The 62,016-nt window shown below is 40.8% G+C and overlaps 2 protein-coding genes and 1 long non-coding RNA gene across 4 annotated transcripts in view; 2 read left to right on the top strand and 1 right to left on the bottom strand.

Annotated features, from left to right (window-relative positions):
• Positions 1–20,015: 20,015 nt before the first annotated feature.
• On the bottom strand, positions 20,016–32,014 carry ppic (peptidylprolyl isomerase C). Its single transcript, XM_014174765.2, is given in 7 exon segments — positions 20,016–20,102; positions 20,492–20,569; positions 20,571–20,617; positions 20,620–20,661; positions 20,920–21,022; positions 25,779–25,892; positions 31,958–32,014. Coding segments are annotated over 7 exon segments (528 nt in total).
• Positions 32,015–39,897: 7,883 nt separating this feature from the next.
• The window catches only part of prdm6 (PR domain containing 6), a 56,944-nt gene continuing 34,825 nt past the window's right edge, over positions 39,898–62,016 (top strand). For both annotated transcript variants that reach the window (XM_014174906.3, XM_082969333.1), the window contains exons 1-3: positions 39,898–40,171; positions 40,598–41,102; positions 43,452–43,759. In XM_014174906.3, coding sequence (XP_014030381.1) covers positions 40,610–41,102; positions 43,452–43,759 — 801 coding nt within the window. In that variant the 5' untranslated portion in view covers positions 39,898–40,171; positions 40,598–40,609. The remainder of the gene's footprint in view (positions 40,172–40,597; positions 41,103–43,451; positions 43,760–62,016) is intronic.
• LOC106587042 (uncharacterized) lies at positions 57,556–60,540 on the top strand. The gene is made up of 4 exons (XR_001324347.3): positions 57,556–57,877; positions 58,715–58,803; positions 58,948–59,025; positions 59,802–60,540. It is a non-coding gene; the product is annotated as an uncharacterized LOC106587042 (long non-coding RNA).

Here is a 62,016-nt window from a genome sequence, read left to right as displayed (position 1 = left end):
TTTATATAAGTTTTCTGAGCAAACAAAGATAATATATATTATCTTTGTTTGCTCAGAAAACTTGGGGGGCCAAATAAAATCATATTTGGCCTGCAGGCTGCCAGTTTGGGAACCCTGGCTTAAGCTTAAATTCCCACATCTTGACAATAAATATCTGAAAAAAATGTATCAAACATTTAAAACATATACAATCGACAGGGATAAATTATAGTCGGACAAAGGACAGAAAATAATAAATACAATATAATAATATGCTGTAACAAAAACAGACACTACGATTTTGAGTTATGTATATGTCACTGTTCCTTTTTCTTCAAACAGTGTTTTTGTTTGGGAGCCATCCATCATTTTCAGATGTGTATTTTTTTCTACCGGTAACATACTGAAGACAAAACGCAGAGAGACAGTATATTGTGACTTACAGTCATGTCAAATTCATTGAGAAGAGGAAAATGCACATGAACAGACCAAATAAAGACCAATATTTTCATTGTGTAAACAATTTCAATAGAGGATATACTGTAGAAACCTATACATTAGGGCCTTCAGAATTTTTGTTCTCAGTGTGTCATTGTTAGACACAAGAGTCGGTCCGTACCCTTACAGGTAAATGTCTGTTTTGAAACTCCTGTACATCTGTTGTGGCAAGGTTACAAATTAAGTGATTATGATGTATCATGTATTAGAGAAAGTCTCTTTGTTCGGGGAAAAAATCAATACCAAAGCTCCTGGAGCAGCCCTTTTCCCTTTTAAATGTCCAGATAGGATGGGTCTGGAATTGCTGATTCCACATTTAGAATGACAGTGATTCATACCATGGTGCTGTCCGGTTAGGCCTCTAACTTATACCTGAGGGTCTGCCGCTGACATTTCATCTGCAACTTTGGGAAAGGTTAAGGGCTGGGGGTCTGGAAGCTGGCGGGAAGCAGGGAACCTTTACTATTGACTTATTTTTAGATGCTACAGTAGGAGAGAGTAGGAAAATAGTTTTCATACTGCGGAAGAAGTGAAGCTGATCATCTACAGAAATTATATGAGGGTTTTCTTTTTCTCAATCATGACAAGTGATATACAACATATGCAGGAGTATATAGGTGTTAAGACAGTTGCTGTATGGGGAATGCAAAATCTTGTGAAAAGCTCTTAATGGCAACATAGCTAGCACCCAGGGATCGGACGATACAGTAGCAATTTCAAATTAAACCAATTGAATTTTTGAAACCAATGTTGATCCTTAATCTAAGGATCTATTGTGACATCGATTTGAATACAATTTGATATCAGATCAAGTACACAAAGTACTAAGAATATAGGCCTTATAAGTACTATTCAATGGAACAGAAGATAATCCGATATCTAAACTAATCAAGTCATGAAGTCATTGAGTACACTTACTGGGTGGGTGACATTGATTCATGAATATCTGCACCAGATATCAACATCAATGTATCAGTATCTTACAAGTTAATGATAAACACCTCTACCAAAGTCTTGTATATCAGAGAGGCATGCACTAGACATCAATGGACAATAGGTGTGGACTGCATCCCTTTCTAGGCACCCCCACTCTGATTTTGACCTCTGACCCTGCAACCCCAGTGGCTCTTGAGTGGCATGGCTTTGGGTCATAATTAGGGTGGCCTAGGGGTTCCTATCTTGACCTTGGTCCCCGAACAGACAGGAACCACAAACACTACAGCTACTGTAGCAGAGAATCCCTCTTTGAGATTTAATTGGCAAGGGGTGTAGAAAATCATCCAAAATAGTGCCCTTGTTCCTCTGGATGTAACTACATGGAGGAGCAGGGGGTGCATTGTGTTTCTCTTTTCAAAAACAGCTTTAAACCTAGCATTTGTCCAACTTGATATAACATTTCGATATAACATCCTTGTAATACAATATTCTAAATGTAAATATTGAAGATATTGGGGTTTGTAGTGTGTACTGTAGGTATCCAGAGTGCCCAAATAATTCAATCACAAGTGAAAAGGGAGATTGTATCTGCTGCTTTACATCCATTTTCGTCCTTGCTTTATGACCGAATTGGCGAGTTGATGGAATTGAAGTAGCTCAATACCTTGAGTCGTTCTTGGGGACAGAATCTTGCCAGTCTATGATATTGTTTTTCTTTTTTGCCACCATTTCTTTCACCTGAAGGTATACTAATGAGCTACTATGGTACATTCCATCTAGGGCTAAAGAAGGTGAGTTCATAGTGGCCCCTTCCCCCAGCGTCTGGTCTGGCTATAGGAGGTGGTGGGCAGAGGCTGTGCAGAGCACAAGAGGTTGTTCATCATGGACTGAAGGGTCACCCTGTGAGTATTTATCTTGTAAGCAGCTTAGCCCTACTGGAAACTGGCCTTGTCTACCGTTTGTCTTCATTCAGCACCAGCCATTGTTAATGACTGTCACCGGCCACACTACCTGTCCAGATACCTCAGGGTAGCCAAAGTGGGTGGAAAATACGGAAAATTAACAAGGCTGACAATGTAAAATATACAACCTATACAACCTAAGGTGAGAAAGCCAAAACCATGCAACATTATGGGACGGTTTCTCAGACACAGATTAAGCCAAGTCCTGCGCTGAAAACCTATTTCAATGGAAAATCTCCAGTGAGCATGCTTTTTAGTCCAGGACTAGGCTTAATCTGTGTCCGGGAAACTGGCTCTATGTGCCTGTCCTTTATTGGGATTTTTGCAACCTGCTATTTAAACCAGGGTACTCCATATAGTGATCAATTGAGAGAATGAGCAGACATTATTCTCCAAGGCACAGCTCCTGCTGTGTCTGACCTTATGTAGATATAGACATTCTAAGAATCAAACTTGGGTTTTTCAGCTGTCATGGTTTAAAGGTGCATTAATCGGAGGTCTTCTGAGGAGCTGAGGAGCTGACCCCATCGTTTGGTGAAGCGGGGGAAACTGACAGAAATGTGACGAACATTTTCACAGAATGATGGGAGAGTGCTGATCCCTATCACTGACAAGAGAACATCAAGTCTTTGTCATATAGTACCCCAGTCCAGTCTTAGGGTACCCATCTTTATAGATCTGTAGCAAGATGCAACCTTTTAGATATCCGACTAGACATGTTATTATCTCATGTCTAAGGATTTCACACACAAAAATGTTAGTTAGTTGGTAGTTTTTTGCTTTCAAATGATTCAATATACTGTACCAGCACTATCTATTGCGCATGTCACTAGTTTTGATCTGTTCATTTGTTGTGTTTTATGAATTTCCTTTTTCTATGAAACTTTTTTCATTTTATTAAATGTAGTCAACATATTCTGTCTGTGCTACAACCTTTTACCTTTCTTATAGAAGCAATGTTTGTCCCAATGATGAAGCGTTATATTTTTTTAACTATAATGTTAGTTTCCTCCCAATAAAACTTCCATGAGATATTATACAACAGTTCTGTATTTGAACTTGAGAGGATGTGTGGATGGGTCTGGAGGAGGCAGCGGTAAGATTACACACGGATACGTCCCAAGTGGCACCCTATTCCCTACGGAGTGCACTACCCCTACGGGCCCTAGTCAAAAGTAGTGCACTACACAGGGAATAGGGTGCCATTTGGAACAGAAGCACAGTGAGCTGAGAGGAACACACAGTTTTTCTTCTTCATTAGGCTCTGTGAGAAGAGTGTTAAATAATATTAATGACCAGGATAGTCATTACTTACCTCCGTTTGTACCGGCTCAAGTGATTTTATCGATCACTGGGGAATGCAGCACAGTACAGAAGATTATTCTGCCTGATATTATCACAGGCTTAAATAAGTTGATTAGCACACCCACTATCTTTAAATAGATCTAGATGATGATGTTGATTGGAAGAAGCAGAGCACCATCCATCTTTTTGATCTGCTAATAACTGAAATCCATCACTGTTTCTATCAGGCCCAGGCTCTCTCCCTCTCCCTCTCCCGGGTCCACAGGTTTTGGAGAGCGGGCAGGCCCAGGAATGTAGGACAACACAGACTGGACTATTATTTGTCAATGGGCTGTGAAACTATAGTTGCCATGGCCCTATATACTGTACTTGCAATGGACAAGGAGAAAAGTGAAATTATACTTTACAAAAATATAAATGTAACATGCAACATGCAACAATTTCAAAGATTTTACTGAGTTACAGTTCATATAAGGAAATCCATTGAAATAAATAAATTAGGCCCTAATCTACTGATTTCACATGACTGGGAATACAGATATGCATCAGATACCTTTAAAAAAGGCGTGGATCAGAAAACCAGTCAGTATCTGGTGTGACCACCATTTGCCTCATTCAGCGCAACACATCACCTTCGCATATAGATGATCAGACTGTTGATTGTGGCCTGTGTAATGTTGTCCCACTCCTCTTCAATGGCTGTGCGAAGTTTCCGAATATTGGCGGGAACTATAACACGCTGTTGTACACGTTAATCCAGAGCATCCCAAAAATGTTCAATGGGTGACATGTCTGGTGAGTATGCAGGCCATGGAAAAACTGGGACATTTTCAGCTTCCAGGAATTGTGTACAGATCTTTGTGACATGGGGCCGTGCATTATGCTGAAACATGTGGTGACGGTGGATGAATGGCACGACAATGGGCCTCAGGATCTCGTCACGGTATCTCTGTGCATTCAAATTGCCATCAAGAAAATCAATTGTGTTCATTGTTCGTAGCTTATGCCTGCCCATACCATAACTCCACCGCAACCATGGGGCACGCTGTTCACAGCATTGACATCAGCAAACCGCTTTATATTTTTGTTCAGTATAAATTCCACTGTACCTGTCCAGTTTCATAATTTGAATCCTCTCTGTGTACAATCCTACAGGTATCCCACTATTTGTTGGGATCCAAAACAGATATTGGAAAACAAGTGAAGAGAAAGAAAGAATGAAAAACTAGATCATTAATTTTCTTCAGTTCATCAAAAAGAAAACAACATTTTGGGACATACGGTATATGCAAAACAGCAGTCCATTTGACTAGTATTGCCCAACACTTGTATTGATATTTTGGGTCACTGAACCACAGGAGTCTTTGTTCTGAACCAGAGGAGGTTTTTGCTGCCAAGCCAACTGTGAACAGGGGGGGCTTGCTTTTATCTTATTAAACACTTTGTTACTTGTAGCAATTAATGTAATGTTCTCCAGAAAAAAGTGTCCAAAGCTTGCCGCATCTAATATGGCCAGCCCTGCTTGATTATGCACTTGTTGATTGGTCATTTTCACTGATGGTTGCTAGGGTGATGTTATTAGAAGGGTATGCTCGCTGTTGGACGTAAAATCTCTGCAGAGCATGGCCGCTCAGTCGAGTCCATTTATTCCCAGGCCAAGTCTAATTACTCTGCCTGGCCTGCCAGAGGTACAGGCCGCCTTGATCCAAGCGCCACAGCTGCCCCAACATAGAACCAATAGGAAAAGATTAATTGTTTGCTTTGTTTTGTCCCCCAAGGGACCCAGGTCACTTAATAAAGAAAAATAATTCCTTCTTCTTCTTGATTCGCCTGCTATTCTGAAATTATTCCAGAGTGCAGACAAGGAGGAGGGAAAGCTTTGTTCTCGTTACCGGGTGGGCTGTTACTTTCAAACCGGCCAGATACCCTGAAAACAAATCTAGTTAATAAAGGGGGAAATGGATGAGGGTTGCAGGACATTGTTCGGTGAGAGTTGTATCATCATTTGCAGAGCCTATTTCCTCTAGATGACTCATTAGAGAGACGAAAGTAACACCACCCTCCCAATTGTTCTTAATTTGTAAAGCAAGCAGAATGGCAAAGGGAAAGGGTGCTGAATGGATGTGCAATTAGCAAGCATGGTTAATTGACCCTCTGTGCTACATCTGCTGAGTGAACACATCACAGCCTGAAACACATTAATGGCATGCAGTCAGGACACTGCAACTGAAGGTCAATAGAGTGTACACTTAAATGCAAATGGCACTGTAACCTGCCACAGAAGGCCACCTTTGTGCGGGAAAGAAGGAGAGATTCTCAGGCTCATTCAGTAGCTTCGGAATGATAGTTGCAACTAATACTTAGACATTTCCCAAGAGTACATAATAAACATAAATAAATATATCATAGCTAGTCCTGCTGACCTCATTGTAATATAGAAAACATCTAACTTATTTTTTATGCTCAATTTACAATACAGTTACAGCCTCCTAGAATGTATATCAAGTGCTATCTTAGAAACCACCAAAAACAGACATGTTTCACACAACTATAGGCCTACTATATAGCACAGTATAGACACAGGACATTTCAAATGATATACAGTATGGTATACGTACTGTATTGAATGTTTAATATCTAGCTATGTTGGAAACAAATGCAGTAATAATTCAACATTCTGTAATGTGTTTGGTCAATACAGCAGTCTGCTGGTTTTCTGTGGGCGATCAAAGAAGATCGATGCGACACTGGGAGGTCTATGACAGTGTAATGTGTTGTGGCATGCTAGTTGGGTTTATTAGCAGAACGTTTTTATTTTTCCTCTGCTGAATGGGGGCCTAAGTGCAGATAGGTCCGTGATAAATGCAGTCTTACACCGTTGATCCAATTCATTTGTCAACAGCGTGAAAAAGGTTAATCAGTATTCTCCAGCCAGGTTATAGTGGTCTCTCTTTTCTCCAGAGTAATTGTGCCTCTCTGCGCCCCCTATCAACCCGGGCCTCACCGGCAAGGAAAGCGGAGCAAGGCTTCACTGCAGACCAGCCATAACTAATTATCTGTGATTGCACAGAGATTATATTTCTCACTAAGGGCAAAAATACAGAACAAAAATCACAAATATTGTCAGCTCTCCCATACAATTTATACAGAGAGGTTATTTGAAAGTTTATACAAGTAACAGAATGACCATGAGAGAAATCTATAATTGCTTTGGAAGGTGCTCTCACAGTCTCACGTCAAAATTAGATGTTCATCCATGTTTGTAAAACTTCAAAATTCGAAGTTGTTCCCAACATCCTATTTCAAAGTTAAGGTTAAATTCAGGCCTTAACTCTAATTCTTAGGCATTAACTTCCATTTTTTAAGGCAAAGGTTAAAGTTTGGGATAGGCTTAAAACAAAAATAACTTTCTATCGCTGGATTTGAAGTTGCAACCTTTAGAATCAGAGGCAGATGCCCATCCCAGTCCACAGTGCCCTAACAAAACCGAAACCTACTTGAAGATAACAGCACTCACTGTTGCCCCTAGTGGCTGGTTTCCACATCATCTCCTGACGTCCTCAGACATGGATGGACGTCAAATACTGACTTATATCACAGGTGACCTGGCTGGCCTTCCCACTGGGCACACTACGCCATTTCAACGTGAGTAATTGGGTAATATTCGGTTGAGACGTAGATCAATGAGATTACAACCTATATTCACCCACTTAAAAAGACAGTCAAAACTTAGTTGAATTTCCAATGTGTTATCACTATACGTTCAACCATCTAAAAGCACAACAAAGCCTCCTGAGTGGTGCAGCGTTCTAAGGCCCTGCATTGCAATGCTTGAGGCATCACTACAGCCCTGGGTTTGATCCCAGACTGTGTTGTGACCGGGAGACCAATGTGGCGGCACACAATTGGCCCAGTGTTGTCTGGGTTAGGGGAGGGTTTGGCTGGCCAGTATTTTTTTGTCCCAATGCGCTCTAGCGACTCCTTGTGGTGGGCGGGGCGCCTGCAAGCTGACAGTGTTTCCTCTGACACATTGGTGTGGCTGGCTTCCGGGTTAAGTGAGCAGCGTGTCAAGAAGCAGCGTGGCTTGGCAAGGTCATGTTTCGGAGGGTGCATGGCTCTTGACCTTCGCCTCTCCCGCGTCCGTATGGGAGTTGCGGCGATGGGACAAGATTGTAACTACCAATTGGGGAGAAAAGGGGCTACAAGTACAAAAAAATTATAATAAAGCACAACAAAATTCCAATGGAAGGACAATGTTTGATTTTTGGTTCAGTTGTCAAACAAGTGTCTATCACTACGCTTTCAACTATTTAAAAGCACAGCAGTTCAAATGGGAATACAATGTCAGATAATTTGTTTATTTATACAACAGATGAATGTGTTATCACTGTTCTTCATCTAATAGCAGAACCAAATGACCTGGATCGAAGTTGAGATTACATTAAAAATAGCCTACATGTTGCAAGTGATAAATGCAGTTTGAGATTCTGCAAGATTATTACAGCAATTGTAAAGATCTCCACAGACCTGGCATGACCTTTGCATGCTATCTTGAACATGCACATTTTATATGATTACATAAAAATATAATATACTATATATATATATTATATATCTCAGTTAAAGAATAGGACTAAATCAAATCAAACTTTAAATGCACTTTAAATAAAATTTGATTTGATTTATTCCCATTATTTTACTTAGATTTTTTGGTTGAGATGGAGACCCGAATCCAACATATCAATTATTAATTTGTAGCCAAACTGGAATTAAAGCCATGCTAAGTAAGTGGCACGTATGAACTATCCAAGCAGAAGATACATCTCCTTCAAATGTTGACATTTGGTTGCGTTGACAACCAAACACAATTCAATATCACTAAATATCATTAAATTTGAAATCAAGCAGTGCTGGAAACCCTAGCCTATTGTATTGTCTATTTTCAGTTGAATTCTGGGAGGAATTCAAACAATTGCTGTTGATGACTTTGCAAATGCTACCGACTGGGCACAGATGTCAGTTCAATGTCTATTTTTGATTTACATTTTGTTGAGTTGTCAACTAACGGGAATTCAATGTGAAATCAACAAAAAATGTCACTATATCATTGGATTTAGGTTAATAGTCTGGTGAAAAAAAATATGAAATTCCCCTACGTTGATGGCTTTTTGCAAATCCAATCAGTTTTCCATGTTGATTCAACGTCATCAGATTGATTTGTTTTGTTGAAATGACGTGGAAACAACATTGATTTAACCAGTTTTTGCTCAAATAGCATCATTGATGATTAATAAAGTATAGTCACGTTTAATTTGCTCTGTTAACCCTACCCTTTGGAATTACTTCTTTAGAAACAATGAATCTATTTAGTTTTTAAGTAGAGATCTCTCAACAATCATTCTCACGATAGCACATTGGTAATAGTCAGAGACAAATACCATGGCTGAGCTTGATTAAAACCTTGGATGGGAAACCAGAGGGTAGCTCTAGCTAGATCAATTCACCAGTAGGAGGTGCTGCCCGGCCTATTGTTTTTTTTCTGATAGTGGATATAATGTTGAAAATCTGACATTGTTTTAAAGGTACAAATTCAACATATTTTATACAATGTTTGTCGATGTTGAAATTTGGTTAACATGATGACATAATCCAGTGGTTGAAATTTCACCCTCAAAACAACAGCTTACAAATCAATTGTATTTTTCACGTTGATTCCACATCACAATATGTTGATAAATTACATTGAAACAACATTGATTCAACCAGTTTGTGCCCAGTGGGTTACAATGGAGACTGGAGAACAATGTCTTATTTCTACTCTATACTCCATTCTGCCTACCCCCTGACCCAACGCCTTTCCTTTTTAACAGCAATCGCCGCTGGAAATAAGGAGTTGGTTGTCAAGACAATTGCATGATTTTTTTTTCTCTTACTTGACAACGTTCTATCATCTGTGAAGTTATCGATTTGCCAGTGTTTTAACCATCAAACTGGATCTATTTGAGTGACCATGGTTTTTAAACAATTTCTTGGACAGGCGAGGCGTCACAGCAATTGGGTTCTTTTAAAGACAGTATTTCAATTTGTAGACAGTACTTCAAACTGCACTACCCCCTTTGAAGGGGAATCAGCCTTGTTTAGACCCCATGGTGGACAGAGTTGTCATAGTGGGGGAGAAAAAAGAGCGGGTTTGCTTTATAGATTGCTGTTAGGTCAACAAAACTTTGGCAGCATTGATTAACTTGACAGTGAATACACCAGTACATTTATCACTAATGGCTGTGCTGTAGAAAATCTAATAAGAGGCGAACAATCCCCTGTGGAGCTGTAACAGGTTCAGTGTGGCCAGCAGAGCGTGTGCTGGAAATATCTGTCTCCCTCGACGCCTGTGTTGTGTGTCAGACAGGCAAGATCACAGCGATGATGCCCCCAAACACACGCATCATCTCGTCATGCCGCTCACTCGCTTGTTTCTTTACTAAACCCCCTCCCCTGTAACCCTGCAGGGATTAAAGCACCACTAGACAGACAGCAGAATGGTGCCACTGGCCCATGGAACTGCTAAAGCAAAGGTGAGATAGAGAAGTTCATTCCAAAGGGGACAATTTTTGTTTTTGTAATACCTAAACATTACCACTCTCCTCTTTGTCTGTAGCGTATCTCTATGAAATGCAATACATCTTGATCTTCTCCACGTTGGTCTACATTGTTTGCAGGTTTAAGGCATGTTCGGAATGACAAAACATTTTCAACATTTGGAGGAGAGTTGAGCATAATTTGCATCTCCGGCTATAAAACACCCTGACCGTATGTCAGAGTTTAGTGGTCGGGGGAATCGATTTGCCATCACCTGGGCGTCAGGTTTGCTCTTAGGATTAAATGCCCCCCCCCTCCCCCCCCCCCCCCACGTTTTGCATAATGTATTGATCGGGCACGGTAAACGAGCATCAAGCATGCGGCCAGAGGATGAATTGTTTACTCGCATAAAAATAACCTTTCAATAGGGGAAGATGCATGGCGTGGACCTCTGGTGGCATTCTGCTGCCCCAAGCAGATGGCATTCAGCTGTTATTGATCTGAGGCCTGCCGGCGAGTGGGGGGCAGGCTGGGTTGGGCGGGCACCAATACTGGGCCCCTCCATCCCCACTGATATCCTTCCATAGGCTACAGCCAGCTAAACAAAGGGAAACAACAGGGGGAAGTTCACTATTTCTCACTAAGTTTTCATTAGAAAAACGATATACGTGGCCAGGAAGAGACAGGTGTGTGAAATCACAATTACTTTGGCCTGCCTTCCTCCTTCCCCATTGACATTGGGCACCAGAGGGCTATCACACACAACCCACAGCGGAAATTAAAATGTTGCCATGATAATATCACCAACGCAACCTCTAAGGCAAACTGAGAGAGTTGTCATAACTCCAGGCAACAGAGATTACAGAGTGTGTTGCCGTTTTAATTACGGAGTTTGTTGCGGTCTGTTTACTAACCTCGACGGTTAAGTTTAGGCATTAATTCAGAGTGATTGAACCCGTGATGTTCAGAGCCATAACTTGCAGTTTATGGTTAGGGGCTACACGAGCCCCTCCCCAGGTTCAGCCCAGGTTTACTAACCTCGACGGTTAAGTTTAGGCATTAATTCAGAGTAGTTGTTAAAGTTTGGATTAAGTTTAGGCACTAGGGTTAAGTTTAGGCATTAAATCAGAGTTATTGAACCCGTGATGTTCAGAGCCATAACTTGCAGTTTATGGTTAGGGGCAACGCGAGCCCCTCCCCAGGTTTAGCCCATCCCTAGGTTAGGGGCTACTGTACACGAGTTATGGCTCCGAACATCGCGGGTTCAATCCTGGTGCTAGGCACTTTATTTTTTATCTTTTTTAACCCTAACCCAAACTTTAGCCTGAACCTTCACAGTTTTAGCCCATCCTCACCCCCAACCCCAATGCCATAGCTCGTTGCGAGTCTACCAGATGGTAACTTCACCTTTCACCATTCTAATAATGCCTGGACAGTGCATAATCCACTGGAGTTTGAGCTGAGACTAACCACTCTTGTGTAATATTAGCTAAGGTTTTAAAAAAAAGCTAATAACAGCAGAGATAATTAACATCTTTGTCTATTTCCTCCATGCGGCAAGAATAATTTGCATATGTAATCCATTAGTTATGACAGATTTTTCTGATAGTTGTACAGTATTTTAATCCAGTTGATGAAATATGGACCTATTCCAAAGTGGTTTTAAGCAGAGAAAAGAAAGGACTATTTTACCCTTTAATAATGTCCTTCACTAATGTAATATCAAATACATACTGAACTATGAACATACAGTATGTATTGTTTCAATTAAATCTGAATATTGACCAGCTTCCATTGGCAATCTGGGGGCAAAAGCAGTGTGAATGGAAATTATCCTCTAATGATATGGCTGTAATGAGGCCTTGATGCTCAGATAAGTTGGACACAGTGGAGTATCCATTGTCTCTCGGCTGAGTGGGCTTCCAGGGTTGAGAGAGAGCTCACCCGCAGCCCTCTGTGTCTCATCGTCACTTCTCTCCCAGCCCTTCGCTTCTCCCTGCACTCCCCTCCTTGCCTTCCCAGTTAATTAGTTTCAGAGGGAGCGGAGGGCTCCTTACTCCAAGCACAGGCCACACAGTGTATGACTGCAGAGAAGAAACATTAGTGAGACAAATACTGCCGGAAAACTGCAGCCGCACCATTCTGGTGAGGATGCAGAGAATATTCTCAGTCCTAGTAGTTGGCTGTTATAAACTGGTTGTTTCAGTGTGTTCAACAAATGTTGTTGTAGTAAAACCTTTTTAGAACCTTATACATCTCTGGTTAGGACCAAAATAAAATATAGCAGGAGTTAATTTGGTCTGAAAAAATGCCCCATGTACTCCATATAAGATTATGCAGAAGCTGTTCGTAATTTATTCCCCCTAAATAGTAATAGAATTGTTGTGGATACTTTAGATGTTATGAATGCTTTGCTGTTGTTTTATTTGTGCACGGTTATCAGTGATCTATTATGCACTGAGATAGTTTACACATGCACTGTACCCACAGGTTATCAGTGAAGTGGTGAGTGGTGGTGTGGAGAAGAGAACCTCTACTCTCTCAATGCTTTCAAGTGGAAAGCACTTACAGCTCAGTATCTCCTGATTTATTAAGCAGCTTTTCTTTTCTGCATTCTGAGCCTGGAATCCAGCTTATGATAAATGTGGCGCGATGCATAAATTTAACACGATGGCTCCCGCGCCAACCTTTCGTCTTAATGATTAAACATTGCGGTGATCGTCCGCCTAACTTTTTTCCTCCATCTTCCTCTATAAACTCCGTTTTTTCCAAAAGATATTCAAGTTTTTAGTAAACAGGAAGAATTTTTCAAATACATATTTTTGTTTGTTCATGTGTTCCCATCCATTGGAGAGTGGGGAAAAAAGGCTGTGGGTATTTGTTCTGTCTGGCAGCTGGCAAAAAAGCCCTATTACATGGAGGTGTGATCTGGAGCTGCTGTGAAGAATCCTCTATTCATTTCTAAATAGCTCCTCAGGGCATGGTGGCCCTGAAGTCTGTGCAGTGTGGCCTGTTTGGCATTGTACACAGTCATAATCTCAGAAGGTTAGTGGCTCTCTCGTCCCAAGATGTGAGCGCACTCTTCCGTTACTGCGGTAATTGGCTGATGAGGAAGCCCAAGTTGAAAAGGGAGTGTCAGTGTTCGATTTCCCCGAGAGCCTAAGTGAGGATATGTCACCATTTATGCTGCTTTCTGTGACACTGCTCCTAGGCAGAAACTCAGGGGAAATCATTAGGCTGTTTATACCTCTCCCCTGTCGAGTCCGCTTGCCTTTGATATTTTCACAATGTTTTCCACCGAGTGATGGTACCTCGCTGGGGTCAAGAGAGAACAAGTCCCTTTTGTAAATTTGTGACCAAATTTTAACTGTGGAAAGAGAAAAATCCAGACAATTGGTGAACATGGTGGTAAGGTGCTGAGAGAACCTGAGAGGCTGTCAATTCCGTCCACCTGGTGTCCTACTCACAATTTAAAGATGGAAACGTAATGATTTTATGTGTATGTTCCGCCACATTCTCAGTGTGAACTGAAAGCTAATGGAAACGGGGCTAAAATGCTTATACTCACAGGGTTTTAAACATTTTTTAACCACAAAGTATGTTTTCAAATCAATATATGTTAAAGTGATAGTTCAACGATACATTTGCATAATCTTAAAAATACATAGAAAGTAGTCCATGTATGGACCAGGAGAGTTAGTGAGCCATTATTTAGGTGTGATAACTTAGCATTGCAGAACAATGGGAGTGGTAGAGCGGATACAAAAGTGGACAAAATGATGGCTCTGGAATCACCAGAAAGGTGTTTTGAATCTTGACAAAATATTTTCCCAGGCTTGGGACAGCGACCTGCAATTTTGCTTAATTTAATTGCTCAAAGTGTACTTACTGATGCTTATAGCTCTGCCACAGTAACTCTTCATACTATCTGATAGTGCTGTCAAAAGGCTGTCAGAAGTGTCAATATGATAATACAGAGCATAATTGTAGCCTGGTGGACTAGGAGCGGTTGGTGATAATTGTCAGTGTATAACAGGGTGAGACACTGTCATTACTAAGAAGTCAATATGGCTGACACTGAGAAGAGATCTGTAAATGATTTCACTGTCAGAAATCAGTAGAGGGACATAAAAAAAGCTTTTCAATAGCCCACTCTCAGTGAGTTTATTCAATGCTTGACAACGCAGTGAAATGAAACCTAGCCATAAGGGCCTTTCACAGGAACTCTATGTCACTGTTATACAGAAGGGACATGTTAGTGAAAATGAATGTGTATAGTATATGAGTATAGTTGTATTGCCTTGTATAAGGTTTACGAGGATGAAGACTGTGGAATATGATAGTGATTATCTGGCCCCGGCATAATCTTATAATAGACACATTCATACTGTACATTTCTCTGCTTTACAGTATAGCCTACAAAACCAGTTGTGTTTCTGATTGTGTGGTATGTGAAATCCACACATAACTTAATAATATAATCAGATTTCACTATTTGGTTTATTAGAGTAGGGGGGTGAACATTTCACATGAGAGTATACAGTACTGTATTTCTAACTATCTTGATTAAAAGATACAAAGTTGATCTGTATTGATAGGCCATTTATTTGCGGATAGAAAGTTGCACTGGTCTGTATGGTTTTATGGTTCTATCAGGCATTCATTCTGCGATGCTGATTTGTCTGCGCTTGACCTTTCTAGCGTACTGTCCCATCATCCTGCACTGAGGGTCCTGTGGGAGCCCTGCATGCTGCCCAGTATTGTTGCTAATGAAGCCTGTCATCCCTTCACAGCCTCTTCAAGCCCTGCAATGGACAGAGAGCCAACTTTTAGCCCATCTCCCATTGATCCTCTCATATATTCCCAACCAGCTCTAGACTGCTCTTACCCAGTTACCGAACTGGACCATTTTCCACTCTTGTGGACACGCTGCATGGTCAGACCTCTCATTACATGCCCAACCACTGAGATATGGTTCAGACTACAGATACACTACACACATCATGTATATGACTACCTGGAATGAAGTACAGAAAAATACATTAGAACAGTTTTCAATGTAGATGCACTGTTGTGTTGAGGCCATTGTATACAGGTATAAGTCACTGCATATGAAGATACCATGCGTTCAGGAATGGTAACTTTTCATTTCAGCTGGAGTGGAAAGATGGAGGGAGATAGAGAATACAGACTTTGTGTGTGTTTTCAGTGTGTGTGTGTGTGTGTGTGTGTGTGTGTGTGTGTGTGTGCGTGCGTTCATGCGTGCGTGCGTGCGTGCGTGCGTGTGTGTGTGCGTTCCATGGTGTTCTCATGAGATGTATCCTCTTGCTCTGACCTTTGTGTCCATGGCTGTTTTCTTCCTCTAGCCCTGGCAGTGTGGAGACATGGGAGTGAAGAAAACATATCACACTGTGTTCTCATTAGTTCACAGTGTTGTCAATTTACGCAAATCACCTGTCAATCCCAACACTTGCACTTGACCATTCATTTCAAATGTCTGGGTTTTCTACTGGCCCCCCAGAAGTTATTATTTGTGAGTTAGTTATTATTAGTGAGTCTTACTACCTGCCTTAACCACAGATCTAGGATCAGTGGTTATAGCCAGCAATAAAAGTTCAACATTCAATTCCATAATCCAGAATTGAATGGTCACAAAACCAAAAAAGTTGAACCAATAAGTTTGAAATGTCCTTAAATCCGACGTCCCAAAAACTGTTAACTTCTTTCCACAAAAAGATAAATTATAATCCAATAAGAAGTGTAGGAGAGTCAATCAACAAAGGAAAAAATAATAAATGATAAACCAAAGATTATCTACATATTGACAAGATGCTGGACTGACCGCTCATATGCTGTGTTCATAACCAATTGAGAAGGTGGTATTTACCACATACGACTGGGAATTACCTCCAACTGGTAATTACTAGTGGGAAACTTGTCTATCATCCCTGAGCTCCAACTTCTCCCAGATGCTGACCTCTGACGTCACCTACTAAGGAAATGACCTTGATTACATTTTGCGGCAATCAAATGCAACACACGGTCCCGTGTGGCTCAGTTGGTAGAGCATGGTGTTTGCAACGCCAGGGTTGTGGGTTCGATTCCCACGGGGGACCAGTACGGAGAAGAAAATGTATGAAATGTATGCATTCACTACTGTAAGTCGCTCTGGATAAGAGCGTCTGCTAAATGACTAAAATGTAATGTAAATGTAATTATTTCATACATACCATATTTAGCCCATGAATGGATTTGTCCCCTAGCGACTCATTGATATACTGCAGTATTTCTTCAAGGCAGAACAACCCATTCCCATTGTATTCATTGATGACCAGTAATTATCTTGAGTTTGGAAAAATACCAATGCAAACAAACACTAGAACAAATACTAAAACCACTTGAGACTGAGGTCCATAGAGAACAAAATAACAACCTGTACAAATACAGAAATTCTAACAACAGCATTTCATTGTAGAAAATGCCCTTGCTGACACTTTCCTTTACTATTACTGCATTGCAAATAATTCATGATATGATATGATTGGATGGACTGTTTCTGATAACATACATGAATTCCATGCAAACAGAAATGAGTCATTAGGATGTCCCCGGAACATCACAAAATGGTCGCCTAAAGTCGTCAGGACGTTGTGCCATGGTTCTGTGTACATTTTGTCTAGTTTCCAGGTTGTTCCCGTGATATCCCCAGGGACAGTTTTAAGATGTTTTCAGAATGGTGTGTCATGGTCCTGTCGAGGTTTTATCTAGTTCCCGGTTTGTTAAAGGGATATCCCGAAGGATGATTTTAGGACATTCTCAGGACGTTATGTCATGGTCTTGTGAAGGTTTTTGTCTAGGTTGCGGTTTGTTTCCAGGGACGTCCCCAAGGATGTTTATAGGACGTTCTTAGAACGATCTGTCATGGTCCCCTGGAAGTTTTTGTCTAGTACACGCTTAGAAAAAAGGATTCCAAAAGGGTTTTTCAACTGCAGAATAACCCTTTTTGGTTACAGGTAGAACCCCTTTGGGTTCCATGTAGAACCCTCTGTGGAAAGGGTTCTATATGGAACCCAAAAGGGTTCTACCTGGAATCAAAAAGGTTCTACCTGAAACCAAAAATGGTTCTTCAAAGGGTTCCTCTATGTGGACAACTATCTAGGCCTTTTAGGTTCCTTTTTTTCTAAGAGTGTACGCGGTTTGTTCCAGGGTGGTCCTCAAGGACATTTATAGGACGCTCTTGGAATGTTCTGTGATTGTCTACTGGATGTTTTTGTCAAGTACCCGGTTTGTTTCAGGACAACCCCAAGGATGTTTATAGGATGCTCTTAGAACGTTCTGTCATAGTCCCTGGATGCTTTGTTCCAGGAACGTCACCTGATGGTTGCAAAGAAACGTTCTACCCCCCCAAAAGCTATACCCCTTGTTACTGTTGCCAAGCCCATCAAGATACACTTAAGAAAAACAAATGTATTTTTCATAGTGATTCAGGAGTAACATTGAAACAGAATAAAATGTTCCATCAACATTAAACCACTATATGGAAAACTCTGTAAATGTCACGGTCGTCGTATGAAGGAGCGGACCAAAGCGCAGCGTGTGTATCGTTCCACATCTTTATTTATATGTGAAACTATGCAATACATACAATAAACTATAAAAACAACAAACCGTGACAAAGAGGTACAACATGCACTAACTCAAAACATAATCTCCCACAAACCCAGGTGGGAAAAAGAACTACTTAAATATGATCCCCAATTATAGACAACGATGACCAGCTGCCTCTAATTGGAGATCATCCCAAAAAACAATAACATAGAAAAACAGAAACTAGAACCACACAACATAGAACATTTTAACTAAACAAAACCCCCTGTCACGCCCTGACCTATTCTACCATAGAAAATACAAGCTTTCTATGGTCAGGACGTGACAGTACCCCCCCCCCCCCCCCCCCCCCACACACAAAGGTGCGGACTCCGAACGCAAAACCTGAAACAACAAAAAACAGGGAGGGTTAGGGTGGGTGTCTAATGTCGGTGGCGGCTCTGGTGCAGGACGAAGAACCTTCTCATCCCGCGGATCCTCCTGCATCGGAGGCGGTTCTGGTGCGGGACGAAGAACCCTCTCATCCTGCTTATCCGCCAGCATAGGAGGCGGCTCCAGTTCGGGGCATAGCCCCCGCTCCGCCCGCTGATCCCTCCGCTTTTGTGTCACCGGACCGTGGATCGTTGCCGAAGGACCCGGACTGTGGATCATCGCCGGAGGCTCTGAACTGAGAACCCCTGCTGGAGGTTCTGGACTGCGGACCGCCGCTGGAGTCTCCGGACTGAGGACCGCCGCTGGAGGCTCCGGACTGTGGACCGCCGCTGGAGGCTCCGGACTGGGGACCGCCGCTGGAGGCTCCGTACTGGGGACCGTCGCTGGAGGCTCTGTACAGGGGCCCGTCGCTGCAGGCTCCGTGCCATGGATCGTCGCTGCAGGCTCCGCGCCATGGATCGTCACTGGAGGCTTTGTGCCATGGATCATCACTAGAGGCTCCAGGCCATGGATCATCACTGGAGGCTTCATGCCATGAATTATCACTGGAGGCTTCGGGCCATGGATCACTGGAGGCTTCGGACCAACTGGGTGAAAGTGTTGTGGTCAGATGAGACCAAAATGGAGCTCTTTGGCATCAACTCAACTCGCCGTGTTTGGAGGAGGAGGAATGCTGCCTATGACCCCAAGAACACCTTCCCCACCATCAAACATGGAGGTGGAAACATTATGCTTTGGGGGTGTTTTTCTGCTAAGGGGACAGGACAACTTCACCGCATCAAAGGAACGATGGACAGGGCCATGTACCGTCAAATCTTGGGTGAGAACCTCCTTCCCTCAGCCAGGGCATTGAAAATGGGTCGTGGATGGGTATTCCAGCATGACAATGACCCAAAACACACGGCCAAGGCGACAAAGGAGTGGGTCAAGAAGAAGTACATTAAGGTCCTGGAGTGGCCTAGCTAGTCTCCAGACCTTAATCCCATAGAAAATCTGTGGAGGGAGCTGAAGGTTCGAGTTGCCGAACGTCAGCCTCGAAACCTTAATGACTTGGAGAAGCTCTGCAAAGAGGAGTTGGACAAAATCCCTCCTGAGATGTGTGCAAACCTGGTGGCCAACTACAAGAAACGTCTGACCTCTGTGATTGCCAACAAGGGTTTTGCCACCAAGTACTAAGTTATGTTTTGCAGAGGGGTCAAATACATATTTCCCTCTTTAAAATGCAAATCATTTTATAACATTCTTGACATGCTTTTTTAAGGATTTTTTGTTGTTGTTATTCTGTCTCTCACTGTTCAAATAAACCTACCATTAAAATTATAGACTGATCATTTCTTTGTCAGTGGGCAAACGTACAAAATCAGCAGGGGATCAAATACTTTTTTCCCTCACTGTATCAACAATGTGTGAGAAAAAAAGTTGTTTCAGCTTAGCATGACAAAGTGCTGAGTGGATAGTGCAAATGACATTCTGATCATTTGACAATTAGTGTAGAACAAACAACAAATTACGCCCAACAGTTTTAACATATTCTTCATAAATTACATCTTCTCATGAGTTAAGTATTTATTTTGTTAATAGTTAGTATACCCATTAGAGAGCCACGGATATGCTCTAGTAATAAATAAACATAAACAACAACTGCATAATATTTCTCTAGTGAAAGTGTAGTGATAACCCTCCCAACCCTCCACCTCCTCAATAAATTGCTTTTTGACTTCAGTCTTCCCACTGTTGACAATGACACACTGTATAGGGCAGGTTTCGGTCATTTGTGTCTTGGAGCTCGATGGTGTGAACCACAGACTGTAAAGAGAAGATTAGAATATATACAAGCGATTCATTGTACCCGTGTGTGTGTGTGTGTGTGTGTGTGTGTGTGTGTGTGTGTGTGTGTGTGTGTGTGTGTGTGTGTGTGTGTGTGTGTGTGTGTGTGTGTGTGTGTGTGTGTGTGTACACTTGTGTGTGTGTACACGTGTGTGTGTGTGTGTGTGTGTGTGTGTGTGTGTGTGTGTGTGTGTGTGTGTGTGTGTGTGTGTGTGTGTGTGTGTGTGTGTGTGTGTGTGTGTGTGTGTGTGTGTGTGTGTGTGACACGTGTGTTCATGTGTATATGTGTGAGTGACAAATTATTTTCCAATGTCAGTGGCCACAAAAAATATTCTAACTCTAAAAACAAATTGTTTGCCTCCACTTACCATAACCTCCAGCATCTTCCCAAACACCACGTGCTTCCCGTCCAGCCTAGGAGCCCTGGCCGCAGTGATAAAAAAACTAGGAGCCGTTGGTGTCTGGGCCCGTGTTGGCCATACTGGCCCAACTGCTCCCAGTTGCTTCAGCTTGAAGTTCTCATCAGCAAATTGGTTGCGTAAATGCTTCTACCTGTGGCAACAAATGAGGGAAACAGCATTTAAGGACTGTGTGGGGACAGATGAAGAGACTGGGACTGGAGACTATGGGTCCTGGTCAAACATAGTGCACTATATAGGGAATAGGTGCCCCCTGGGATGGGCCTACTGAGAACTTTGGGGGAGTGTACGTAACCACCTTCTCTGCTTTGTTGATATACTATTCCCAACATTCAACATAAGATCAAATGTCTAAGACAGATCAAATTCTATGTGATCTTTCTTACCTCCAGTCCCATCTCCAGCTGTGAAGTCACCGCCTTGGATCATGAAGTCCTTGATTGCCCGATGAAACTTACTTCCTTTATAACCATATCCTTTCTGCAAAGACGATGATTTTGGAAATTCACATGACTGTATCGCCTATCCATTTGCAAATGTGCAAGAAATATGCAGGTGTGTCAGAATATAGGCTACTTTAGATGCTATGTTCAGTCTACACTTTAAGAACAACATCATGTCAACAGTTAACCTGCTATGGCTAGGGGGCAGTATTTTCACGGCTGGATAAAAACGTACCCGATTTAATCTGGTTACCACTCCTACCCAGTAACTAGAATATGCATATACTTATTACATATGGATAGAAAACACCCTAAAGTTTCTAAAACTGTTTGAATGGTGTCTGTGAGTATAACAGAACTCATTTGGCAGGAAAAAATTGAGAAGGTTTCATGCAGGAAGTGGCCTGTCTGACAAGGTGTCGTTCTTCTTGTCTCTGTTTATTGAAGAGTGAGGATCTTAGCTGTTACGTGACACTTCCTACGGCTGCCATAGGGTCTCAGAAGGCGGTAAAAAGCTGAATCGTGGCTTTGCAGGCTCTGGCTGAAAAAAAGTAGCGCGTTTGGGTAGTGGCTGGTTACAGTAGTGTGAGACTCAGGCTCGTGCCCGCGTCGACCGAAAGCTTTGTTTACTTTCCTCTGTTTAGCTAAATGGACATTCCTGGTCAGAATATTATCGCTTTTTTACGAGAAAAATGGCATAAAAATGGATTTTAAACAGCGGTTGACATGCTTCGAAGTACGGTAATGGAATATTTAGATTTTTTTGGTCACGAATTGCGCCATGCGCACGACCCTTATTTACCCTTTCAGATAGTGTCTGGAACGCACGAACAAAACGCCGCAATTTGGATATAACGATGGATTATTTTGGACCAAACCAACATTTGTTATTGAAGTAGCAGTCCTGGGAGTGCATTCTGACGAAGACAACAAAAGGTAATCAAACTTTTATAATAGTAAATCTGATTTTGGTGAAGGCTAAACCTGCCGGGTGTCTAAATAGCTAGCCCGTGATGCCTGGGCTATGTATTTAGAATATTGCAAAATGTGCTTTCACCAAAAAGCTATTTTAAAATCGGACATATCGAGTGCATAGAGGAGTTCTGTATCTATAATTCTTAAAATAATTGTTATGCTTTTTGTGAACGTTTATCGTGAGTAATTTAGTAAATTATTAGCAAATTCCTCCGGAAGTTTGCGGGGGGTATGCTAGTTCTGAACGTCACATGCTAATGTAAAAAGCTGTTTTTTGATATAAATATGAACTTGATTGAACAAAACATGCATGTATTGTATAACATAATGTCCTAGGTGTGTCAACTGATGAAGATCATCAAAGGTTAGTGCTGCATTTAGCTGTCTTCTGGGTTTTTGTGACATTATATGCTAGCTTGAAAAATGGGTGTGTGATTATTTCTGGCTTGGTACTCTGCTGACATAATCTAATGTTTTGCTTTCGCTGTAAAGCCTTTTTGATATCGGACAGTGTGGTTAGATAAAGGAGAGTCTTGTCTTTAAAATGCTGTGAAATAGTCATATGTTTGAAAAATGGAAGTTTTTGTATTTTTGAGGAATTTGTAATTCGCGCCACGCCTATCATTGGATATTGGAGCAGGTGTTCCGCTAGCGGAACGTCTAGATGTAAGAGGTTAACCTCTCTTGGCTAGGCGGGACGAATTCGTCCCACCTACGCAACAGCCAGTTGAATCCCGTGGCGCGATTTTCAAATACCTTAGAAATGCTATTACTTCAATTTCTCAAACATATGACTATTTTACAGCATTTTAAAGACAAGACACTCGTTAATCTAACCACACTGTCCGATTTCAAAAAGGCTTTACAACGAAAGCAAAACATTAGATTATGTCAGCAGAGTACCCAGCCAGAAATAATCAGACACCCATTTTTCAAGCTAGCATATAATGTCACATAAACCCAGAAGACAGCTAAATGCAGCACTAACCTTTGATGATCTTCATCAGATGACAATCCTAGGACATAATGTTATACAATACATGCATGTTTTGTTCAATCAAGTTCATATTTATATAAAAAAACAGCTTTTTACATTAGCATGTGACGTTCAGAACTAGCATACCCCCCGCAAACTTCCGGGGAATTTACTAACAATTTACTAAATTACTCACGATAAACGTTCACAAAAAACATAACAATTATTTTAAGAATTATAGATACAGAACTCCTTTGCGCAATCGAGGTGTCCGATTTTAAAATAGCTTTTCGGTGAAAGCACATTTTGCAATATTCTCAGTAGATAGCCCAGCCATCACAGCTAGCCATTTAGACACCGACCAAGTTTAGCCCTGACCAAAGTCAGATTTACTATTACAAAAGTTTGATTACCTTTGTTGTCTTCGTCAGAATACACTCCCAGGACTGCTACTTCAATAACAAATGTTGGTTTGGTCCAAAATAATCCATCGTTATATCCAAATTGCGGCGTTTTGTTCGTGCGTTCCAGACACTATCCGAAATGGTAAATCAGGGTTACGAGCATGGCGCAATTCGTGACAAAAAAATTCTATATATTCCTTTACCGTACTTCGAAGCATGTCAACCGCTGTTTAAAATTCATTTTTATGCCATTTTTCTCGTAAAAAAGCGATAATATTCCGACCGGGAATCTCCATTTAGGTAAACAGAGGAAAGAAAACAAAGCTTTCGGTCGACGCGGGCACGAGCCTGAGTCTCACACTACTGTAACCAGCCACTACCCAAACGCGCTACTTTTTTTCAGCCAGAGCCTGCAAAGCCACGATTCAGCTTTTTGCCGCCTTCTGAGAGCCTATGGCAGCCGTAGGAAGTGTCACGTAACAGCAGAGATCCTTTGTAATGGATAGAGATGGCAAAGAAGGCCAAGAAATGGTCAAACAGGGTACTTCCTGTACAGAATCTTCTCAGGTTTTGACCTGCCATTTGAGTTCTGTTATACTCACAGACACCATTCAAACAGTTTTAGAAACTTTGGAGTGTTTTCTATCCAAAGCCAATAATTATATGCATATTCTAGTTACTGGGCAGGAGTAGTAACCAGATTAAATCGGGTACGTTTTTTATCCAGCCGTGTCAATACTGCCCCCTAGCCCTAACAGGTTAAAGGGGAAGTTCAGGATTTTACAACTTGTGTTAGATGGTTCCTCACACTGAAGGCTAAACTGTATTCTATGGGCCAGGAGAAACTGTAATCCATGGTTCGGTTTTCTCTAAACAGCTGTCATGACGTTGCCCTCTTTGAGTACAGTGAGCACAGTTGACCCCCTCCCCCTCTACCATCCCCCTACTTCTGCACCATCTCCCTCTGTCTCCTACACCCAGGCTGCTGTGGTCAGAAGGTGGTCGTAAATTCCAAAGGGAATGTCCTGCCTCACAGGCCACAGTTTTGAGACAGAGTGGTTTCATAGAGAGACAAAGGAATTCTTCCAACTCACAGGACGGGGGAACCGAATTACATTTATGTTCTGGAGAAGGTATAAAAGATCGGTGAAGAATCTAGCTATGAACTGGTCCGCTTGGTACAATTTTATGACAACTCATGAGAGACAATATTGCCATATTACCATAATAATGTTTATATAATAGCCTCAGCTATGAGACTTACATCTAAATGGTTGTATCAACTGAATCAACAAGGATAAAACTATTTGGAATATGTTGAGATGCTATGTAAGATGTTAAAGTGAGAAAATTGTATTTTCTGTTTAAAGTTTTACCAAGTCACCGGCACGCCCCCAGGGACACAGACAGGACAAGGCATCATGTGACAGCCTTTTCTACGTTCAGTATATGAATCCCCACCCAGGGTTTCTTTCTTTAGACCAGCTTACCTCGAGAAGAGAGAGCCAAGGTTTGACCATGCATTCTACTGAACTTCAACCATACCACGTGGTTAAACTATCGATATAGAAGTCTTTGATATTAATTACTAGTCTGCAGCTAGAAATTCGGTATCATTGAACGCGAAGACCGACGAAACCACTATTCTATAACGATATTAATGAATGTTGCTTTGAAAGATCCATTCTAACCGAGAGAGAGAGAGAAACTCTCCAACAAAGATCACGACGACACACTGAGCGTAAATATATATATTGATTGCAATTGTTTCCGAATGAGTGAGCGTTCATGTGCAAAGGATTAGCATATCAATTGTTAATATTTATCAACTCTGTTGTGCCTCCTCAGCGGCCCTTTATCACCCTTTGTTTAACAAGCCGCCATGCCGGTTTAGCCCACTAGGGCACATTTCTCTGCCCTTGATTTGTAATGATACCTACTGTTTTGTATGCTTTCTGTGAATTACTTAGTTTAGTAATTAAATGATTTTAAGACAAGTGATGTATGGATGACTTAGTGAAGACTGGGTTCGTGCAGATAACAACAATTTATGACGTTTGGAATGAGACTGGACGCGAGGTAATAACACATCATTAAAACAAGAAGATAATAGATCAGATCTTATAATATAATATATAATGTTATAATATCTGACAGTTATATTAGGAAAATTATAACTGTGTAATCTGAATATTTTCCTTGGTGCCCCGACCTCCTAGTTAATTACAGTTACACAATTAATCAGTTAATCGCGTAATAATAATTACAGAGAGTTATTTGATAAACATGTCTTCAAGTTAATGATGCCCAAAGACACGACACAGCCATGATCATAGACCTATGATCTATGGATGGATAATTGGTATTCTGATGCTTTCCTGTCTTGTTTACTCACACCACAATAACAACTTTTACACAGACAGCGTACAGTGGCCTACCTCCCCTTTTGCAAGACCCACAAAGTTATTCACAATCAGTGGAAGAAGGTCTTCAAACAGGCCAATCACAATCCTGCCAACCTCATGGCCTGCCACAGTGACGTCAAACAACACCTGAAATAGGGAAACAAACACAGGAACTAATTATAACTAAATAATAGAATAGATTGAATGGAGTAGAATGGAATATAATTACTTTCTTTTTCACATTAACTTCAGTAATTGATTAATATACAGTAGAGTTCTATTGAAACGTAAAACAGAAGTGATCGTATTTAATTATTGTGGTGATATATTGAGCTGTGAACTGAAGAAAACTATAAAGTAGGCATACATACAATAGGTCCACATGTTATTTATACACTACAGCTAATGGATGATGAGTCATTACAAACATTTGAATGGCTGAGCTCTCTCATAAACATAAGCCTGAACATAAGCCTTTTCCTATATGGTGCATGCCAGGGGAATGAGTGTAGCTTATTATGTAGAAGATATAGGCTACTTGTCACGTCCTGACCCTACTAAGATGTCATTTTCTATAGTAGAGTAGGTCAGGGCGTGACAGGGGGTGTTTTGTGTTTTTCTATGTTTTCTATTTCTATGTTTAGTTCCAGGTTTCTATTTTGTTTTTGTTTTTTGGGGGGTTGATCTCCAATTGGAGGCAGCTGGTCCTCGTTGTCTCTAATTGGAGATCATATTTAAGTAGGGATTTTTCTTCCTGGGTCTTGGTGGGTTAATTATATTTTGAGTAGTGTTTGTTTCTCTCTGTGTCACGGTTTGTTGTTTTGTTAATTCAGTTCTTTATGTATTGCAAAGTTTCACAGATTTAATAAAATGTGGAACTACAACCACACTGCACTTTGGTCCGCTCCTTTCGACAGCCGTGACAGAATAACCCACCCTAAAAGGACCAAGCAGCGTGGAAAAGAATGGACCTGGGAGGAAGTTCTGGACGGCAAGGGATCCTGGACATGGGAGGAGATCCAGGCTGGATGGGATCGCCTTCCATGGGAACAGGTGGAGGCAGCGAGAGCAGAGCGGCGACGAGAGGAGTCACGATACCAACGGCGAGGCAAGTGCGAGAGGCAGCCCCCCCCCAAAAAAAAATTGGGGGGGGGGGGGGCGCACGGGGAGATTGGCAGAGTCAGGTTGGAGACCTGTGCCAACTCCCCGTGCTTACTGTGGGGGGCAAGTGACCGAGCAAGCACCATGTTATGCTGAGATACGCACTGTGTCGCCAGTGCACAGCTACAGCCCGGTGCGCTCGGTGCAAGCTCCTTACAGGTGCCGTGCTAGAGTTGGCATTCAGCCAGGAAGGAGTATGCCTACTCAGCGTTCCTGGTCTCCGGTGCGTTTTCTCGGCCCAAGTTATCCTGTGCCTGCTCTACGTACGGTACCCCCAGTTTGCCAACACAAACCTGTGCGACCTGTCACAACGCCTCGTGCTTGTTGGGCTACGGAGGTTATCCAGCCAGGACGGGTTGTGCCAGCCATAAGCTCCAGATCTCCAGTGCGCCTCCACGACCCAGTATACCCTGTGACCTGCTCTGCGCACCTGGCCTCCGGCGACGCTCTCCAGTCCGGAGCCTCCAGTGACGTTCCCTAGTCCAGAACTAGAGACCGGACTAGGGAACGTGTTGCACCATGAGCTGGGCCGTCTCTTTGGCAGAGGGTAGTTTGGGGAGAGGGATGAAATGGTCGGCCTTGGAAAACCGATCCACTACCGATCCACTACCGTCACTGTCCATTAGGTTCTGAAGTAGCTCCTCCTGTCTCTTAATGGTAGCTCCCTGCAGGGAGACAGTGAGACTGAGCTGGTCCAGTCTGCTGGGTCAGTCATGGCCAGTTCGTACTATAACGACACAAGGCGAAACCCAGATGCAGACACAGGAGGCAGATGGTTTGAGCTCTGATATTTATTATAATCCAAGGGGTAGGCAAAAGGCAGGTCAGGGACAGGCAAGAGTTCATAGCCAGGGCAGAGTCCAAAAACGGTACAGGGCGGCAGGCAGTTTCCAGGTCAGGGGCAGGCAGAGTGGTCAGGCAGGTGGGCTCAGAGTCAGGACAGGCAAGGGTCAGAACCAGGAGGATGAGAAAAAGAGAGACTGGGGAAAACCAGGGGCTAAGAGACAACCGCTGGTTGACTTGGCAAACAAGACGAACTGGCACAGACAGACAGAAAACACAGGTATAAATACACAGGGGATAATGGGGAAGATGGGCGACACCTGGTGGAGGGTGGAGACAAGCACAAGGACAGGTGAAACAGATCAGGGAGTGACACAAGATATGTTGATAAATGTACCAAGACGTTCAACGTTAGAATGGGATAAATGCAATGTGCTGTTATTGCCCTATACACATTATGAACTATGCCTAGTTAACCTCTATGGGCTAGGTGGGACGTCACCGTCCCACCTATTCAACAGCCAGTGGAACAGCGTGGCGCAAAATATAAAAACGTAAAAAATGCTATCATTTCCATTTTTCAAACATACGACTATTTTACACCATTTTAAAGATAACACTCTCATTAATCTAACCATATTGTCTGATTTCAAAAAGGCTTTACAGCGAAAGCAAAACATTAGATTATGTTAGGAGAGTACATAGCCCAAAATAATCACACAGCCATTTTCCAAGCAAACATATATGTCACAGAAACCCAAAACACAGCTAAATGAAGCACTAATCTTTGATGATCTTCATCAGATGACACTCCTAGGACATTATGTTATACAATACATGCATGTTTTGTTCAATCAAGTTCATATTTATATCAAAAAACAGCATTTTACATTGGCATGTGATGTTCAGAAAATGTATCCCCACTGAAAACTTCCGGTGAATTTACTAAATTACTCATCACAAACGTTGACAAAATACATAACAATTATTTTAAGAATTATAGATACAGAACTCCTTTATGCAATCGCTATGTCAGATTTTAAAATAGCTTTTCGGCGAAAGCACATTTTGCAATATTCTGAGTACATAGCTCAGCCATCACGGCTAGCTATTTTGACACCCGCCAACTTCGAGGCACACTAAACTCAGAATTAGTATTAGAAAAATTGTATTACCTTTGCTGATCTTCGTCAGAATGCACTCCCAGGACTGCTACTTCCACAAGAAATGTTGTTTTTGTTCCAAATAATCCATAGTTATGTCCAAATACCTCCGTTTTGTTCATGCATTCAGGTCACTATCCAAAGGGTAACGCGCGAGCGCATTTCGAGACAAAAAATTCAAAATGTTCCATTACCGTACTTAGAAGCATGTCAAACGCTGTTTAAAATCAACTTTTATGGTATTTTTCTCGTAAAATAGCAATAATATTCCAACCGGACAATAGTGTATTCATTCAAAGAGGAAAATAAAAAAACAGCAAGGTCTCGTGAACGCGCATATCCAATCTCTTAGTCACCAGGCAGACCACTGACAAACTGAGCTCCTATTATCTGCCCAGAGACAGGAGACGCCTCAATCCGCTTTCTGAAGGCTTTAGAGAGCCAATGGAAGCCTTAGAAAATGCTACGTAACGCCAGAGATACTGTAGTTTCGATAGAGAACCAAAAGAAGAACTACAAATTCTCAGACAGGCCACTTCCTGCTTGGAATTTTCTCAGGTTTTGCCTGCCATATGAGTTCTGTTATACTCACAGACACCATTCAAACAGTTTTAGAAACTTCAGAGTGTTTGCTATCCAAATCTACTAATAATATGCATATTCTCATTTCTGGGCAAGAGTAGTAACCAGTTTAAATCGGGTACGTTTTTTATCCGGCTGTGAAAATACTGCCCTCTAGCCCAGACAGGTTAAATAAAGGTTACTTTTTAAAAAATTATATAAATGAACATGTAGACTCGTTGACTCTCGTACCAGTATGTATTCAACACAGTAGCTGTTCGTTCATGAAGGCTTCCATCAAATTCCCCCTTGAGGCAAGCCTGTGTTTGTGTGCGTAGATCTACGTGCATGCGTGCTCTTGGGTAGAGTCCGATTTTTTTGGAGCAACGTGCACCTTTTGTAACATGATACCCTCGCAGGTCCATGTGTTCCTAATCCTCCGAATAGCAACATACACAAGGTGGCGATAGCAGAGATTTTCTTGTTGTTGTCTTCCCATTTGTGGTAAAAGCAAAGAAGAATCACATTTTAAAACATCATCACCACTGTTAGCTTATTTAAATGAAAACCAACTGCATATTTGAATAATGGCTACATGTAATGGAAGTTTAGGTTTATTATAAATGATCTTGTGTGCCTGCCGGTTGCCTGCCAGTTGGCTGTAGGCTATGCCGATAGCAGTTTGCTAGCTATCTGGCTAAAAACAGCAAGCAAGCTGGCCTTTTAGCTTCCCACGTGTGAAATAATCCGATTTCTAATTGAATCATATGGCCCGGCAAATATTCTTTACTTGCCTGTGTAACCTACAACATTATCCCAGTATAATATGCTGCTTGAATGTATTCACTCCCATATCAGCTAAAAATAGAATGCCATCATTTTTGCTCACAGAGAAAAAGCACATGGCATGGGGCTGTTTTTAGGTAGTCAATCAGGTAGTTATTACTTCTAAACAAAATACATTTTGGGGGCATTCTAATAAGGCTACAATGTTGTTTGGTTTATTGTTTGAACAGTCACAGAGGTTATATTTGGTTATCAATGGAAAATGTTACATTTACATTTTAGTAATTTGCAGACTTACAGTAGTTGAGTGCAGACATTTTTTATAGGCTTCTTATTGAATGCCAAGCTAAACCAAGGCAGCAGTCTTGAAGTTGAGGTGATTTTGAAGTTGATTAGCTTCCCATGTAGCCATGTGAAATAATCAGATAAGAAATCCCCTTGCCCGGTGGGTATAGATCAGATCAAGGAACCAAGCAAGCTTAATTGCCTACACAACACTGCTCCGCAAGGAATGATATGGCGCGTTATAAACTAATGTTGCACAGGAGTACATCGAATGTCAGAAGACACTACAGGTAGCCGCCCCTTTTGTGAAGACATTGCGACACTACGCTACTCTCCGTAGGGTCCAACTCTGTAGGGTATAAACAGCCCTAGAATGTAGACCAACATGCTTCAGCTCAGTGAGAAATGGCGGAAAGATAGATGCGCAGGAGCGAGCGCTCTACCATCCGACAGTGCATTCTGTGTAATTTCGAGCATTACAAAACCATCATTTTACGGATTATAAAGTGGAAGGCTATAGTGGGCTTCAGCCATGGTCATTATCTCTAGGCTATTTATTACACATTCGTTATTTAGGCTCTTGTTCATAGGCCTACCTGCTTATTAGGCCTAGGGATTTGTTTTAATGAAACGACTTGAGAGCTATTTATAGTTTTCAGTTTGTCGTGTTCTTGGAGTTTTCAGTTTGTCAATGCACTTGATTTCAATCTCTTCCTGTGGATTGAAGAATTTCAGCAGTGGCACATGCAGTAGAGATGTGTAACGAGTGTCGTGTGTGGAGGACCAAGACGCAACAGGGAAGTGTATACTCATCTTCTCTTTTTAATATATAAGAAGGAGAAACAAAATAAACACCTATACAATTAACAGAAACAACACTAACCGTTCTGTCAGGTGACAAGCACAAAACAGAATACAACTACCCACAAGCCACAATACAAACACACCCCTAATTATAGGACCTTCAATCAGAGGCAACGATAGACAGCTGCCTCCAACTGAAGGCCCCAACACCAATTAACTAAACATAGAAATACAAATGACTAGACAGAACCTAGAAATAAATTAACATAGAACAATCACCAAAACCCTGGACTAATAAATCAAATACCCCTCTCTACATGGACACATACACACAACCACCCTGAACCACATAAAACAAATACCCCCTGCCACGTCCTGACCAAACTAAACACTAACAAATAACGCCTTTACAGGTCAGAACGTGACAAGATGGCTTTTTTCAATCTCCAGTGCTGCTTCTTGTTCTGGGTGCTACTGCCATGCCATGTCCTTCCTGAAGAAGATTCTGAGTGGCTTCATCTGGGATATACTGGGTTAGGAAACGTGTCATGCCCAGTAGCCTCGGTAGATATTTTCTGTCTTCTAGTGGGGGCATCTTTGTGATTGCTGTCACCTTGCTTAAACCCCATCTGTGCTGGTGATGTGCCCCATGTATTTCACTTCACTCACCATGTACTGTATCTTGTCATCATTGAACTTCACATTCAGACTGATGGCTCTGTCCATTGCCTGCTGTAGAATGCGGTCATGCTCTTCTTTAAAAAACGATCTGAGTTAATCTGCTGAAATACCTCGCTGGCACTTTTTTTGCCATAGGATAAGCGATTAAACTGTTACCTCCCTTATGGGTTATTGAATGTGCAGAGAGCAGCTGATTCCACATCCAGCTTGATTTGCAAATACCCATCCTTCTCATCTAGAATAGTGAAGACCTTATTGCTTGTTGGTTTGCATTGCACATCCTCTGGCGTGGGTATGGAGAAGTGTTGATGCTGTATGGACTTGTTCACGTCCTTAGGGTCCAAGCATACCCTAAGAGAGACATTTTTCTTTTCAGTTATGACAAGACTGCTCACCCACGCTTTTGGTTTTGTTACTTTGCTGACCACACCCTTCTGCTCTTGGTTGTCCAATGTCTCTTTCAGCCTGTCAAGCACAGCATATGGGATTTTCCTACATCCATGAACAACAGGAGAGACTTTTGAATCAATGTAGATGTGGTGCTGGCCTGGAAACTCACATAGTCCTTTGAACACAGATGCGTAGCACTTGCGGACCGTGGTGTGCAACTGTTTCAACATTTCTGATGAGGTCAAGCTGCACACAGACCTCTCTGCCTAGTAGTCAGATGCATCTGTAACATAGAACTTTAGCTTGTTTGTGCAGAGTGTGCACTTACAATGTCATTATGCCCTTTGGTTTTATGCAGGTGCCTCCATGGGATATGAGTACAGTCTCAGTCTCTTTTAATTTGAATTACTTGGTACATTTTTCTGCTAACACTGTCTGTGATGCTAAACACAATTTTCTCCTTTAGCATTAGATCCTCAGTGTCTTTGAACTCACAGTTGCGTGCTCTCAGCCTCAGTTCGGTTATAAACTTGTCAATACCAGCCTTTCATTGAACTTGTTCCTAAAACTGATCTCTCCAACAGTATTCCTCCGTGGTGCACAATATTTTTCAAATGCTTGCTCACCTCTGCCATTTTCTTGTCCTGTGGATCAGCATATGGAATCTCCATCGTGTTGTGGATCTCCATTGCATCCTCGCCGATGCAGTGTAGAAAAACTGCTATTTTCCACCGGCTTGACGTTTAGCCCACTGGCTATGTAATACAGGTTCAGTCTTGTTCCAATTTCCGCCAATTTTCGGTGATGTAAATGACTGCATTGCTGCTCATCCCAAGCTCATATCAAAGTATTTTTGTTTCACTCACGTCCATTAGCGTTAGTAGACTGCTGGCGAAGTCCACATTCTCACTCATATGCAGCTAGCTACTGGAATTTTTTTCTCCCTACATTTTTGATTGAAGATAATGTCCGATTACATCCACTCTTCTGACACTTCTGACCCCCAGGAGAATAAATCACTTTCTCCCGGGTAACCCGGTATTTCCCGCCAAAACCAGGTGTCCTTCAAAAGCATTATAAAGCATATAAATGGGCCTATGTCTGGATTTGATTAGAGCTTTGATCAAAAATTCAAGCCTGATTCTTCCTAAGCCTGATGAGCCATACATTAAATACATTATATGAGCTCTACATTAAAGACATTTAATGAGCCCAAGCCCAAACAAGACCAAATTATTGTGCTGTTATCTAATACATATATGATACAGGCTACTGCACATGACCCAAAACAGGAAAACATAAAAGCCAATAGATGTAGCTAGCTACACTTGAAGTCGGAAGTTTACATACACTTAGGTTGGAGTCGTTAAAACTCGTTTCTCAACCACTACACAAATGTCTTGTTAACAAACTATAATTTTGGCAAGTCGGTTAGGACATCTACTTTGTGCATGACACGAGTAATTTTTCCAACAATTGTTTACAGACAGATTATTTCACTTATAATTCACTGTATCACTATTCCAGTGGGTCGGAAGTTTACATATACTAAGTTGACTTTTAAACAGCTTGGAAAATTCCAGATAATGATGTCATGGCTTTAGAAGTTTCTGATAGGCTAATTGACATAATTTCTGTCAATTGGAGGTGTACCTGTGGATGTATTTCAAGGCCTACCTTCAAACTCAGTGCCTCTTTGCTTGACATCATGGGAAAATCTAAATAAATCAGCCAAGACCTCAGAAAATAAATGGTAGACCTCCACAAATCTGGTTCATCCTTGGGAGCAATTTTCAAACGGCTGAAAGTACCACGTTCATCTGAACAAACAATAGTACACAAGTATAAACACCATGGGACCACGTAGCCGTCATACCGCTCAGGAAGGAGACGTGTTCTGTCTCCTAGAGATTAACGTACTTTGGTGCGAAAAGTGCAAATCAATCCCAGAACAACAGCAAAGGACCTTGTGAAGATGCTGGAGGAAACAGGTACAAAAGTATCTATATCCACAGTAAAACGAGTCATATATCAATCAAATTTATTTATATAGCCCTTCTTACATCAGCTGATATCTCAAAGTGCTGTACAGAAACCCAGCCTAAAACCCCAAACAGCAAGCAATGCAGGTGTAGAAGCACGGTGGCTAGGAAAAACTCCCTAGAAAGGCCAAAACCTAGGAAGAAACCTGGAGAGGAACCAGGCTATGAGGGGTGGCCAGTCCTATATCGACATAACCTGAAAGGCTGCTCAGGAAGGAAGAAGAACTGCTCCAAAACCGCTATAAAAAAGCCAGACTACAGTTTGCAACTGCACATGGGGACAAAGGTCTTACTTTTTAGAGAAATGTCCTCTGGTCTAATGAAACAAAAATAGAACTGTTTGGCCATAATGACCATCATTATATTTGGAGGAAAAAGGGTGAGGCTTGCAAGCCAAAGAACACCATCCCAACCGTGAAGCACAGGGGTGGCAACATCATGTTGTTGGGGTGCTTTGCTGCAGGAGGGACTGCTGCACTTCACAAAATAGATGGCATCATGAGGTAGAAAAATGATGTGAATATATTGAAGCAACATCTCAAGACATCAGTCAGGAAGTTAAAGCTTGGTCGCAAATGGGTCTTCCAAATGGACAATGACCCCAATCATGCTTCCAAAGTTGTGGCAAAATGGCTTAAGGACAACAAAGTCAAGGTATTGGAGTGGCCATCACAAAGCCCTGACCTCAATCCTATAGAAAATGTGTGGTCCGAACTGAAAAAGTGTGTGCGAGCAAGGAGGCCTACAAACCTGACTCAGTTACACCAGCTCTGTCAGGAGGATTGTGCCAAAATTCACCCAACTTATTGTGGGAAGCTTGTGTAAGGCTACCCGAAACGTTTGACCCAAGTTAACCAATTTAAAGGCAATGCTACCAAATTTCACATTTCACACACATTTTAAAATATAATCAGGCCTATTTGTATAATTAGTAGGCTGATGCATATATCTTTCATAATATTTCCCCTAATGTTATTAGCCTACCTCCTCTTTCTCTTTCTATTGTTGCTTCATTCGTTCCTTGCTTTCAACAGTTAAATTAAATACGTTTTGTTGTTCATATCTTCATCATTTTAATGACATTCTTGAATAATATTGGACTGGAAATAGATGCAGAAGGCTTTACCATCTCTTTTATGAAGATTGAATGGTTATGTGTCTGATGAAATAGGCCTAACTGCAATAGCCTACCGGCATCGCATGTTCGCTCTTCTTTCAAACTACCTGTAAGTTCTATTGGCTGCATTATTTAACATTAGCAAGCTAGAGCTTGTGTCCCTCTTCACATAGGCTATTGGTATAAGATATGGTATAAAAATAATATCCAGAAGCTATTCTACTCTATCTTTTCCTGCATGGGACTCCAAGAGCGAAGGAGCATTTTTTAAGGAGATAGGCCAGAGGAGCACTGGTGCAATGCTTATTGTTCAAGAGACAGAGGCTACAAGTTAGAAGCTTACTATGCATAACCAACCCATCATGAATTAGCTAAATATAAAGCTAATACTGCATTTAATGTATTACCTGAAAGAGGTAGACTAGGATATCTAGGGCTATATCAATCTAGAACCGGATTATCTATACTGAACAAAAATATCAAAGCAACATGCAATAATTGTAATTGTTTTACTGTGTTGCAGTTCATATAAAGAAATCAGTCAATTAGAAATAAATTCATTAGGCCATAATCTATGGGTTTCACATGGCTGGGCAGGGGCACATGGGTAGGCCTGGGAGGGCATAGGCCCACCCACTCGGGAGCCAGGCCCAGCTTATCAAAATAGGTTTTTCCCCATAAAAAGGCTTTATTACAGACCTAAATACTCCTCTGTTTCATCAGCTGTCCCGGTGACTGGTCTCAGACGATCCCGCAGATGAAGAAGCTGGATGTGGAGGTCCAGGCATAGCGTGGTTACATTTGGTCTGCGGTTGTAAGGCCAGTTAGATGTACTGCCAAATTCTCTGAAACAATGTTGGAGGCGGCTTATGGTAGAGTTATTAACATTTAGTTCTCTGGCAACAGCTCTGGGGGACATTCCTACAGTCAGCATGTCAATTGCACGCTCCCTCAAAACTTGAGACGTCTGTGGCATTGTGTTGTGTGACAAAACTGCACATTTCAGAGTGGCATTTTATTGTCCCCAGCACAAGGTGCACCTGTGGACTGATCATGCTGCTGAATCAGCTTCTTATGCCACACCTGTCAGGTGGCTGGATTATTTTGGGAAACAAGATATCCTCACTAACAGGGATGTAAACAAATTTGGGTTTACCATTTGAGGGAAATAAGCTTTTTGTTTGTTTGTAACATTTCTGGGATTTTTTGTTTCAGCTCATGAAACATGGTACCAACACTTTACATGTTGTGTTTATATTTTTGTTCAATATATATTTTTTGAGTTGATGGAAATAGAGAAAGACTGTGAGAGAGTGCTCATGCGTGTACTGATTTAAAGCAAGGATATTGGAGTGATAGGCTGTTTTAAAACTCTGCAGCTGCAATAAAACATTAAAGAAATCTTTACAATAAAAAAAATAAGGTAACCCCTGGAAGCCAGATGGAGATGGGTAAATTATATTGTATTACCATAGCATAGACTATGCTGCAGCAAATGCATGCTACCTGCCGCAAGAGCAAAAGTTACCATGATGAGATGCTAGATCTACATGCATTGTGAACCACGCTCCATACTGAGATGGGCTGTCTGTCCCCACCCTGAACATTGATGATTTCTCATGCAGAGGCCGTAGAGAAGCTAGATTTAGACATAGCATATCATTTAACAGGTCATATAAATAATTTATTATAATTTACCGGTTTCTCGCAGTTATTTATCCCAGAAAAAGGGAGTGGTTTTGGGCGGTAAATTCCGGTAAATCTCGGTAACCTGGTTCGTGCCATTCAACCCTAGTCTGGACCAGGCAACTATTGCTCCCTCTTGAAACTTTTGGGAGATCACAATTGTTCTGCGGTTTGAGGTTACACATCCAATATCTGCAGCCCTTGAATTGAAACTATAATTATACTCTCCTTGCCCTTGCCTTTGGCTATTGTTTATTTTCCTGTATACAAACAGATGGAGAGTTGCGATTCATGTCTGTGAAGAGACAGCGAATAGGCTACAGAATTCAGGACATGGGTAGGCTATTTAGGCTATTTGATATTGACACAATACATGTGTTTATGTTTTTATGCCCATGAAGACAAATATGACCAAACTTATTTGAACTAATCTCCAGTTCCATCTGAGATGGATTCAATAGGCCTAATCAAAATAGCCTACCTATATCAAAACGTGGATATCCAAAAGCATGAAGGAAGAAAATACTTCCTCCTACATTTCCCATGTTGAAAGTAATGCCTAGGGAAAATGATAGCCTAGGCAACACCACCAATAAGAGCAAGCACTCAAATCGTGTATTGTGTCATGACTGCAGAGCTTGTTCATTGAAACAAATTAGCACAAATTAGTATACAGTTTGTAAGAAATACTATAAATATGGGGTGGCTGTGGGCAATTGTAACAGAGGGCAATTATAACACCTTGCATTTCTCCAATCAGAAACGAGATGATGACACAGTACATGCCCATTTAGGTTATCTCCCTGCTTGAAAAGTCACAGACAAGTATCTCACTATTTGCACGTTTAATTGACAATGTTTTTTTGTTTTTTTTAGTGAAAGTCGTTTTTTCAACTGGCGGTATTTTTCTTATACTGCCTTGAGCATTAATGTCCAATAATTCAAAATAGCATAATTTTCATCACTATATGTTGGCTATATAATTTAGTCGTCCTAAATATTAAGCACTTACACATTTCTCAAAACACTTATAGGCCTGCTTGGGTGCAGAATAAGTTGAAATAAAGAGACTAACTCCCATCTGAATATACGTCCATATTAATTAATTATATACTCAGCAACCCGTGACCTTAGAGCCAAGATCAGGAGACACTTGGGGCATGGGGAGAGGTTGTTGAATTCTTTATCGGACTTCTGTCAAAGACAGCCGTCCATTTGTCTTGCATTCATCAGGCGAATTAATTAACAAGAAATGTAAACGTTTTAATTGAATGTCAAACAGAATACACTATGCAAATGAGAGCACAACAATTTAAGTAGGCCTGCTTTCAAATCAAGGTTACATAAATATATAAATAATATTTTCTATAGTCCTATGTCTAAATAATTAGCTTTTGTCATAGAACATGATTAATTTTGGCAGTTAATTTATTGATCCGGGCCCCTACTCCAATGTGCTTTACTTTAGGAAGCATTAATCAATGAATGAAAACACCAATGCTCTCCTTGTGTAGGCTACGCTTTGCTCTAGAAACGACGTTGTAGCTTAATTAAAAATCCAAGCATAGGACAATATCAATGATTTGGTCATGCTTATAGCAAACAACAACAACAGGCCTACATAATAACCATTGAATAGGCGTATAACATGAGTTCATTATTATTATTTATAATTATTATAGTAATTATGATTATTTTTATTAATAATATTAATAATATCCATTTAATCATGCAACACCCCATTAATAATATTTTGAATGGCTGTTAAATGTATTGATAGGTTTGAGTGCTTCAGTGAGTTTGGGAGGGCTTATTAGCTCCAAACCTGATTGATGCATAAATAACTGACTTATTCCCATGTTGTAAAGTTGAGTTTGATGATTGGAGTTGAGGTAAATAGGCCTACTGGTGTGCAAAAATAAGGGGTTGAGGTTCGAATCAGTTTTTGTGTGTATAGCCTTCATGAGCTAGGCTATTCGTCCCTCAAGAAATCCCTCAATCAGTCCGTTTGGAGGGCTGTGTTATTTTTCACATTCTTTTACAGTGAAATTGCGCTTTTGTAGACAAGAGTTCATTTTCAGACGATTATGTTGGTGTTTTTCTTCGTTATCAATCTACAGAGGTCTCGAGATGACAAATGGCCTTGTCAAAATCACGCCAGTCAAAACATTTTACCACCCCTCTGGAAGGAATTGTGTAAAATGCCCTACATTTAGATAGGCTATACAGACACTGTGCAAACAGTAATAACTTTCTCAAGCTCATGTGAAACGGTGGGAAACACGGGCTGGATAACAAGTTAAAGGAACAATACCATGAGGCAGTCTACATTATCTTGAGGTGCACCTATTTATTGAATCAATCGGCAAATGTCATGAAAAAGGGAAAGGTGTATATGAATACATATGCCTAAGTAGCCCTTGCACACCTTGAACCCCAATGAAATTAAAACTTTCAAAACATGATTAACAAACGTTCGTATTCATCATTCGCATAATATGTTTGTTCCTTATTCATGTGGTTGAAAATAAATCAAAGTTGCATGACTGCATGCCTCAGATCATAAGTTAAATACGCACCCTAATAGGCTATATATGCTAATACTGTTGGTCATGGGCGTTATCTATTTGAATTTCTAATTTAACTAAAAACGGTCCCACTTTCAACTCTTTCAAGCCTAAAATCCAAGAATAGTTTTGGCAAAGAGATGCGGCAATACAATTTCGGGCCAGTGTGAACTTTTTCGTCCCCTGTGTTTTATGCTGTCGTAAAACCCACGTGCAGTTGCTCTGATCCTGCGAGTGCTCAGAGGAGAGGGGGCAAGAGCGGGAGGAGATAATATTGTACTTCAGACTTAGAGCTTGAAACATACGCCGCGTATCCGAAGTCATACTATTATGGTGTAGGAGTCTGGGAAATACTATTGGAATCACATTCGAGGACCAATCCCCTTTTTCACGCAACAGAGTAAGTCTTGTTAGGTCGATGCTCCCACTTGCCATTTCGTTGAAATGAACATTGCTCGTAAACTCTGAAAAGTAGCAGACTGTCTACCATTGCCTTAGCGCAAGGATGAGTAGCCTATGTGATGGGAGGTTCACAGACCTGAAAAGCTAATGAGGTTGACTTCCATTTACATTTCAGTGTTTGTACTGGTAAATTGCTTTTGGTCAGGTCAACTCGCTGTGTTCATTTATTTTACTTTCAAAATTGATTACACATGTTCATGCAATGTGTAAACTGTGCGTAATGTGCGATTGTTAGATACTTTGTTTATTTTACATATGTTGTATTGTGTAATAATTCACTTATTTCAAAGCAACATAATTTGAATGCTCAACTTGTCTCTTCCAAGTAGACTAAGTTAGGCCTACTGCTTACTGTCTCCTCTAGCTCCTGTTTGAGATGTTAAAACCCGGTGACCCTAGCGGATCTGCTTTCTTGAAAGTGGACCCGACGTACATGCAACACTGGCAGCAGCTCTTCCCTCAAAGCCAGTTGAAGAATGGAGGCATTACGCAGCTGCAGCCGCCGGACAGGGTAGCTGTTCCGGTGGAAAGTCTCCGTCAGCGGCCGAACCTGATCTCCTCCACATCATCATCGTCGGCTTTAACACCTTCCTCCACATCTTCATCGACTCCATCCGTTTCATCATTGGCAGGTTTATCTCAACTATCTGTGCCACAAATTGCACTTTTTGGACAAACTCTCTCTTCTGACATTGTCTCGTCAGACAACACCAACCTCCAAGCGAAAGAACTTTGTATATCCTCCAGCTTTAAGAATGACAAAGGGTCCAGATTTAAACTGACCTCCGATGAGTTAGACTACTACCTCTACGGACAGCAGAGAATGGAGATTATCCCATTGAACAATCACACCGGTGACCACAACAATCGTATGTATGAATACCACACGCATACTATTCCAGTGGAAATATTGTTTTCCCTTTATTTAAAGGGGGCATTATTTAACGAGGCTATACAGCTGTTAAAAGGTTACCGCATTTTAGGCCTATTAGAAAATGTGATTTGACTTTATGCTCACAATTGAACAAATACACTTCAATAATTTTAATCTCGCTCCTCCCCATTACTCATAATCAGACTTTATGGGCTAATATAAACTAAGCTAGGCCTAGACGAGGCTTTCTATTGCCTTTTAATCAAGGGTCCTCGAGCACACCAAACTTCTGTTTTGCCCCATTAAAGTCATGCTTCTCAGCACTGACCATCAGCAGGTGCCCCGCGCGTGTATGGGTAGTATGGGTCAATTAGGCGTATGCATGGTTCACTAACTCTGATCTTCTATATTCACACCAATTTATGTATAGACTATACCACTGATGAACAAATATAGTATTTTTCATGTGTTCAACTGCAGCATAACTTGCAAGGGCGACAAATGTAATAGCTATAGTTAAAGGGATTACACAAATAATCATATTCTGATAAATATGATAAATAAGAAATAACACTGAGCTCGTCATTGATAGGCTGATATTAGGCCTTTGGGCTAATTTCTTTTTAATCAATGTAAGCTTTTATCAATTTGTTTTCTTATTAGTGCCCAATAAAACAATCATTTTCTCTTTTCATTTTGTTCAAATAAACAACATCACATTATTTATATTTATTATTCAATTGATTTTGACATCAGAAATTCAGTCTGCGTTCTTCATCAGTCTTTTACTTTATTTTTTGCTTGAAGAATTTTTGCTTTTACATTATCGGCTGGAAATAGACGTCGAGGACAACCCTCTCTATATTAAAGCGAAGTTTGAAATGGTGGTGTTTATTTAAGGTGATAAAACGGCCCATCAGCAGTAATCTCCATCGATATGTGCCACAAGGAGATGAGGGATGGGGGGACAAGCCACAATTAATTGCTGTATAGTTTTGTAGAAGAGAGTGGACTGAGTGTGGATCAGAGATCGATCTTTTCCATCGGCCGCTATTCATCATCCGAACATGGTATATGGAAGTCTCCCGGGGACAGCGAGACTGCTTTATCTACATTCGGTATTCTCTCCCCCATATTTCAAACCAATGCAATGTCGGTCATTTATAAAATAGCTGAAGTGTGTATTACACAAGGAAACATACAATTCTATTTACTTCATAATTTGTGTAATTACACCGACAGCCAGATAGGTTTTAATGTGTAGGCCCTACTTGAGTTTAGGCTATGTGTAACCTGTTAATAGGCTAAACTGTTTTTCTAGCTCAGAAGCCCTAACATAGGACTTTTGGGGGTACTTGACACTTGAAGACGATTATATTAATCAGTCAAAAAGGTGTTGGTTTGTCCTTAGGCCATTTCTCCAAATATTTCGGCAGTGTTGAAATTAAACTTTTTTACTGCATGACCAATGAAGCATGTTGCTGGTGGTGTTCAGGTATTTGAATGACTGTAACATATAGGCAAGTAGCCTACATTTTTTTACTTTATTATTTAAATGAAATTCATTACGCATTGCATGGGGAACAATCTGGAAGTAGCCTACGATTCCAGTTGACTCCATTCATGTTTGTAAAACAGCCCCAATTTATCGCCAAAATTAACGTATCAACAACATGACAACATCGGTGGGATATGTATGGTCTTGACTTGAGTTGCACACCTCTTTCAGTTCCAAAATGAATCCCCCCAGTATCATGACTCATGCCGCTATGACAGCAAGGAGCAAGGCCACAACATAGTCGCACACTATTCTTAAATTGATTTAGATATAGCTTTTTTATTCATTTAGTGACAGTTGGTGCAATGTTTTTCAATCCCTCTGTAAACCCAATTAGGCATATATTGAACATAATTATGTTTGGTTATGCTTAAACATTATTGTGGCCTCTTAAATGAGCAATATAATCAAATTATAATTTTCAAACAAAGCAGAAGATTTGCATGAAAATGTTTTCAAAACATGCCACAAAATTCTTATGTTGAATGATTGCTTAAAAATGTGTGTACTTCCTCCCTTCCTCCTGACCAATGACTGTTCTACCTATATATATAGATATAGATATAGATATATATATATATATATATATATATATATATATATATATATATATATATATATATATATATATATATATATATATATATATATCAAAATGCAAATAAGTTATACTTATTACACATATATTTTTTCCCTGGTCAAAGTGTTAGTACATGTGATAGTAACCCATGTGTACCATGTGAGATGAGTTGCTGGTAAACCCCCTCTACCTGCTGTGCCCTGCAGGGTGTGACATGTGTGCAGATAACCGTAACGGAGAGTGCCCCATGCATGGGCCCCTGCACTCGCTGCGGCGCTTGGTGGGGACAAGCAGTGCAGCGCCGGCCGTGCCGCCCCCAGATGTCCCTGACTGGCTGCGGGACCTGCCCCGTGAGGTGTGCCTCTGCACCAGCACTGTGCCCGGCCTTGGCTACGGCATCTGTGCCGCCCAGCGTATCCCACAGGGCACCTGGATCGGCCCCTTTGCGGGAGTCCCCCTCCTCCTGGATAAGTTGCAGTCAGGAGGGGTGCGGAACACAAGGCACTTATGGGAGGTAAGTTCATGGTTCATGATGATGAAATTAAAATTGTGTAACATCACTCCAGTTACTGTAACAGTACAGATGAGCAGGATTGGGTTGTGAAGTTTTGGACACATCCACTTGGTTTTGTCTTTAAAGTGTGGCCCCATGATATGGGTACTAGAAATGACCCTGAAGTGTTTCAGTATAGGAATAATGTCATGATGTAAGTGCTGCATACACTGATTGAAAGTGATTCAATGTGTATACAGTTCAAGGGAAAATTCAATGTCCTGTATACTGTAAGTATGAATACCTGCATTAGCATTTGGCGGTATGCTAATGATTTGAATCGGTTTTGTGTGGCAAGTGAAATTGATAGATAACTCCCATGAGGTAGTGGTGATAAAGGTCACTGTTTCCTCAGCTGACCAATGATCATTCTCACCCGTTAACCACATCAACGGATATTTGAAGCTGAGAATTCAGAGTACGGGAGCAGGCCACGATACAGTGTACCTGCCAAAAGAGGTGCCTTTTAAACTAACTGACGCAAATTCGTTTTTTTCCCCTTAACATCCAACATACAAAAATTACAAAGAAATGAAGTGTGATGTTTTTGAATGGCATTTGGTTCGAATGGTGTTCTATCAGTTTGTCGCTTAAATCAATAGTTGATTTATCACTGCCAATTTTTACCGCATTAAAGGGTATATATATTTACATTTACATTTTTTACATTTACATTTTAGTCATTTAGCAGACGCTCTTATCCAGAGCGACTTACAAATTGGTGCATTCACCTTATAATATCCAGTGGAACAACCACTTTACAATAGTGCATCTAAATCTTTTAAGGGGGGGGTTAGAAGGATTACTTTATCCTATCCCAGGTATTCCTTGAAGAGGTGGGGTTTCAGGTGTCTCCGGAAGGTGGTGATTGACTCCGCTGTCCTGGCGTCGTGAGGGAGCTTGTTCCACCATTGGGGTGCCAGAGCAGCGAACAGTTTTGACTGGGCTGAGCGGGAACTGTGCTTCCTCAGAGGTAGGGAGGCGAGCAGGCCAGAGGTGGATGAACGGAGTGCCCTTGTTTGGGTGTAGGGCCTGATCAGAGCCTATATATATACACTACCGTTCAAAAGTTTGGAGTCACTTAGAAATGTCCTTGTTTTTTAAAGAAAAGCACATTTCTTGTCCATTAAAATAACATCAAATTGATTAGAAATATAGTGTAGCCATTGTTAATGTTGTAAATCACTATTGTAGCTGGAAACGGCAGATTTCTGATGGAATATCTACATAAGCATACAGAGGCCCATTATCAGCATCCATCACTCCTGTGTTCCAATGGCACGTTGTGTTAGCTAATCCAAGTTAAACATTTTAAAAGGCTCATTGATCATTAGAAAACCCTTTTGCAAATATGTTAGCACAGCTGAAAACTGTTGTTCTGATTAAAGAAGCAATAAAACTGGCCTTCTTTGGACTAGTTGAGTATCTGGAGCATCAGCATTTGTGGGTTCGATTACAGGCTCAAAATGGCCAGAAACAAAGAACTTTCTTCTCAAACCCGTCAGTCTATTCTTGTTCTGAGAAATTAAAGCTATTCCATGTGAGAAATTGCCAAGAAACTGAAGATCTCGTACAACGCTGAGTGTGTACTGTTCCCTTCACAGAACAGCGCAAACTGGCTCTAACCAGAATAGAAAGAGGAGTGGGAGGCCACAGTGCACAACTGAGCAAGAGGACAAGTACATTAGAGTGTCCAGTTTGAGAAACAGACCCCTCACAAGTCCTCAACTGGCAGCTTCATTAAATAATACCCGCAAAACACCAGTCTCAACGTAAACAGTGAAGAGGCTACTCCGGGATGCTGGCCTTCTAGGCAGAGTTGCAAAGAAAAAGCAATATCTCAGACTGGCCAATAAAAATAAAAGATTAAGGTCGGCAAAATAACACAGACACTGGACAGAGGAACTCTGCCTAGAAGGCCAGCATCCCGGAGTCGCCTCTTCACTGTTGACATTGAGACTGGTGTTTTGCGGGTACTATTTAATGAAGCTGCCAGTTGAGGACTTGTGAGGCGTCTGTTTCTCAAACTGGACACTCTAATGTACTTGTCCACTTGCTCAGTTTTACACCGTGGCCTCCCACTCCTCTTTCTATTCTGGTTAGAGCCAGTTTGCGCTGTTCTGTGAAGGGAGTAGTACACAGCGTTGTACGAGCTCTTCAGTTTCTTGGCAATTTCTCGCATGGAATAGCCTTCATTTCTCAGAACAAGAATAGATTGACAAGTTTCAGAAGAAAGGTTTTTGTTTCTGGCCATTTTGAGCCTGTAATCGAACCCACAAATGCTGATGCTCCAGATACTCAACTAGTCTAATGAAGACGGGGTGGCAGGGTAGCCTGGTGGTAAGAGCATTGGGCTAGTAACCGAAAGGTTGCAAGTTCAAATCCCTGAGCTGACAAGGTACAAATCTGTCGTTCTGCCCCTGAACAAGGCAGTTAACCCACTGTTCCTAGGCCGTCATTGAAAATAAGAATTTGTTCTTAAATGACTTGCCTAGTTAAATAAAAAAAAGACCAGTTTTATTGCTTCTTTAATCAGAACAACAGTTTTCAGCTGTGCTAACATAATTGCAAAATGGTTTTATAATGATCAATTAGCCTTTTAAAGTTATAAACTTGGATTATTTAACACAACATGCCATTGGAACACAGGAGTGATGGTTGCTGATAATGGGCATCTGTACGCCTATGTAAATATTCCATTAAAAATCTGCCGTTTCCAGCTACGATAGTCATTTACAACATTAACAAATTCTTCACTGTATTTCTGATCAATTTGATGTTATTTTAATGGACAAAAATGTGCTTTTCTTTCAAAAACAAGGACATTTCTAAGTGACCCCAAACTTTTGAATGGTCGTGTATATAGTGTATATCTGTGCAGAAATATGATCTCAAGAAACAGTCTTCGGAGTTCACATATGATGTGGGGGTGTATAATTAAAGAACATTGTGGTATTTGGCCGTCATGGCTCTTCACCCACAAACTGGCTGTTGTAAAGGCCCCTGAGGCAGGATAGAACACTATTACTGCTTATATATGTATTGTGTGACAGAGCTTTAAACACTGGCTCTGCCAGAGAGGACTGTAAAAATTCCAATAGATTAAACAGATCTGAGGTGGGTGGAGGGAGGGAAAACTCAGAAAGAGAATCCAATATTCCAATCCACCCTCGGCTGTAGGGCCTCTGTCTTCACAAAACGCAGTAAGTGTTAAACTCTCCAATCATTATTGATAAAAAGAAAAACAGGCACCAATATACTCTCCTCAATACCTGCTCTGTGTTGTCTACTCTACACTTTTCAAGTGTCCAGTTAAGCCACTTGATGCCAATGTCCAATAAGCATATTCTTCTCTGCAATAAATGGGATAGCATGGATTTTAGAACTATTCTCTGGAAGTCTGCCGCAATTACTTTGGGGAAGATGGGATTCATCTTTTTTTCTAGACCCAGACTTAGCCTATTCATAAACTCAAAAGCATTGTCGATGGAGAATCTCCAATAAACATGTTTTTAGGTCTGGGAATAGAAAAGCAGCCCTATAAATTCTGGAGGGTGATGTCATCATGAGTTGGAATATGGCATGATTAAAGTCACTTATGAACTAATTATTATGTTGTATCATCTATAGGTTCTCAATATGTTCAGCCCAGATTGAAATGCAGCATTTGGCCTGTTCAATTAATAGGGCCATACTGTTTTAACATAGGCTTAACTTTGCAGTCGGTTTTTGTTTATATTTTAATGGATGTCATGTAAAAAAATAGCTATATATGATTGAGAGGTATGCATAATAAAAACAACGTTGTTGCCACTGTTCATTTGTTTGGTTCTGTGGAAAATGTAGGCCTACCTTGGCCATAGATTTTGTGGTTGACACATAGTGATTGTGGTTGTGCACCATTCCTATTAGACACTCAGGAATTGAGTGACCTAATTTTACGGAACTGTAAGTTCCACACAGACTGCCGGCATTTGACTTTCCCACGGTGTTCCCACTGGACGTGTAGCATGGTCTTGTGTTAAGACTGCCCACTCTGACGCTGGAATGTCCAGGGTTCAAGAAGGTCCCATGTGCTTGCCATAGAACATAAAGAAATGGCATCTTATAACGGGATAAGAATGAAGTGATATAACTTATGCAACAACAACTACAGTATAGCCATACACAAGCTATCTCCTCGAATGGAGAAAAGAATGTGAAGAATGTTGTGTATTGAGATTAAAATGAATCACTGTAGACGTGATTTAATGTGGCAAACATATTATAACAAAACGGTCACATGTGTTGGCAATGTAGAGGACACGAGATCAAGTACCAGTAAGGACTTGTGAGTGAGGAAGCTATACTGCTAAGTAACACAGTGGTGTTTGTTACAGTGGTGCCATGACCACAGTTGCGCTCACCTCAATGGCTGGGGTCACTGTGGTGTGAGTTTAGAGGGGTGAGTGTAACAGAGTTAAGTTTGTGCCTTAAACTCACTCTACTGCTTGAAAGGTTGCCAATGGAGCTGCCAGATGGGTGCCTTTTCAGTGGTGCAACTAGTTACTACATTGTCAAGCAGGGTGTTCTTGTGTGTTGGCTAGGCTAGAGGACACAAGATCAAGTACCAGTAAGGACTTGTGAGCAAGGAAGCTGTTAGTTGCCTATCTCCATGAGACTCAGATTTAGTAGACTTATATGACATCATTCCTTGAAACTGCACCAGTGGGTGTTCTTGGGGAATAATATGCTGCTTAGGCCACAGGCCAGGATAATTATTTGTATTTTGCATGAGCCAGTGTGGAGGTGACATGTTTAACGTTGGTTCACTGACTCAGAAAGCTACATAATTTGTAATTTAAGTTATTTTATGGTCCATTTCCCCTCTGATTCCTGGCCTCCGTTGTGTGAGAAAGCATATCTACACTCTTAGAAAAAATGTGTTCCAAAAGGGTTCTTTGGCATTACCCACAGGTGGAACCCTTTTGGGTTTCATGTAGAACCCTCTGTCTATTATCTAAACATTGGCTGATTGAATGGATAATTATTATGCCCTGATTTATTTTATAGTTGTAAAATGTGAGTGCTGAAACAGTTTCAAGTGAGCATTTTTATGTTTTTAGTCTGTATGTCAAACAGCAGACAATTTTTCTTGGTTGGGTTTTTAAAGGTCCAGTGTAGCTGTTTTTCTCTCAATATCATATCATTTCGAGGTAACAATTAAGTACCTTACTGTGATTGTTGTCAATTAAAATTGTCAAAAAGAAACAAGAATAGCTTCTAAGCAAAGAGCAGTTTCTCAAGCAAGAATTTAGCTAGTACTGTATAGGAGGGGTCTGAGTAGGGAGGGGAAAACTGAAAACTAGCTGTTATTGGGTGAGAGGTTTGGAACTCTCTTTCTTATTGGTCTATTAACTAATTTAATTTTGGTGATGTCACCAGGCAGGCCAAAACTCAATCCCACCAAAACAGTCTGAAATTTCATGCAGTCTTTTCAAACAGTTCTGACACTAAATGGACATTGTCATAATTTTCACAATTTCATAGTATTATTCCAACCTCATAGTGTGGAAATATATATAAAACACAGGAAATGTCATGTTTTTGACTGCACTGGGACTTTAATGATTTATTAAGATTAAGATTAAAATCACTTTATTGGTCAATTGCACACAAGAGCCAACTGAAATGTATGGTTTCCTAATACAACATTTAAAAACTGTTTCACCATAAAGTTGGTCAAATTCAAACATTTGCATACTTATTTGTCACATCATACCATACTATAGCAGGTAGCTGACTTGATGTCTCTGTTTTGCTTCACTTTTACAGTGTATGTATCAGTGGAGACTGGTGGGAGATGTAGGAGGACGGGATCATTGTAATGGCTGGAATGGAATTAATGGAACAGAGTTCTACCTGTATTTGATACTGTTCCATCGATTCCATTCCAGCCTTTACAATGAGCCCATCCTCCTATAGCTCCTCCCACCAGCCTCCTCTGGTATGTATATGAGCTATACAGTGCCTTCGGAAAGTATTCAGACCCCTTGACTTTTTCCACATTTTGTTACGTTACAGCCTTGATTCAATTGTTTTTTTTTTACCTCATCAATCTACACACAATACCCCATAATAACAAAGCAAAAACTGTTTTTTAGAAATGTATGCTAATTTATTACAAATAAAAAACGAAATTATTACATTTACATAAGTATTCAGACCCTTTACTCAGTACTTTGTTGAAGCACCATTGGCAGCGATTACAGCATTGAGTCTTCTTTTTTAAAATTGTATTCATTTTTTTATTTATTGAATATTCAAAACATACAATATACTTGCAGTGAAGCCGCTCAACAACTACATCATACCAGTCATCCAACAGATTCCCATTCAAAGCGACACAGAGAAGCATTCAGGGTCAATGCCCTGCTCAAGGGCACAAATCGACACACAATACCCCATAATGACAAAGTAAAAAAAGGTTTTCCATTTTTTTTTGCACATTTCTTAAAAAATAAAAAACAGAAATACCTTATTTACATAAGTATTCAGACAATTTGCTATGAGACACGAAATTGAGCTCAGGTGCATCCTGTTTCCATTGATCATCCTTGAGATGTTTCTACAACTTGATTGGAGTCCACCTGTGGTAAATTCAATTGATTGGATTTGGAAAGACACACACCTGTCTATATAAGGTCTTCCTTTCCTGTTGCGGTCCTCATGTGAGCCAGTTTCATCTTAGTGCTTGATGGTTTTTGCGACTGCACTTGCATGTAGGAGAAAAAACCAAGTCATGAGGTGGAAGAAATTGTCCGTAGAGCTCCGAGACAGGATTGTGTTGAGGCACAGATCTGGGGAAGGCTACCAAAACATTTCTGCAGCATTGAAGGTCCCCAAGAACACAGTGGCCTCCATCATTCTTAAATGGAAGAAGTTTGGAACCACCAAGACTCTTCCTTTGACCTGGCCATCCGGCCAAACTGAGCAATCTGGGGAGAAGGGTCTTGGTCAGGGAGGTGACCATGGTCACTCTGTCAGAGCTCGAGAGTTCCTCTGTGGAGATAAGAGAACCATCCAGAAGGACAACCATCTTTTCTGCACTCCACCAGTCAGGCCTTTATAGTAGAGTGGCCAGACAGAAGCCACTCCTCAGTAAAAGGCACATGACAGCTCTCTTGGAGTTTGCCAAAAGACACCTAAAGACTCTCAGACCATGAAAAACAAGTTGATCTGGTGTGATGAAACCATGATTGAAGTCTTTGGCCTGAATATCAAGCATCAAGTCTGGAGGAAACCTGGCACAATCCCTACTGTGAAGCATGGAGGTGGCACAATCATGCTGTGGGGATGTTTTTCAGCGGCAGGGACTGGGAGACTAGTCAGGATCAAGGCAAAGATGAATGGAGCAAGCCTGCTCCTGAGTGCTCAGAACCTCAGACTGGGGCGAAGATTCACCTTCCAACAGGACAACAACCCTAAGCACACAGCCAAGACTTTTTACTTAACACTTATTTTTTCTTAACTTCTTAAAGCATTGTTGGTTAAGGGCTTGTAAGTAAGCATTTCACTGTAAGGTCTACACCTGTTGTATTCTGCGCATGTGACGAATAGCATTTGATTTGATTGATTTGACAACGCAGGAGTGGCTTCGGGACAAGTCTCTGAATGTTCTTGACTGGCACAGCCAGTGCCCGGACTTGAACCCGATCGAACATCTCTGGAGAGACCTGAAAGTAGCTGTGCAGCAACGCTCCCCATCCAACCTGACAGAGCTTGAGAGGATCTGCAGAGAAAAATGGGAGAAACTCCCCAAATACAGTTGTGCCAAGCTTGTAGCGTCATACCCAAGAAGACTCAATGCTAAACAAGGGTGTCCGCTGTCACCACATCTATTCGTTATGGTCATCGAAATGCTAGCTGTTAAAATCAGATCCAATAACAACATTAGAGGATTAGAAATCCAAGGCTTAAAAACAAAGGTGTCCATGTATGCCGATGACTCAAGTTTAATATTAAGTCTGCAAGCTAGATCCCTGCAATGTCTCATTGAAGATCTAGATAACTTTTCTGTACTCTCTGGACTAAAACCTAATTATGATAAGTGTACAATATTATGTATTGGATCTTTAAAAAATACAACTTTTACATTACCCTGCAGATTACCTATAAAATGGTCTGATGGTGAAGTAGACATATTCGGTATTCATATCGCAAAATATATAAATAAGCTCTCCGCAATGAATTTCAATAGAAAACTTGTAAAAATAGACAAGATCCTGCAACCATGGAGAGGTAAATACCTGTCTATTCATGGAAAAATTGCCCTGATTAACTCCTTAATCCTATCTCAGTTTACTCACTTACTTTTGACGCTGCCTACTCCTGATGATTAGTTTTTCAAATCATATGAGCAAAAAATATTTTGCTTTATCTGGGACGCTAAGCCGGGCAAAATAAAACGTACCTATCTACATAATGAATATGAATTGGGTGAGTTGAGATTATTAAATATAAAAGCACTAAATCTCTCTCTAAAAGCTTCACTCATTCAAAAGTTTTATTTGAACCCTAAATGGTTCTCAAATAGATTAATAAGAAAAGCTCATCCATTGTTTAAAAATGGCCTTTTTGCCTTTGTGCAGATTGCCATGTCTCATTTTGATTAATTGAAAATGATACCTTTTTCAAAGTATCTCTCAGCATTGCAGAGCTGGCTACAATTTCAATTTCCTCCCCCTGAAAAGATAGAACAAATATTACAACAAATATTATGGCTGAACTCAAATGTGCTGGTTGATAAAATACCTGTATTTATGAGAAAGATGTTTGAAAAGGGTATTTTGTTCTTAAATTATACAGTAAATTGGAATGGTAGAGTTATGTCCTTCATGGAGTTATCAGAATTGTACGGGAAGGTCTGCTCAATCCAAGAGTACAACCAATTGATTACAGCATTACCCCAAAAATGGAGGAGGCAGGTGGCAGCGGGAGGAGGTAGGGAACTGGTCTGTCTGCCCAATATAAAGGATCAAAACTGGCGGAGGAATAAAAATAGCATAAGTAGGAAAGTATACCAGTTTCATTTGAGGACCAGGATGTTGACAACTGTGCCATACAGATTGCAAAATGAGTGGGAAAGATATTTTTGATGTACCGATTCCATGGTACAGGGTGTATGAGTTGATATATAAAACAACGCAAGATTCAAGACTTTGTGCTTTTCAGCTAAAATGATTATATAGAATTCTTGCCACCTACAAAATGTTGAATATTTGGGGCATAAAGTCATCAAAGCTCTGCAGATTTTGTTGTGAGGATACAGAATCAATAGACCATTTATTTTGGTATTGCCCTCAGGTAGCCTGTTTTTGGTCTCAGGTTCAGGAATGGCTGAAAATGCATAGCATTCATCTAAAATTGACCCTAGAAATAGTACTGTTAGGAGATCTGGAGAGACCGGGTCAGTCAATTACTAATATACTAATAGACCTAGTAAAAGTATTTATCTTCAACTCGCAATCTGTGGATTCTATTCGATTAGATTGTACGTTAAACATCACAGCATAGTTGAAAGATATGTGTTGCGTAGAAACCCGAAGTGGGTGGCCAGCAGAGATAGATGGGATGGGCTGAGGGAAGCTGAGGGTTGGGATGTGGAATTGGAGACAAGTGGGAGTGGAGTTGCTGTGTGGGAGATAGAATGATGGTCAAAGATAAAAGTAAAAAATAAATGTAAAAAAAGTACATTTGAATGACACTGAGGGGCAGTGTTTTTACAACTAATGCCGGTTTGCCTGAGGCTGATGCCGTGCAGGTGTTTGTACACATGCATTTACACACACTCACATTCAAATAAACACATACAAGAACACACACATACATGTAATAGTGCCAGACATGCACACAAACATATACAGTTGGCATTGCTGTTATGATTTTAGTTGTCCTTGATGTCCTTTGTTTTAAATGTATTATTTTGTTTTATATTTTTTTTGCATTGTTGTTTGCTGTTTTCTTCTGTCTTTTCCTTTTTTCTCTTTAGTTTATTCTCTTGGTTGTTGGTGTATTGGGGGTTCTTGGGGGTGGGGAATGGAATTAATTGTATTTTTTATTTTTCATCTTGGGGGGGACTGTAGGAGGGGTCTAGAATGGTTGAGGGACAGCTATTGGGGAACTGTGGGGGGATCTTGGAGGGTTCGGGTTCACGTTTTTTGGCCTGGTGGTAGATCGGTCAACTTGCCCTTGAGCAGGGCATTGACCCTGGATGCTTCTGTGTGTCGCTCTGAATGGGAATCTGTTGGATGACTGGTATGATGTAGTTGTTGAGCGGCTTCACTGCAAGTATATTGTATGTTTCGAATATTCAATAAATATTTAAATTTTTATTTTATTAAAAAAAGAAGACTCAATGCTGTAATCGCTGCCAAAGGTGCTTCAACAAAGTGCTGAGTAAGTGGTCTGAATACTTATGTAAATGTAATAATTCTGTTTTTTATTTGTAATAAATTAGCAAACATTTCTAAAAAACAGTTTTGGCTTTGTCATTATGGGGTATTGTGTGTAGATTGATGAGATAAAAAAACAATTGAATCAAGGCTGTAACGTAATCAAATGTGGAAAAAGTCAAGGGGTCCGAGTACTTTCCAAAGGCACTGTAAATATTATGGTTGTTAGTGTTTTTAGTTAATGACAAAAAGCAGGTTTACCATCGTCAAGCATGTCTATTTGATAGTAAAGTAAATGCATTCATTTGCTAATACCTACAGTTCCTTTAGAAAGTATTCACACCCCTTGACTTTTTCTACATTTTGTTGTCTTATAGCCTAAATATAAAATTCATTCAATTTAGATTTTTTTTGTCACTGGCCCCATAATATCAAAGTGGAATTATGTAAAGTACCAGTCAAAAGTTTGGACACACTTACTCATTCAAGGGTTTTTATTTATTTTCATTATTTTCTACAATGTAGAATAATAGTTAAGACATCAAAACTATGAAATAACACATATGCAACCACGTAGTAACCAAAAAAGTGTTAAGCAAATCAAAATAGATTTTAGATTTTAGATTCTTCAAAGTAGCCACCCTTTGCCTTGATGACAGCGTTGCACACTCTTGGCATTTTCTCAACCAGCTTCACCTGGAATGCTTTTCCAACAGCCTTGAAGGAGTTCCCACATATGCTGAGCACTTGTTGGCTGCTTTTCCTTCACTGTGCGGTCCAACTCATCCCAAACCATTTCAATTGGATTGAGGTCAGGTGATTGTGGAGGCCAGGTCATCTGATGCAGCACTCCATCCCTCTCCTTCTTGGTCAAAAAACCAATGATAGTCCCACTAAAAGCAAATCAGATGGGATGGCGTTTCACTGCAGAATGCTGTGGTAGCCATGCTGGTTAAGTGTGCCTTGAATTATAAATAAATCACTGACAGTGTCACCAGCAAAGCACCCCCGCACCATCACACCTCCTCCTCCATGCTTCAAGGTGGGAACCACATGTGGAGATCATCCGTTCACCTACTCTGCGTCTCACAAAGACACTGCGGTTGGAACATGAAATCTGGAATTTGGACCTGTCAGAACAAAGGACCGATTTCCACCGGTCTAATGTCCATTGCTCGTGTTTCTTGGGCCAAGCAAGTCTCTTCTTCTTATTGGTGTCCTTTAGTAGTGGTTTCTTTGCAGCAATTCGACCACGAAGGCCTCCTCTGAACAGTTGATGCTGAGATGTGTCTGTTACTTGAACTCTGTGAAGCATTTATTTGGGCTGCAATTTCTGAGGCTGGTAACTCTGATGAACTTATCCTCTGCAGCAGAGGTAACTCTGTGTCTTCCTTTCTTGTTGCAGTCCTCATGAGAGCCAGTTTCATCATAGTGCTTGATGGTTTTTGCGACTGCACTTGAAGAAACTTTCAAAGTTCTTGAAACTTTCCGGATTGACTGACCTTCATGTCTTATAGTAATGATGGATTGTCATTTGTCTTTGCTTATTTGAGCGTCTTTTCTTATTTGAGCTGTTCTTGCCATAATATGGACTTGTTATTTTACCAAATAGGGCTATTTTCTGTATATCACCTCTACGTTGTCACAACACAACTTTTTGGCTCAAACGCATTAAGAAAGAAATAAATTCCACAAATTAACAAGGCACACCTGTTAATTGAAATGCATTCCAGGTGACTACCTCATGACACTGATTGAGAGAATGCCAAGAGAGTACAAAGCTGTCATCAATGCAAAGGGTGGCTACTTTGAAGAATCTTTTTACACTTTTTTGGATACTACATGATTCCATATGTGTTATTTCACAGTTTTATGTCTTCACTATTATTCTACAATGTAGGAAATAGTAAAAACATAGAAAAACCCTGGAATGAGTAGGTGTGTCCAAACTTTTGTCTGGTACTGTGTTTATTTTTTATGAATAATAATGAAAAAGTGAAATGTCTTGTCAGTAAGTATTCAGTCCCTCTGCAAGCCTAAATAAATGCAGGAGTAAAAATGTGCTTAACAAGTCACATAATAAGTTCCATGGAGTCTGTGTGAAATAATAATGTTTAACATGATTTTTGAATGACTACCTCATCTCTGTACCCCACACAAACAATTATCTGTAAGATCCCTCAGTCGACTAGTGAATTTCAACCACAAAGAGCAGGAAGGCTTTCCAATGTCTCGTGAAGAAGGGCACTTATTGGTGGCTGGGTAAGGCGTACATTACTGATCAATTAGAAGGAATACAATCAGTAGTTTGGTATACTATAGGTAGTCAATGTATGGCATTGTTGCAATCTGTGTCTGTGTCCTCTGATCACATTCAGGGCAATGAGCTGGAATAACAAGTAGTGGAGATTAAGAGAACTGATAAATTACTGAACTTACATTGATTTGCTGTAAAAGTGGACCAACAGTCATTGATTGCATCTCAGCACCAGTTTTCCACTTCTTTTGGAAAAGGCCTGTGCTAGGTAGATTATGGAAGGTTTTGAGGAAAGGTAAACAGATCCACTGCACTAACCTTCAGTAAACCTAACATTTTAAATTATAATCATACAGTATCACTGAGAAGACTGCTTTTACTTAGCAGCCAGTGTGAAAGCCCTGTAACAACTTAGGTTCAAATAGTATTTGCCATCACCAAGAGAGAGCAAGAACCATGAAAAAATATCTAGCCTAATCACTGATAGCCCTATATGAAACATTAAAACTAATTATCATGTAATGTCCAATGCCATTTATATTCCACTGCACTTACAGTCTCAACCAGGGGTTTGGTAAGGCGTTGATATATATTTTTTGTGACATTTTAAAGCTGCCACAATATGTGTATTGATGCTCTCTTATACTGTAGCTACCTACCTCTGCGGAATCTATTTGTGGCATATGTTAGTGTGATAGTCACCCCGAAAAGTCCTTAACCCTAATTCAACAGGCATTTTCTCTGGGTGAGGGTATGATGACAGATTTCAGTTGTGTCTGCCTTTATACCTCTGCCATTAATTACATTGAGTAAGCTTAAAGAGATGTTCCGGGAACTTTTGTATACTTTTTTCCCAGTAGTTCTAAAATTAGCCCTCATGAGCCAAAAGTGGTCCCCGAAGATTGCGTACTATATGCACCACGTGATTACTCGCTCTTGCGCTCTCTGCTGTGTGTACATGTGCATGGAGTTTCCACTGAGCCATTAGGCCTGCCCTGCAACCTCATTGGATAATGCTGGGCAGGCCCGGGCCAGCCTTCTTCTTTCACTGTGCAACCTCATTGGACCTGATCACATGATTGTGCCTTCTCTAGAAAAAACAAATGTCATGCATGTAGCTCTCTCATGCACTCACTCACTCCCTCAAGCCAGCCATAGAGGAAGGTTACTCCAGCCATAATTGTGCTAAAAAACTTGGATGCTATTGATACTTATGATGTCAGGCCCAAGAAGCAAAAACTAGATCTAGATGTCGAATGGCAGGGCCGCTCATGAAAGACAAAGGCAGAAGGCAAAATAACAGATATTGGATGCTTTTCCGAGATGGCCTCAAGGAAGTGTTGCCTCATCCAGTGTTGGACATCCATAAAAGTAATCTTCGGTCGAAAGGTAAGATACTAAACTTTAGCATTAGAAACAATGTTGATATTTTATTCAGTTAGAAGCCTATTTTGAGTGTTTATGTAAAGAGGAATTGTTCTGTGTCTCTGTTAGCTAGGCTCGCCAACAGTCTGTCTGTGTCATAGTATGCTTTCAAAGGTAACGTAGCAAGCTAGCTAGCTAACATGGCAAATGCATATTAGGGAACACATTTCAAAACATGAAATCACTCTACTAATGTATGTTGTGTATTTTTGTAGATGCATAGAATCTCTTGTTGACTGGCTAGAAGGGTGGAAATTGTTGTTGTTTGTAGCTACCAGTGTCTAGCTAGCAGGCTAAGTGGCTAGGCTATGTTTACAACTGGTTGTCTGTAACTATATGAAACAGTAGATTTCGGTGCTAGCTATATTGTTATTATTAGGTTATACGATAGAGAATGATAGAGGTCTCTAGTGGCCAAAAGGCTGTTTTAGCATGGGCAGCGCCATTGAGGGCTTCCACCATTTTAATATAAGCAACTGGGTGGGGCTTCCAACTTCATTGGCTGATCCCTCCTGATGACTCATGTCCATCCAGGTCATCAGAAGGGATCAGCCAATAGTGAAGAAGAAAATATAGAGATTCCCTCAATGGCACAGCCCTGTCAGAGACTCTATAATGGTACAGATACAAAGATGAGTCTTCTATCATTCTCTATGGGGAATACCTAGTACCTTTTTCACTTTCTGCAGCTCGATTTCATATTTTGATCTGCTGCCTAGTTGAAGCCAAGCCCCTGATGCAGTGTCAGTGTGTTACTTCGACTTTTTAGTATCCTTTGTAAGTAATGTGATCATTTTCCAGACAAGAATTACTGATAGAAGAACAAGGAATAGCAGAGCTGGGTTCAGACATGCCAGATGATCAAACATGCAAGAGGCTCTTGGCGTCAGGTAAGGTTTGATTTTGACTAGCTGTCATTTGTTGATGGAATGTTTCCCATGTTATTTGTGTCATATATGGACTCTGAAGAAAGATTTACAAGCCTAGCTTCATCATGTTCTGGCCATTTAACCTGTTGTGTTTTCTATTTGAAGAATGGGCAATATGAGTATTGCTAATGAAGATGATGGCAGTTTGAATGAGGATGAGATCAATGACATTCACAACAGCATGTAAATATAACTGTGCTCTGTTCCCTGTAATGTAGCTACAGTTTGTGTAAAACTAGAATACTGTGAGAATCATCACATAAGCAGGCATGTAGGTCATGTGATGAATTGGCATCAACACTCTTATGGTCTGTAAGGAATATGTCTCTCTGGTTTCTGCCCAGTGGAATAAGAAGTAGGATGGTGGCTAGGACGATGGTTCCAGCAGTTTACAAACAATAGGTCTGACCCATCAGGGAGTGTACCTGTTAGGCCAAACATGATGTTTGTAAATGGCTGGAACCATCTCCCTAGACGGCATGTTATTACATACCGACAATTTGCAGTTGTACATATTACAATACAGTGTAGCCTATTGTCACCTGATGCAAAGCCGCTTTTAAATAATAGCTGTCTCTAATTGAGTTTATGTGATGACTCATCATTGATTCTGTAGAAGTGACAGCAGTGTAGCGTTTACTTGACTCATCTATGTTTTCAGAATTGTATGGTTTTAAAGTGACTGATCATATCACATAAACGTCAAATCCACTAACACACTCATAGCCAAATCTAGTTAAGGTTTCACATGAGCAAAGGACCAGGTTTGTGAACAAAACCAGAATATCTATATGTTTACATGTTGGTAAACCAGGTGCACAGCTTTATGTTCATGGCCGTCACTGTGTGCAAATTCCCACTCTTATTGTCATAAAGTTTTGAAAGGCTCTGCACAAATGAATTTATTTTGTTGGACGTGTAACCCATTTCTGTATGCTAAAGACTTTTTGTATGTGCAGGAGATGGACATCAGCAGTCATGAACCTCCAGTCCCACATCCACCACACCTTGACCTTCCTGCGGTCTTGGCAATCCCCTTACCACACTGGAGTTGCAATAATTAAGCAAGAAGCATATTACTGTTCACACAGACAATGTTCTTTTTCTGGAACTTTATTTTCAAAAAACAACCAGTGGACTTCTGAACTTTACAAATAACTAATAAATTCACACATAAACAAATGTCAACATGGATTTTCACAAGACACCTAGACCTACCTATAAAGCTATGGCTACAGTAAGCTCTAATAACCTTGTAAATGATTTATACACATTTTTAAAGGCCAATCATATGATTATGGCTTGCTTCCTATAAGAAAACAGACAACACATATTATTCTTATACAATTCCTGTGTTTCTCACATGTGACAATATATACTGCCAACGTGTAGTTCTGTATTTTGTGTATGAATGTGGGCTACTTCATATAAGACATATAGTCCACTTATATTAGTTACATGTTTCAGCAGTACTCATATAAGAATACTTTTGATTCATAGAGACCCTTTCGAAAGTACCATACACAGTTATACAGGTGTAACATGATGGGCTATTGTGCTAGAATATGTTTAATAGGTTACTGGAATTATATTGAATATTGTTTATACATGCTATCAAATATCCCTGCATTAGAGTGGGAAAGAGAGTTATGTTCAGAAGTTATGCATTTTCATAATAAATTAGTCCTATGAAATATCCATTGACATTTTGCATGCTGAGCGCTATTGCAAATGCACCTCGTACTGTGTCATAATTTGCTCCCTCATTCTCTCAGTCCTTGGCCCTAGAGCATCTATTCCAACCCTCGCTGCTCGACTTGGACCCTGGGCAGCTCGAGCCTGGCCCTGGGGTACACGCACCTTGTACAACCTGTCCTTGTCCTCCTCTCATCTGTGGACCATGTCCTCTCCCTCGGCTAGTCTGATGACGAGCAACACATTGTATACGTTGATTGTCAATATGGGAAGCTACTAATAGACTTGTGATTTTTAGATTTCATATGTTAATGGTAAGTAATAAAAAGTAATTACTGAAGTTATGAATGGATACTGCTAATCCTGTAGCTTTATTAGTACAATATTTTCATTAGCTACATATCCACTATGTGGAGTACTGTGAAGTATAGCTAACTATAGCCAGAGCCTTTTATTTCCTGTTTCAAAATACATGGCTCAATACATGGCTCTAGCTATAACTAACAAACTAGCCTAGCTCGACTAACAACCTGCGATGTTGTCATAAAATACATCAGTTTGTAAATCTGTGTTCATAAAAACACTGTCTTTAGCTTGTATACCTTGTCTCTTCAGCTGACATGTTGAAAATATTTACACAATCCATGCGACATCTCTATTAGCTAACTACTGTCTGCCTCTCGTCAATGTGCATCTTGCTAACTGTCACTCAAATGACGAGGGGCTGAAGCTCATTGGCTAGAGGGCTGGCCCACGTGTGACAAGGTTGCAGTATGTCACCAAAATCTGTGTAGATTCCCTGAATAGGGACAATGGTGCCACACAGCTTCCAGAAAACAGTCACTTTCAAACACATTGACACATCCAGCCCAAAGTGGGAGGTTTAAAGAATACTGACACATTCGCCAAAGTTCTGGAACATCTCTTTAATCGTCTCTGTTACTACCACTGGCTCCAGAAAAGTTTATTTAGATGTATCATCATCCTTTGGTAATAATGCTAAATGGTAATTATTGCTAAATGTTAATTATTGAATGAGTGGTTTGGCCTTGAACTGCACACAATTCAATGAACTGAAAATGAGCATGTTCACTTTAGGTGTGTTCACACCATTGAACCGATACAGTGCGGCTCGAGTATCTCATTTGAAGAATCCATCATATGGAGCATAACTGATCCACGTAACCCATTTACATGCCAGCATCGCTTGGGACATGGCCGTTAAGTGTTTCGGCCGATAAGATGGTGGTGGTGGGTAATCCTGTCTGCTTGGGGTCTGTGCTATCCCTGAGTGGGCCGGGTGGGACTCTCCCCAGCTCCCAGCCTCCGTCTAATGGCTTCGGAGGCTGATTTACTTGATGTAATAAGGCCAGGAGGTCAAACGACTATCAGGCAGCCTTTGGGGTTGCTCCTCTAGCCAGGCATCAACACACAGCTGTTCCAGGACGATTTACAGCCCGGACAGTGACAGGGCCCAAT

Source organism: Salmo salar, chromosome 26 (genome assembly GCF_965601325.2).
Source record: "Salmo salar chromosome 26, fSalSal1, whole genome shotgun sequence".
NCBI classification, from domain to species: Eukaryota; Metazoa; Chordata; class Actinopteri; order Salmoniformes; family Salmonidae; genus Salmo; species Salmo salar.
Note: the sequence above shows the minus strand (reverse complement) of the source record. Positions and strands in the feature narration are given on the sequence as shown.